The sequence below is a fragment of the Elgaria multicarinata genome, chromosome 3, assembly GCF_023053635.1.
Source record: "Elgaria multicarinata webbii isolate HBS135686 ecotype San Diego chromosome 3, rElgMul1.1.pri, whole genome shotgun sequence".
NCBI classification, from domain to species: Eukaryota; Metazoa; Chordata; class Lepidosauria; order Squamata; family Anguidae; genus Elgaria; species Elgaria multicarinata.
In genome coordinates, this window is record NC_086173.1 from 116,487,790 (window position 1) to 116,559,516 (window position 71,727).

The 71,727-nt window shown below is 44.6% G+C and overlaps 1 protein-coding gene across 1 annotated transcript; it reads left to right on the forward strand.

Annotated features, from left to right (window-relative positions):
- Window positions 1-16,681: 16,681 nt before the first annotated feature.
- On the forward strand, window positions 16,682-37,132 carry LOC134395226 (cytochrome b-c1 complex subunit 1, mitochondrial). Its single transcript, XM_063121344.1, has 13 exons — window positions 16,682-16,799; window positions 19,342-19,482; window positions 21,694-21,780; window positions 22,813-22,942; window positions 27,205-27,403; window positions 29,151-29,230; window positions 30,769-30,884; window positions 31,401-31,544; window positions 32,471-32,631; window positions 33,456-33,541; window positions 34,297-34,385; window positions 35,974-36,049; window positions 36,886-37,132. The coding sequence occupies exons 1-13, from the start codon at window positions 16,725-16,727 to the stop codon at window positions 36,948-36,950; spliced, it is 1,449 nt and encodes a 482-aa protein (XP_062977414.1). The 5' UTR covers window positions 16,682-16,724; the 3' UTR covers window positions 36,951-37,132.
- The last annotated feature ends 34,595 nt before the right edge of the window (window positions 37,133-71,727 follow it).

Here is a 71,727-nt window from a genome sequence, read left to right on the forward strand (position 1 = left end):
GTTGGGGAGAGGCTGTTTCCAGCAGCTACCAAATGCTGACTGCTGGGCTTTTCCTAATAAAGGTTGCTGAGCCACACCCAGACTCAGCTGCTGCTAAAATTCCCTCTTCATCCCAACAGTTAAAGCTGCAGGAAATATACTAGAGTAACCAGGTTTAAAAGAGGGCAGGGCTCCTGCAGCTTTAACTGTTGTGATGAAGAAAAAATTTCACCACGTTCTCCATATATACAAATGACACCTGCTAAAATTCTGTCCTATGTTTCCCTATGGGCAAGTGCTTTTCAGTGGATCCCTATGGGCAAGCATGGCTTCTCTATGCAGAATTCTGTCCTAGGTTTCCCTATGGGCAAGTGCTTTTCAATGGATCCCTATGGGCAAGCATGGCTTCTCTATGCAGAATTCTGTCCTAGGTTTCCCTATGGGCAAGCATGGCTTCTCTATGGAGAATTCTGTCCTAGGTTTCCCTATGGGCAAGCATGGCTTCTCTATGCAGAATTCTGTCCTAGGTTTCCCTATGGGCAAGCATGGCTTCTCTATGGAGAATTCTGTCCTAGGATTCCCTATGGGCAAGTGCTTTTCAATGGATCCTTATGGGCAAGCATGGCTTCTCTATGGAGAATTCTGTCCTAGGTTTCCCTATGGGCAAGCATGGCTTCTCTATGCAGAATTCTGTCCTAGGTTTCCCTATGGGCAAGCATGGCTTCTCTATGCAGAATTCTGTCCTAGGTTTCCCTATGGGCAAGCATGGCTTCTCTATGGAGAATTCTGTCCTAGGTTTCCCTATGGGCAAGCATGGCTTCTCTATGGAGAATTCTGTCCTAGGTTTCCCTATGGGCAAGCATGGCTTCTCTATGGAGAATTCTGTCCTAGGTTTCCCTATGGGCAAGTGCTTTTCAATGGATCCCTATGGGCAAGCATGGCTTCTCTATGCAGAATTCTGTCCTAGGTTTCCCTATGGGCAAGTGCTTTTCAATGGATCCTTATGGGCAAGCATGGCTTCTCTATGCAGAATTCTGTCCTAGGTTTCCCTATGGGCAAGCATGGCTTCTCTATGGAGAATTCTGTCCTAGGTTTCCCTATGGGCAAGCATGGCTTCTCTATGCAGAATTCTGTCCTAGGTTTCCCTATGGGCAAGCATGGCTTCTCTATGGAGAATTCTGTCCTAGGATTCCCTATGGGCAAGTGCTTTTCAATGGATCCCTATGGGCAAGCATGGCTTCTCTATGCAGAATTCTGTCCTAGGTTTCCCTATGGGCAAGCATGGCTTCTCTATGGAGAATTCTGTCCTAGGTTTCCCTATGGGCAAGCATGGCTTCTCTATGGAGAATTCTGTCCTAGGTTTCCCTATGGGCAAGCATGGCTTCTCTATGGAGAATTCTGTCCTAGGTTTCCCTATGGGCAAGTGCTTTTCAATGGATCCCTATGGGCAAGCATGGCTTCTCTATGCAGAATTCTGTCCTAGGTTTCCCTATGGGCAAGTGCTTTTCAATGGATCCCTATGGGCAAGCATGGCTTCTCTATGCAGAATTCTGTCCTAGGTTTCCCTATGGGCAAGCATGGCTTCTCTATGGAGAATTCTGTCCTAGGTTTCCCTATGGGCAAGCATGGCTTATCTATGGAGAATTCTGTCCTAGGATTCCCTATGGGCAAGTGCTTTTCAATGGATCCCTATGGGCAAGCATGGCTTCTCTATGCAGAATTCTGTCCTAGGTTTCCCTATGGGCAAGCATGGCTTCTCTATGGAGAATTCTGTCCTAGGTTTCCCTATGGGCAAGTGTGGTTTCCCTATGGGCAAGTATGGTTTCCCTATGGGCAAGTACTGTCCTTTGTTTTAGTACGTCCCTTTGTTAACGAGCTCTTGCTTCCTAATCAACTGCCTTTAGATAGAGAAAGGACTACAAAAGTAGAGCCTCCAACTGCAGGAAGTGTTTACCTGAGACCTGAATTAAGTTTAAACATTAACACTGTTCTGCCTCTAAACCAGCAAGTAATATCGGATTACAGTCACCAGAGAGTAGACAAAGAATTGGAAGCCCAGAATCCTGCGCAAACTGCCTGTGTGAAGCCAAATATTGGTACCACTGTACTTTTATTTTTAAATGCACCTTTGGCTTCTCAACATCACAGGTGAAACAAATCCAGACCAATCAGTTTGCAGACAGAATGCTCACCCATGCCAACGCCCTAGGAGGCAGTGAGACAGTTATATTTTTGTGCTTTAATAACCTTCCTTTGTTTAGAAAGCCGTGTAGATAGACTCAAGACTAGAAAGGTGTAAATCCTACTGATCTTAGTGGGGCTTACTTCTGAGTAGACATATTTAGGATTGTGCTGCAGCTGTTTTTAGGGTGACACAAGATATACACACACACACCCCATGTTTACCAAAAGAACAGTTTGCTGGTTACTGCATTATTTTTGCATGAAAAAATGGGTTTTTAGACACCCTAATATAAGCAGGGGCAGATAGGAATTGTTTTAGGAAGCCCTCTGGAAAAGGTGCTAATGAATCCTTTTTAGCCAGGAAGGACCTAGGGCCATTGCAATTTTCTCCTGATCCTGCTGGAGCCCAGATTTTGGGTGTGGGTGTGTGTGAGGAGAGAACATACAGAGGCCTGGTTCAGACAACACGCTAAACCATGCTGCAGCCAGAGACACACAGTAGCTCTCTCTTTAACATTTGATTTTAGCAGTCCTGTGTTGGTAGCAATCTTAATTATAGGGCTGATGGAAGGGACAAGTAATAACACAGGCCAAAGTTCCAGAAGACAAGTTTCAGTAAGCTCTGGCAAATGCAGGAGGGGTCTAGATAACAGGGACAGGGTCAAGACACAGGCAAGCAAGCCAAGATAATGTCCCTGTTCAGAAGACATGTTAAACCATGGCTTTAACCACAGTGCTTAAACCTGTGGTTTAAGGTATCTTCTGAACAGGGCCATAGAGTCAGCCAAAGCAGAAGTAGTCCAACAGAGTTAGGCAGCCCAATACATACACAATCCAATAGCAGGGTCAAGCAGGAGTCCAAGTTGGGTTCAAGATGGGCGAAGAAACCAGGAGAAGTTGGGGAGAGGCTGTTTCCAGCAGCTACCAAATGCTGACTGCTGGGCTTTTCCTAATAAAGGATGCTGAGCCACACCCAGACTCAGCTGCTGCTAAAATTCCCTCTTCATCCCAACAGTTAAAGCTGCAGGAAATATACTAGAGTAACCAGGTTTAAAAGAGGGCAGGGCTCCTGCAGCTTTAACTGTTGTGATGAAGAAAAAATTTCACCACGTTCTCCATATATACAAATGACACCTGCTAAAATTCTGTCCTATGTTTCCCTATGGGCAAGTGCTTTTCAATGGATCCCTATGGGCAAGCATGGCTTCTCTATGGAGAATTCTGTCCTAGGTTTCCCTATGGGCAAGTGCTTTTCAATGGATCCCTATGGGCAAGCATGGCTTCTCTATGCAGAATTCTGTCCTAGGTTTCCCTATGGGCAAGTGCTTTTCAGTGGATCCCTATGGGCAAGCATGGCTTCTCTATGCAGAATTCTGTCCTAGGTTTCCCTATGGGCAAGTGCTTTTCAATGGATCCCTATGGGCAAGCATGGCTTCTCTATGCAGAATTCTGTCCTAGGTTTCCCTATGGGCAAGCATGGCTTCTCTATGCAGAATTCTGTCCTAGGTTTCCCTATGGGCAAGCATGGCTTCTCTATGCAGAATTCTGTCCTAGGTTTCCCTATGGGCAAGCATGGCTTCTCTATGGAGAATTCTGTCCTAGGATTCCCTATGGGCAAGTGCTTTTCAATGGATCCTTATGGGCAAGCATGGCTTCTCTATGCAGAATTCTGTCCTAGGTTTCCCTATGGGCAAGCATGGCTTCTCTATGCAGAATTCTGTCCTAGGTTTCCCTATGGGCAAGCATGGCTTCTCTATGGAGAATTCTGTCCTAGGATTCCCTATGGGCAAGTACTTTTCAATGGATCCCTATGGGCAAGCATGGCTTCTCTATGCAGAATTCTGTCCTAGGTTTCCCTATGGGCAAGCATGGCTTCTCTATGGAGAATTCTGTCCTAGGTTTCCCTATGGGCAAGCATGGCTTCTCTATGCAGAATTCTGTCCTAGGTTTCCCTATGGGCAAGTCCTTTTCAATGGATCCCTATGGGCAAGCATGGCTTCTCTATGCAGAATTCTGTCCTAGGTTTCCCTATGGGCAAGTGCTTTTCAATGGATCCCTATGGGCAAGCATGGCTTCTCTATGGAGAATTCTGTCCTAGGTTTCCCTATGGGCAAGTGCTTTTCAATGGATCCCTATGGGCAAGCATGGCTTCTCTATGCAGAATTCTGTCCTAGGTTTCCCTATGGGCAAGTGCTTTTCAATGGATCCCTATGGGCAAGCATGGCTTCTCTATGCAGAATTCTGTCCTAGGTTTCCCTATGGGCAAGTGCTTTTCAATGGATCCCTATGGGCAAGCATGGCTTCTCTATGCAGAATTCTGTCCTAGGTTTCCCTATGGGCAAGTGCTTTTCAATGGATCCCTATGGGCAAGCATGGCTTCTCTATGCAGAATTCTGTCCTAGGTTTCCCTATGGGCAAGCATGGCTTCTCTATGGAGAATTCTGTCCTAGGTTTCCCTATGGGCAAGCATGGCTTCTCTATGCAGAATTCTGTCCTAGGTTTCCCTATGGGCAAGCATAGCTTCTCTATGGAGAATTCTGTCCTAGGATTCCCTATGGGCAAGTGCTTTTCAATGGATCCCTATGGGCAAGCATGGCTTCTCTATGCAGAATTCTGTCCTAGGTTTCCCTATGGGCAAGCATGGCTTTTCTATGCAGAATTCTGTCCTAGGTTTCCCTATGGGCAAGCATGGCTTCTCTATGGAGAATTCTGTCCTAGGTTTCCCTATGGGCAAGCATGGCTTCTCTATGGAGAATTCTGTCCTAGGATTCCCTATGGGCAAGTGCTTTTCAATGGATCCCTATGGGCAAGCATGGCTTCTCTATGCAGAATTCTGTCCTAGGTTTCCCTATGGGCAAGCATGGCTTCTCTATGGAGAATTCTGTCCTAGGTTTCCCTATGGGCAAGCATGGCTTCTCTATGGAGAATTCTGTCCTAGGTTTCCCTATGGGCAAGTGCTTTTCAATGGATCCCTATGGGCAAGCATGGCTTCTCTATGGAGAATTCTGTCCTAGGTTTCCCTATGGGCAAGCATGGCTTCTCTATGCAGAATTCTGTCCTAGGTTTCCCTATGGGCAAGCATGGCTTCTCTATGGAGAATTCTGTCCTAGGATTCCCTATGGGCAAGTGCTTTTCAATGGATCCCTATGGGCAAGCATGGCTTCTCTATGCAGAATTCTGTCCTAGGTTTCCCTATGGGCAAGCATGGCTTCTCTATGGAGAATTCTGTCCTAGGTTTCCCTATGGGCAAGCATGGCTTCTCTATGGAGAATTCTGTCCTAGGATTCCCTATGGGCAAGTGCTTTTCAATGGATCCCTATGGGCAAGCATGGCTTCTCTATGCAGAATTCTGTCCTAGGTTTCCCTATGGGCAAGCATGGCTTCTCTATGGAGAATTCTGTCCTAGGTTTCCCTATGGGCAAGCATGGCTTCTCTATGCAGAATTCTGTCCTAGGTTTCCCTATGGGCAAGCATGGCTTCTCTATGGAGAATTCTGTCCTAGGTTTCCCTATGGGCAAGTGCTTTTCAATGGATCCTTATGGGCAAGCATGGCTTCTCTATGGAGAATTCTGTCCTAGGTTTCCCTATGGGCAAGCATGGCTTCTCTATGGAGAATTCTGTCCTAGGATTCCCTATGGGCAAGTACTTTTCAATGGATCCCTATGGGCAAGCATGGCTTCTCTATGCAGAATTCTGTCCTAGGTTTCCCTATGGGCAAGCATGGCTTCTCTATGGAGAATTCTGTCCTAGGTTTCCCTATGGGCAAGCATGGCTTCTCTATGCAGAATTCTGTCCTAGGTTTCCCTATGGGCAAGTCCTTTTCAATGGATCCCTATGGGCAAGCATGGCTTCTCTATGCAGAATTCTGTCCTAGGTTTCCCTATGGGCAAGTGCTTTTCAATGGATCCCTATGGGCAAGCATGGCTTCTCTATGGAGAATTCTGTCCTAGGTTTCCCTATGGGCAAGTGCTTTTCAATGGATCCCTATGGGCAAGCATGGCTTCTCTATGCAGAATTCTGTCCTAGGTTTCCCTATGGGCAAGTGCTTTTCAATGGATCCCTATGGGCAAGCATGGCTTCTCTATGCAGAATTCTGTCCTAGGTTTCCCTATGGGCAAGTGCTTTTCAATGGATCCCTATGGGCAAGCATGGCTTCTCTATGCAGAATTCTGTCCTAGGTTTCCCTATGGGCAAGTGCTTTTCAATGGATCCCTATGGGCAAGCGTGGCTTCTCTATGCAGAATTCTGTCCTAGGTTTCCCTATGGGCAAGCATGGCTTCTCTATGGAGAATTCTGTCCTAGGTTTCCCTATGGGCAAGCATGGCTTCTCTATGCAGAATTCTGTCCTAGGTTTCCCTATGGGCAAGCATAGCTTCTCTATGGAGAATTCTGTCCTAGGATTCCCTATGGGCAAGTGCTTTTCAATGGATCCCTATGGGCAAGCATGGCTTCTCTATGCAGAATTCTGTCCTAGGTTTCCCTATGGGCAAGCATGGCTTTTCTATGCAGAATTCTGTCCTAGGTTTCCCTATGGGCAAGCATGGCTTCTCTATGGAGAATTCTGTCCTAGGTTTCCCTATGGGCAAGCATGGCTTCTCTATGGAGAATTCTGTCCTAGGATTCCCTATGGGCAAGTGCTTTTCAATGGATCCCTATGGGCAAGCATGGCTTCTCTATGCAGAATTCTGTCCTAGGTTTCCCTATGGGCAAGCATGGCTTCTCTATGGAGAATTCTGTCCTAGGTTTCCCTATGGGCAAGCATGGCTTCTCTATGGAGAATTCTGTCCTAGGTTTCCCTATGGGCAAGTGCTTTTCAATGGATCCCTATGGGCAAGCATGGCTTCTCTATGGAGAATTCTGTCCTAGGTTTCCCTATGGGCAAGCATGGCTTCTCTATGCAGAATTCTGTCCTAGGTTTCCCTATGGGCAAGCATGGCTTCTCTATGGAGAATTCTGTCCTAGGATTCCCTATGGGCAAGTGCTTTTCAATGGATCCCTATGGGCAAGCATGGCTTCTCTATGCAGAATTCTGTCCTAGGTTTCCCTATGGGCAAGCATGGCTTCTCTATGGAGAATTCTGTCCTAGGTTTCCCTATGGGCAAGCATGGCTTCTCTATGCAGAATTCTGTCCTAGGTTTCCCTATGGGCAAGCATGGCTTCTCTATGGAGAATTCTGTCCTAGGATTCCCTATGGGCAAGTGCTTTTCAATGGATCCCTATGGGCAAGCATGGCTTCTCTATGCAGAATTCTGTCCTAGGTTTCCCTATGGGCAAGCATGGCTTCTCTATGGAGAATTCTGTCCTAGGTTTCCCTATGGGCAAGCATGGCTTCTCTAGGCAGAATTCTGTCCTAGGTTTCCCTATGGGCAAGTGCTTTTCAATGGATCCCTATGGGCAAGCATGGCTTCTCTATGGAGAATTCTGTCCTAGGTTTCCCTATGGGCAAGTGCTTTTCAATGGATCCCTATGGGCAAGCATGGCTTCTCTATGGAGAATTCTGTCCTAGGTTTCCCTATGGGCAAGTGCTTTTCAATGGATCCCAATGGGCAAGCATGGCTTCTCTATGGAGAATTCTGTCCTAGGTTTCCCTATGGGCAAGTGCTTTTCAATGGATCCCTATGGGCAAGCATGGCTTCTCTATGCAGAATTCTGTCCTAGGTTTCCCTATGGGCAAGTGCTTTTCAATGGATCCCTATGGGCAAGCATGGCTTCTCTATGCAGAATTCTGTCCTAGGTTTCCCTATGGGCAAGTGCTTTTCAATGGATCCCTATGGGCAAGCATGGCTTCTCTATGCAGAATTCTGTCCTAGGTTTCCCTATGGGCAAGTGCTTTTCAATGGATCCCTATGGGCAAGCATGGCTTCTCTATGCAGAATTCTGTCCTAGGTTTCCCTATGGGCAAGCATGGCTTCTCTATGGAGAATTCTGTCCTAGGTTTCCCTATGGGCAAGCATGGCTTCTCTATGCAGAATTCTGTCCTAGGTTTCCCTATGGGCAAGCATGGCTTCTCTATGGAGAATTCTGTCCTAGGTTTCCCTATGGGCAAGTGCTTTTCAATGGATCCTTATGGGCAAGCATGGCTTCTCTATGCAGAATTCTGTCCTAGGTTTCCCTATGGGCAAGCATGGCTTCTCTATGGAGAATTCTGTCCTAGGTTTCCCTATGGGCAAGCATGGCTTCTCTATGCAGAATTCTGTCCTAGGTTTCCCTATGGGCAAGCATGGCTTCTCTATGGAGAATTCTGTCCTAGGATTCCCTATGGGCAAGTGCTTTTCAATGGATCCCTATGGGCAAGCATGGCTTCTCTATGCAGAATTCTGTCCTAGGTTTCCCTATGGGCAAGCATGGCTTCTCTATGGAGAATTCTGTCCTAGGTTTCCCTATGGGCAAGTGCTTTTCAATGGATCCCTATGGGCAAGCATGGCTTCTCTATGCAGAATTCTGTCCTAGGTTTCCCTATGGGCAAGTGCTTTTCAATGGATCCCTATGGGCAAGCATGGCTTCTCTATGCAGAATTCTGTCCTAGGTTTCCCTATGGGCAAGTGCTTTTCAATGGATCCCTATGGGCAAGCATGGCTTCTCTATGCAGAATTCTGTCCTAGGTTTCCCTATGGGCAAGTGCTTTTCAATGGATCCCTATGGGCAAGCATGGCTTCTCTATGCAGAATTCTGTCCTAGGTTTCCCTATGGGCAAGCATGGCTTCTCTATGGAGAATTCTGTCCTAGGTTTCCCTATGGGCAAGCATGGCTTCTCTATGCAGAATTCTGTCCTAGGTTTCCCTATGGGCAAGCATGGCTTCTCTATGGAGAATTCTGTCCTAGGTTTCCCTATGGGCAAGTGCTTTTCAATGGATCCTTATGGGCAAGCATGGCTTCTCTATGGAGAATTCTGTCCTAGGTTTCCCTATGGGCAAGCATGGCTTCTCTATGGAGAATTCTGTCCTAGGATTCCCTATGGGCAAGTACTTTTCAATGGATCCCTATGGGCAAGCATGGCTTCTCTATGCAGAATTCTGTCCTAGGTTTCCCTATGGGCAAGCATGGCTTCTCTATGGAGAATTCTGTCCTAGGTTTCCCTATGGGCAAGCATGGCTTCTCTATGCAGAATTCTGTCCTAGGTTTCCCTATGGGCAAGTCCTTTTCAATGGATCCCTATGGGCAAGCATGGCTTCTCTATGCAGAATTCTGTCCTAGGTTTCCCTATGGGCAAGTGCTTTTCAATGGATCCCTATGGGCAAGCATGGCTTCTCTATGGAGAATTCTGTCCTAGGTTTCCCTATGGGCAAGTGCTTTTCAATGGATCCCTATGGGCAAGCATGGCTTCTCTATGCAGAATTCTGTCCTAGGTTTCCCTATGGGCAAGTGCTTTTCAATGGATCCCTATGGGCAAGCATGGCTTCTCTATGCAGAATTCTGTCCTAGGTTTCCCTATGGGCAAGTGCTTTTCAATGGATCCCTATGGGCAAGCATGGCTTCTCTATGCAGAATTCTGTCCTAGGTTTCCCTATGGGCAAGTGCTTTTCAATGGATCCCTATGGGCAAGCGTGGCTTCTCTATGCAGAATTCTGTCCTAGGTTTCCCTATGGGCAAGCATGGCTTCTCTATGGAGAATTCTGTCCTAGGTTTCCCTATGGGCAAGCATGGCTTCTCTATGCAGAATTCTGTCCTAGGTTTTCCTATGGGCAAGCATAGCTTCTCTATGGAGAATTCTGTCCTAGGATTCCCTATGGGCAAGTGCTTTTCAATGGATCCCTATGGGCAAGCATGGCTTCTCTATGCAGAATTCTGTCCTAGGTTTCCCTATGGGCAAGCATGGCTTTTCTATGCAGAATTCTGTCCTAGGTTTCCCTATGGGCAAGCATGGCTTCTCTATGGAGAATTCTGTCCTAGGTTTCCCTATGGGCAAGCATGGCTTCTCTATGGAGAATTCTGTCCTAGGATTCCCTATGGGCAAGTGCTTTTCAATGGATCCCTATGGGCAAGCATGGCTTCTCTATGCAGAATTCTGTCCTAGGTTTCCCTATGGGCAAGCATGGCTTCTCTATGGAGAATTCTGTCCTAGGTTTCCCTATGGGCAAGCATGGCTTCTCTATGGAGAATTCTGTCCTAGGTTTCCCTATGGGCAAGTGCTTTTCAATGGATCCCTATGGGCAAGCATGGCTTCTCTATGGAGAATTCTGTCCTAGGTTTCCCTATGGGCAAGCATGGCTTCTCTATGCAGAATTCTGTCCTAGGTTTCCCTATGGGCAAGCATGGCTTCTCTATGGAGAATTCTGTCCTAGGATTCCCTATGGGCAAGTGCTTTTCAATGGATCCCTATGGGCAAGCATGGCTTCTCTATGCAGAATTCTGTCCTAGGTTTCCCTATGGGCAAGCATGGCTTCTCTATGGAGAATTCTGTCCTAGGTTTCCCTATGGGCAAGCATGGCTTCTCTATGCAGAATTCTGTCCTAGGTTTCCCTATGGGCAAGCATGGCTTCTCTATGGAGAATTCTGTCCTAGGATTCCCTATGGGCAAGTGCTTTTCAATGGATCCCTATGGGCAAGCATGGCTTCTCTATGCAGAATTCTGTCCTAGGTTTCCCTATGGGCAAGCATGGCTTCTCTATGGAGAATTCTGTCCTAGGTTTCCCTATGGGCAAGCATGGCTTCTCTAGGCAGAATTCTGTCCTAGGTTTCCCTATGGGCAAGTGCTTTTCAATGGATCCCTATGGGCAAGCATGGCTTCTCTATGGAGAATTCTGTCCTAGGTTTCCCTATGGGCAAGTGCTTTTCAATGGATCCCTATGGGCAAGCATGGCTTCTCTATGGAGAATTCTGTCCTAGGTTTCCCTATGGGCAAGTGCTTTTCAATGGATCCCAATGGGCAAGCATGGCTTCTCTATGGAGAATTCTGTCCTAGGTTTCCCTATGGGCAAGTGCTTTTCAATGGATCCCTATGGGCAAGCATGGCTTCTCTATGCAGAATTCTGTCCTAGGTTTCCCTATGGGCAAGTGCTTTTCAATGGATCCCTATGGGCAAGCATGGCTTCTCTATGCAGAATTCTGTCCTAGGTTTCCCTATGGGCAAGTGCTTTTCAATGGATCCCTATGGGCAAGCATGGCTTCTCTATGCAGAATTCTGTCCTAGGTTTCCCTATGGGCAAGTGCTTTTCAATGGATCCCTATGGGCAAGCATGGCTTCTCTATGCAGAATTCTGTCCTAGGTTTCCCTATGGGCAAGCATGGCTTCTCTATGGAGAATTCTGTCCTAGGTTTCCCTATGGGCAAGCATGGCTTCTCTACGCAGAATTCTGTCCTAGGTTTCCCTATGGGCAAGCATGGCTTCTCTATGGAGAATTCTGTCCTAGGTTTCCCTATGGGCAAGTGCTTTTCAATGGATCCTTATGGGCAAGCATGGCTTCTCTATGCAGAATTCTGTCCTAGGTTTCCCTATGGGCAAGCATGGCTTCTCTATGGAGAATTCTGTCCTAGGTTTCCCTATGGGCAAGCATGGCTTCTCTATGCAGAATTCTGTCCTAGGTTTCCCTATGGGCAAGCATGGCTTCTCTATGGAGAATTCTGTCCTAGGATTCCCTATGGGCAAGTGCTTTTCAATGGATCCCTATGGGCAAGCATGGCTTCTCTATGCAGAATTCTGTCCTAGGTTTCCCTATGGGCAAGCATGGCTTCTCTATGGAGAATTCTGTCCTAGGTTTCCCTATGGGCAAGTGCTTTTCAATGGATCCCTATGGGCAAGCATGGCTTCTCTATGCAGAATTCTGTCCTAGGTTTCCCTATGGGCAAGTGCTTTTCAATGGATCCCTATGGGCAAGCATGGCTTCTCTATGCAGAATTCTGTCCTAGGTTTCCCTATGGGCAAGTGCTTTTCAATGGATCCCTATGGGCAAGCATGGCTTCTCTATGCAGAATTCTGTCCTAGGTTTCCCTATGGGCAAGTGCTTTTCAATGGATCCCTATGGGCAAGCATGGCTTCTCTATGCAGAATTCTGTCCTAGGTTTCCCTATGGGCAAGCATGGCTTCTCTATGGAGAATTCTGTCCTAGGTTTCCCTATGGGCAAGCATGGCTTCTCTATGCAGAATTCTGTCCTAGGTTTCCCTATGGGCAAGCATGGCTTCTCTATGGAGAATTCTGTCCTAGGTTTCCCTATGGGCAAGTGCTTTTCAATGGATCCTTATGGGCAAGCATGGCTTCTCTATGGAGAATTCTGTCCTAGGTTTCCCTATGGGCAAGCATGGCTTCTCTATGGAGAATTCTGTCCTAGGTTTCCCTATGGACAAGCATGGCTTCTCTATGCAGAATTCTGTCCTAGGTTTCCCTATGGGCAAGCATGGCTTCTCTATGGAGAATTCTGTCCTAGGATTCCCTATGGGCAAGTGCTTTTCAATGGATCCCTATGGGCAAGCATGGCTTCTCTATGCAGAATTCTGTCCTAGGTTTCCCTATGGGCAAGCATGGCTTCTCTATGGAGAATTCTGTCCTAGGTTTCCCTATGGGCAAGTGCTTTTCAATGGATCCCTATGGGCAAGCATGGCTTCTCTATGCAGAATTCTGTCCTAGGTTTCCCTATGGGCAAGTGCTTTTCAATGGATCCCTATGGGCAAGCATGGCTTCTCTATGGAGAATTCTGTCCTAGGTTTCCCTATGGGCAAGTGCTTTTCAATGGATCCCTATGGGCAAGCATGGCTTCTCTATGCAGAATTCTGTCCTAGGTTTTCCTATGGGCAAGCATGGCTTCTCTATGGAGAATTCTGTCCTAGGTTTCCCTATGGGCAAGTGCTTTTCAATGGATCCCTATGGGCAAGCATGGCTTCTCCATGGAGAATTCTGTCCTAGGTTTCCCTATGGGCAAGTATGGTTTCCCTATGGGCAAGTATGGTTTCCCTATGGGCAAGTACTGTCCTTTGTTTTAGTACGTCCCTTTGTTAACGAGCTCTTGCTTCCTAATCAACTGCCTTTAGATAGAGAAAGGACTACAAAAGTAGAGCCTCCAACTGCAGGAAGTGTTTACCTGAGACCTGAATTAAGTTTAAACATTAACACTGTTCTGCCTCTAAACCAGCAAGTAATATCGGATTACAGTCACCAGAGTGTAGACAAAGAATTGGAAGCCCAGAATCCTGCGCAAGCTGCCTGTGTGAAGCCAAATATTGGTACCACTGTACTTTTATTTTTAAATGCACCTTTGGCTTCTCAACATCACAGGTGAAACAAATCCAGACCAATCAGTTTGCAGACAGAATGCTCACCCATGCCAACGCCCTAGGAGGCAGTGAGACAGTTATATTTTTGTGCTTTAATAACCTTCCTTTGTTTAGAAAGCCGTGTAGACAGACTCAAGACTAGAAAGGTGTAAATCCTACTGATCTTAGTGGGGCTTACTTCTGAGTAGACATATTTAGGATTGTGCTGCAGCTGTTTTTACGGTGACACAAGATATACACACACACACACCATGTTTACCAAAAGAACAGTTTGCTGGTTACTGCATTATTTTTGCATGAAAAAATGGGTTTTTAGACACCCTAATATAAGCAGGGGCAGATAGGAATTGTTTTAGGAAGCCCTCTGGAAAAGGTGCTAATGAATCCTTTTTAGCCAGGAAGGACCTAGGGCATTGCAATTTTCTCCTGATCCTGCTGGAGCCCAGATTTTGGGTGTGGGTGTGTGTGAGGAGAGAACACACAGAGGCCTGGTTCAGACAACACGCTAAACCATGCTGCAGCCAGAGACACACAGTAGCTCTCTCTTTAACATTTGATTTTAGTAGTCCTGTGTTGGTAGCAATCTTAATTATAGGGCTGATGGAAGGGACAAGTAATAACACAGGCCAAAGTTCCAGAAGACAAGTTTCAGTAAGCTCTGGCAAATGCAGGAGGGGTCTAGATAACAGGGACAGGGTCAAGACACAGGCAAGCAAGCCAAGATAATGTCCCTGTTCAGAAGACATGTTAAACCATGGCTTTAACCACAGTGCTTAAACCTGTGGTTTAAGGTATCTTCTGAACAGGGCCATAGAGTCAGCCAAAGCAGAAGTAGTCCAACTGAGTTAGGCAGCCCAATACATACACAATCCAATAGCAGGGTCAAGCCGGAGTCCAAGTTGGGTTCAAGATGGGCGAAGAAACCAGGAGAAGTTGGGGAGAGGCTGTTTCCAGCAGCTACCAAATGCTGACTGCTGGGCTTTTCCTAATAAAGGTTGCTGAGCCACACCCAGACTCAGCTGCTGCTGAAATTCCCTCTTCATCCCAACAGTTAAAGCTGCAGGAGATATACTAGAGTAACCAGATTTAAAAGAGGACAGGGCTCCTGCAGCTTTAACTGTTGTGATGAAGAAGAAATTTCACCACGTTCTCCATATATACAAATGACACCTGCTAAAATTTCCTTTTAATACAACTGTTAAAGATACAGGAGCCCTGTCCTCCGTTTCATATGGTCACCCTACTACTGACTCCACTCCATTCTATTCCTTTAGGTAAGTTCAAAGGCTGTCCTCATAAAAAAAAATACTGTGCAGGATTTCATAAAGGGGGGGCATGTAGTTCTGAGGCTGTAATAATTAGGAAGCTCAGGTGTTTTTATCTACTTAAACAGTAATGGCAGAATTCAACAACTTTTGAAAAAAGTACAACTAAACCAAAATATTTTGTTTAAAAAAAAGCCCTTAAAATGAGAACCCAGTTTCAGAACTGAATAGTCAATGACTTTAAGCAGATAAAAATGTGTGGACATCTTAATCACAATAAAGCTTAGTCCTTATTAATCATAATAAAATAACATATATTGCAGTCCATGCTTTCCTATAGCCATTCTGAAGGAACCTAACATGACCATGCACAATGTGGGGACCATTCCAATGGAGCACGCCTCCAGCAAAAACTCTTAGGATGCTTAGGGTCTCAGTTCAAACCTCCACAACAATTATGGGGCTCCCCCTTTTGAGGGGGGCTGCCTGACAGCCCAGTGCTTTCCTATGGCCGTTCTGATGGAACCTAAGGTGCCTGTGTGCAATGTGGGGGCCATTCCAATGGAGCATGCCTTCAACAGGGGCTCTTATGGTGCTTACAGCCTTATTACCAACCTCCCTGAACTTTTTGGGGGCTCCCCCTCTTTTTTGTGGGGCTGCCTGACAGCCCGATGTTTTCCTATGGCCATTTTGAAACCGGCCTGTTGTAAGGTGTGGGCGTCGGGAGGGGGCTCATATAGAAACATCTAAATAATGTTTGGCATGTTGCGACAAAATTCCTTTCTCATATTTGGGTGTTTGAGAACTGGTGCTTATAAAGCAGTGCATAAAACTATCATTACCCTCTTTTTATTGCATTCTGATTTCTTCTTGAAGTTGGGGATGATCCCTAGAACCACAGTGTTGGGGGGTCGTAGTAGTTGTTCCCTAAAACCGCTCTGTTAGTTTGTATTTTGATTCTGTGTGGTTTTCTGTGAAAACTGAATGTTTAACTCCTTTAGGGATTTTGATTTGTAGATGATCCCTAAACTCCTCCAATGATTTCCTATGGCCATTCGGAATAAACCAATGCATTTCAATGGCCATTTGGTGTCCTTCGGTTTAGTATGTCCCCTTCTGTATGCAACTGAACACTGGATTTGAGTTTGGAAGGGGTCTGAGGGAGCAACTGAACTTGACTGACCTTTGCTACAATCTGAAGACTGTTTTGTGTGCAGATTTTGGGCTGGAAATCTACCTCTAATTTTCAATATTAATAGTGGACTACATTGCAGGGCTATCCTAAACTACTCTTTCCCAGCCACAGCACTACCACCCGCGTGCAATCTGAGGATAATAGGTTGAATTTGCATAGGGGCAGGGCTATTTTGTTAAACTATTTAAAAACATAAGATCTGAGTTAGAAAGAGCAAAAAATCCTGCCGTCGCTGCTACTTTTATTTGGGAATATAGACACGCTAACGCTCAGCCATGTAGCTTCGGTAAAATCCTAGATTTCTCAATTTATTTCTACTATATTTAAATCGATCAGAGAAAGATTTAAAAACAGGGTTCAAAGTGAAACCGGAAATTCTCCATCCACAGAGTCGCTCCCTTTCCCTTAGTTTTTAGATCTATTGGAGAAATGCCCATAAAATTAATACAGGCTTTAAATTCCGGGGTGACTTTGAAACCCAGTTCCTCCTCCAGAGGCAATGGGTTTGTCCCATAGAGATAAAAAGATGAGTCACCTCAGATGTTAATATTTCCGGTCTAAAATTAAACGAGTTTTTCGCTCTGACTTCCAATAGAAAATATATTAGATTTTCACCATAGGCAGATGCCAAAGGAGCGAGCAACGCTGATAAAGAATCATGGCCAGTAGCGACTTTCAATTCTACCGCTACGTTTAGGTTGTGCATGACTCTATATTTTTCTAGCTCTATGGCAAAATCTTTCTCATGGCTTATAGAGATAGAAAGCTATGCGTCCCCCTTCTCTGATTTGCGCATGCGTTCCACTTGCCTTAGCTCTGATTTTTCGTCTCTTTCCTCCGGCGCATGCGCTCTTTTTTCTCCTCCTGTCAAGCTGCCGTGGGTTGAGGGGGCAAGATGGCGGCGTCCTCTGTGTGCCGGGCCGCGGGTTGTGTTGCCAGCCGGACCCTTCTGCGGGCGTCTCGCACGCCGGTGAGTGGCTCCTGGCTGGGCCTCTGGGCGACGAAGGTGGGTGGCTGGTAGAGGGGAGCAGACGAATTGGGAACTGGGTGAAGTCCGCGAGGAGCCGAGCTTCCTCCACCGCCTGCGAAGGTCATGGCCCGCAAGGCCTGCCCCAGCCCGGTAACTGTTGTGGCCTTTCTGGCCATCTGGATTAAAGAAACCATCTGATGCATGTTTAGACAGGAAAAAAGTCCTACAACTCCCATCATTTCCCAGCCAGTTATGCAGCACAGGGCCCTGCTGGGAGTTATAGTACTTTTTTCCTATCTAAACATGCATCAGATTGGTCCTTAAATGTCTCTCCTGCACCACAGACAGCAGATCCCATCCTTCTCCACACCAGCTATTCCAGAATAACTTCAACACAATGCTCCCTGTTCTGTACCATCAATCATTAACGTGGATTAGAAGTTTCCAAATATTCCACTGGATCAATAATGAGTAGTTTTGACATGTATTTTTTGGACTGCCTTTAAAGAGGCTTTTTTTCCTTTTAAAGCAGGAAATCTAATATTATGATAAGCACCTGATTGGCAAAATGCCATTTTAAAAAATCTTGGTTGGGTTGGGTTGTTTGTTTAAAAAAACAAGAACAAAATGGTTTTAACCATTGCTGCTTGTGAATTACACCGTCTTCTCTGCTCTCAATGCTTTCATACAGGCAGCAAAGATAGGGTGACCATATGAAAAGGAGGACAGGGCTCCTGTATCTTTAATAGTTGTATTGAAAAGGGAATTTCAGTAGGTGTCATTTGTTCCTCATATTGAGGCAGTAGCTAAATCCTGTCATTTTTTCCTGTATAATATTGCCAGGATTCGATCATTTTTGTCTGTCTCTTCTGCCAAAATGCTTGTTCATGCACTGGTTATTTCTCGGTTGGACTACTGCAACCTTCTTCTCTCTGGCTTTCCTTCTTCTCACATCAGTCCGTTGGTTTCTGTCCACCACTCTGCCGCTAAGATCATCTTCTTGGCTCGCCGCTCTGACCATGTTACTCCACTTCTGAAATCTCTTCATTGGCTTCCAATTCACTTCAGAATCCAATATAAACTTCTCCTGTTGACCTTCAAAGCTTTTCACGGTCTAGCTCCTTCCTCTCTCTCCTCTCTCATCTCACACTATTGCCCCGCTCGTCCTCTTCGCTTCTCTGATGCCATGCTTCTCGCCTGCCCAAGGGTCTCTACTTCCCTTGCTCGGCTTCGTCCATTTTCTTCTGCTGCCCCTTACGCCTGGAACGCTCTTCCAGAACATCTGAGATCCACAAGTTCAATCGCAGCTTTTAAAGCTCAGCTAAAAACTTTTCTTTTTCCTAAAGCTTTTAAAACTTGATGCTGTTTGGGCTTTATACTGTTATACTGTTAGTTTTACCCTACCCTGTGCCTGTTTACCCTACCCAGTGCCTGTTTGCATTCTCTTCCCCTCCTTATTGCTTTACTATGATTTTAGTAGAATGTAAGCCTATGCGGCAGGGTCTTGCTATTTACTGTTTTACGCTGTATAGCACCATGTACATAGATGGTGCTATATAAATAATAATAATAATAATAATAATAATAATAATAACTATGGAGAACCTGATGAAATTCCCTCTTCATCACAACAGTTAAAGCTGCAGGAGTGACCAGATTTAAAAGCGGGCAGGGCACCTGCAGCTTTAACTGTTGTGATGAAGAGGGAGTTTCACCAGGCGCTGCATGCATACAAATAACACCTGCTTAAATTGTCTTTTCTTTACAACTGTTAAAGATACAGGAGCCCTGTCCTGCTTTTCATTTGGTCAGCATAGTCCGTACTCTTCTTGTGTAGCCTGGCTTTCCTTCCACTTCCTATATGCGTCCTTTTTTGTTTTCAGGTCATCTCTAAGCTTTTTGTTGGAGCCACATTGGTTTCTTCTGTTGTCTTCTAACGTTTTTCCTTGTTGGGATTGTTTGTAATTGTGCCTTTAAAATTTCCTTTTTAAAAAATTCCCACCTATCTTGGACTCCTTTTCTTATTACGGCTACTTGCCATTGTACCTTACTTATCATAGTTCTGAGTTTATTAAAATCAGCTTTCCTAAAATCCATAGTATGTGTATGACTACACTCCGCTTTTGCTTCCTTTAAAATCAAGAACTCAAGTATGACGTGGTCACTTTCCCCCAGAGTTCCAGTAACTGCCACTTTAACCACTAAGTCATCCCTATTGGTCAGTATCAAGTCAAGGATAGCTGAACCTCTAGTTCCTTCCTCCACTTTCTGTAGGAAAAAGTTATCAGCCACACATGTCAGGAATTTCTTGGAAGGGCCACTTTTGGCAGAAATTGACTCCCAACAGTTATCAGCGTAATTGAAGTCCCCCGTTACTACTACATCACACTTCCTTGAAACACTGGCAGTTTGCTTTTCAAATTGGACCAAAATCACTATTATGTGACTATTTATGTACAATTTTACATGACTTAACAGTGCACATCTTTGTGCCATCTGTATTGTTCTGTCAATTGTGGTTTGACAATAGATCTCTCTTTAGCCAGCCTTATGGAGTTTGACAAGAAGAGGAAGTACTGCATCCTATCTCCAGGTGCTGCATAATGTTCCTGAGACACAAGTCACCACTCTAGACAATGGCTTCCGGGTAGCTTCTGAGCAGTCCGACCATCCTACCTGTACAGTAAGTTTAATATGAGTTTCTGAAAGTTTTTGGAGACTCTGTAATATCGTTGGGTCTATATTGTTTGAATTATAAAAAACTTCCTGACTGTTAGAGCAGTGTGACGGTGGAATCAGTTACCTAGGGAGGTTGTGGGCTCTCCCACACTAGAGGCATTCAAGAGGCAGCTGGACAACCATCTGTCAGGGATGCTTTAGGGTGGATTCCTGCATTGAGCAGGGGGTTGGACTCGATGGCCTTGTAGGCCCCTTCCAACTCTGCTATTCTATGATTCTATGATAAAGCCTGCCATATTTCTAGGTTTCCAGGTAGAAAGTAGCGTTTTTAAAAACAGCACAGACATAAATATCCAAAACGTAAATAACAAGCTAAATGAGCAGCAAACAGTAAATAGTTTGACTTTTTGCTTCCAGAAATACTCAGCCTCTAGTGACTCACCAGCACAAGGAGTGTACAACAGGGGTAAAGCAATTGACAATGCATTTCTCTGAACTTTTATTGTTCATATTTTGTGTGCTGAAGGACCCTGAGATTTCTCTGAAGCTTGCCTGGATTTCCTCAGTGAAAAGGCTAGAATGTCAGACAAAAACTACTGAAAATTGCCCTCTAATACACAGGGGTGTATTCTAGCTTCACTTTTAGTTCATCCAGGGCAATGGTGAGACTTTGCAGGCCTGGCCTGGCCAATGCCCCATATGAACTGTTGTGCACCCTAAAATATGCTTCAGAATCTGCAATGTATAAAGCCTCCTTAGTAGAGAAGTCGATATGAAAAGAGTTTAAGTGCAATATCTGAAAGCTGCTGATGGGCAGAAGGTAGATATCCAGATGTCTTGGAGTTCTACTCCCAGAAGCCTCTGCCAGCACAGCTAATGGTCGGGAATGCTGGAAGTTGAAGTGCAAAACATGTGGAGCTCTACTTTCTGCCCACCCTGATCTAGGGCAATCATAGATGTAATGATAAGGTAGAGGGAGAGGGTAGTTTGGTTATTTGGGGTTCAAGCCTCGTTGAAGTGTGCCTGAAGGGTTATAGAAAGCAGTGTAAGTCCTGGAGTGTATTGTACTTTTGACATCTTTGGGGGATGTTGACTAGTTTTCAGGAGAGCCTTGTTTTTAGAATTTATTATAGTGGTTCACTCTTCACAGAGTCACAAAGGCAGAAATGTTAGCTATCAGGACCAAATCTGAAAACAATATTTATTAGAATGTCTGCCTATAATGTTGTTATGGGTCGAGAAGAAAAGCCTTTGTTAGAATTGTGCACCAACAATTCAGTGTGTCATTCTCCATGAAAGTCATTAGTTACTTCCTTTTTGAGACCTTATAACATGATCCTAAGTATGTTTATACAGAAGTATAAGTTCCATTGAATTCAGTGGTACTTGCTACTTTATAAATGGGGACTGTGACCTAAATTACTTTTAGATGAAACCCCAGTGTTGCCTTCAGTCTCTGAACAGATTTAGTGAGTAGAAAGGCTGTGTCTAAATAATGATAGTTTTAGTTTGTATCTTTCTAACCAAAATAAGAAACATCATTAGCACTTGCAAGATAACCAGAGAAATAAGGATTTAAAAGTGATACTATCATTCTCTATATCATGCAGTCACCAATTAGTTTCCGGGCAATGTATAAAGTGTTGGTTATTACCTTTAAAGCCCTACATAGGTTGGGTTCAGATTACCTGTGGGATCGCCTTCTCCCATACAATCTGCCCCACACACTCAGATCCTCTTAGAAGAATTTACTTCAGCCAGCCAAAACTAGACTGACAACTGTTACCCAGAGAACCTTCTCTTCTGCCATTCCCAGACTGTGGAAGGGCCTGCCGGGAGAGATTCGCCAACTCAACAGTCTTTCTGAATATAAAAGAGCTATAAAGACATGTCTTCCAGCAGGCCTAGTCAGTTTTATGTATTTTATAATATTTGTATATTTTATGTTGTTCCCTGCCTTGATCCAGAGGGAGAGGCAGGAAATAAATAAGTAAAATTATTATTATTATTATTATTATTATTATTATTATTATTATTATTACTACTACTACTACTACTACTACTACTATTTGTGGACAATTTCCTATAAAGCTAATACATTTAAGGTGTTTAACTTGCTAGCTGAAGAAAGCTGGGGATTGTGAGAGTTTTTCCTGTCTTAACATGAATAGGATTGCACCCTTAATGTATTTAATTACTGCTTCCTTTTTGTCAGGTGGGAGTTTGGATTGGGGTAGGAAGCCGTTATGAAACTGAGAAGAACAATGGAGTTGGCAACTTTGTGGAACATATGGCTTTCAAGGTGAGGTGGCAAGCTATTTTCTTCTCAATATGATCAACATCCTCCTGCTCACCCAGTTTTCTGAATCCGGAGATGCCTTTAAAGAATATTCAATTTCAAATTTTGAAACTAGACTGGCATTAAGGCTCAGTTCGGACAACACGTTAGTCAACGGTGATTTTATTTATCCACAGTGGAGTTGTTACACCACTGTTAAGAAATGTGTTGTTGGCGGGAAAACTCCACACAATGGTTTGTAAAAGGTCTTCTTCAAGGACAAATAAACCTGTTCAGTTTCTAAAATAGTAGTGCATCTTGTTCACTACATATCTAAACGCCATGCAAGTAGTACGTCCATAGTAATGACTGTGTTTTGGAGCCTTGGAAGGACACGATTAAAACTGAGCATAAAACTGGTGAGATAGTGGGAGTGGGTGGGGGGTGTTACTGAGCTGGGGAGCAGCATGATGACTACAAATGCCTTACATTTTAAAGATCCCTGACAAGGGCTTTTAGAGCATTCAGACTATTGAGTGGACCATCCCTTTTGGATAGTTTCCGTATATTTGATGAGCACAAATTAGACATGCTGATTTCTTCCCTGGCTTGCCATGATGTCTCTGTGAATTTAATCATTTCTCTTATTATTATTTTCAGTTGCTGAAGTCTAATTCTCACATTACATTTTGTCATGGTAAACATATGCAAATGTAATAAATGATTTTTACCATGTTTTTCATGTGATAAATACTATTTGCACATACTGCATACTCCTGCAGGGAGAGCTGGAGTTCACCATGTCAGAGTGAACTCTTGAAATGTTTAGAGTTGAGATTTTCTGGGAGAGGTTGTTTTTACTACATGAGTATTGGTTTCTGAAAGTTAAAACACATGCTCTGAGACGGTGTCTTGTGGAAATGGGGCAGTTGAGCAAACAAGATATTTAGGTTTATATCCTGTTCTGGAATCTGAGGAGAGTTGCAGCCTGTGTCAGAAGTAACACTGCAATACCTCTAAATATCTACTTGTTCAATTTTTTTGCCATTTTTTTAGGGCACAAAGAACCGTCCTGGTGCTGAACTTGAAAAGGAAGTGGAGAGCATGGGTGCACATCTCAACAGCTATTCCTCTCGGGAACAGACAGCCTTTTTCATGAAAGCTTTAGCTAAAGATTTGCCCAAAGGTAATGTCCTTGGGCTGTGTTTCTTCGTATTTGTGAATTTGGCAGAGGGAAAAGGAGTTGCTTTCTTTGCATGTGTGTTTAACTTACTTTCATGGGATAAAGCTATTTGAAGAGTGTTTGTAGAAGGCTGTATTTCAATTGTACTTCCACACAATGTGGTGGCTTAATTTAAGGCACTGACCCTGTTCAGACAATACACTAAGCAACAATGATTAAGCATTTTGAGCTAAACATTTTGGCTTAATGTGTCATATGATCCATGACTTAGTGTGTCGGGTGAACCATTCCTAACCATAATGGCTACATAACTAAATTATTATTATTTATTATTATTATTTATTTATATAGCACCATCAATGTACATGGTGCTGTACAGAGTAAAACACTAAATAGCAAGACCCTGCCGCATAGGCTTACAATCTAATAAAATCATAGTAAAACAATAAGGAGGGGAAGAGAATGCAAACAGGTACAGGGTAGGGTAAGCAGGCACAGGGTAGGGAAAAACTAACAGTAGAAAGTAACAGTAGAAGTCTGCACAACATCAAGTTTTAAAAGCTTTAGGAAAAACAAAAGTTTTTAGTTGAGCTTTAAAAGCTGTGGTTGAACTTGTAGTTCTCAAATGTTCTGGAAGAGCGTTCCAGGCGTAAGGGGCAGCAGACGAAAATGGACGAAGCAGAGCAAGGGAAGTAGAGGCCCTTGGACAGGCGAGAAACATGGCATCAGAGGAGCGAAGAGCACGAGCGGGGCAATAGTGTGAGATGAGAGAGGAGAGATAGGAAGGAGCTAGACCGTGAAAAGCTTTGAAGGTTAACAGGAGAAGTTTATATTGGATTCTGAAGTGAATTGGAAGCCAATGAAGAGATTTCAGAAGCGGAGTAACATGGTCGGAGTGGCGAGCTAAGAAGATGATCTTTGCGGCAGAGTGGTGAACAGAAACCAAGGGACTGATGTGAGAAGAAGGAAGGCCAGAGAGAAGAAGGTTGCAGTAGTCCAACCGTGAAATAACCAGTGCATGAACAAGCGTCTTGGCAGAAGAGACAGACAAAAATGATCGAATCCTGGCAATATTATACAGGAAAAATCGACAAGATTTAGCTACTGCCTCAATATGAGGAATAAAGGAGAGCGAGGAGTCGAAGATAAAGCCAAGGCTACGAGCTTCCTTGACCGGAGTAAGCGTAACATCATTGACAGTAAGAGAGAATGAGAGATGAGGAGAAGGTTTAGGAGGAAAAACAAGCAATTCAGTCTTTGCCATGTTAAGCTTCAAGCGACGATGAAGCAGCCAAGCTGAGATATCTGAAAGACATGCCGAGATACGATCGTGAACATCAGGAGAAAGTTCCGGAGATGACAGATATAGTTGTGTATCATCGGCGTACAGATGATATTGGAGGCCATGAGATTGAATAAGCTTGCCCAAGGGCAACATGTATAAGGAAAACAACAACGGGCCAAGCACCGAGCCTTGCGGAACCCCTACTGAAAGGGGAAAGGAGGAAGACGAGCTGCCATTAGTCAACACGCTGAAAGAGCGACCCGCTAGATAGGAGGCAAACCAGTTATAGACAGAGCCACAAAATCCAAGGTCATGAAGGGAATCTAAGAGAAGATCATGATCAACCGTGTCAAAGGCTGCAGTTAGATCAAGGAGAATAAGAACGGAATAATGGCCTTTAGACTTGGCAGTAAGGAGATCATTGGTGATCTTAGTAAGGGCTGTTTCGGTGGAATGCAGAGGACGGAATCCAGATTGAAATGGATCCAAAGCAGAGTTACTAGAAAGAAAGTCAAGACAGCGAGAGTAGACCGCACGCTCCAGGATCTTTGAAACAAACGGCAACAAAGAGACAGGTCGGTAGTTAGACAGAGATAGCCTATCAAGAGTAGGTTTCTTGAGAATGGGAGAGACTGTAGCATGTTTGAAAGCAGAAGGAAATGAACCAGAGGACAGAGAAAGATTAATAATATGTAGCAAGGAAGGGAGGATAGCAGGAATAAGATTAATAAAGACGCGAGAAGGAATCGGATCACGAGAACAAGTGGAAGGCTTCGAAGAGCGCAGCATTGTAGACAGTTCATCCGCAGAGACCGAAGGAAACGCAGAGAAATTTGCAGGAGGAGCTGACAGATGAGGAACAGGAACTGGAAGAGGAGCAGAGCTGGCCAGATCAGAGCGGATAGTTTGGATTTTAGCATTGAAAAAAGAGGCAAAGTTATTAGCAGACAGAGAGGCGGGGAGAGATGGCGGATTAGGCTTCAGAAGAGAATTGAAGGACGCAAAGAGCCGCTGAGGATGCCTAGCATTTGACTGGATCAGCGTTGAGTAGTACTGCTGTTTGGCCAATGAAATGGCAGAAGAGAAAGAGGAGAGTACAAATTTGTAATGGACAAAGTCTGCCCGGTCCCTGGTCTTACGCCAAAGGCGTTCAGCTGCCCGGGAACAAGAGCGAAGGTAGCGGAGGGAAGAGGTGAGCCACGGTTGGGGTTGAGAAGGGCGAACTATCCGAGTTGTAGATGGAGCAAGATTATCAAGAGTTGAAGATAAGGAGGAATTAAAGAAGGAGACAGCTGAGTCCAAGGAGACAGCCGAACAGACAGAAGGAAGGGAGGAGGCTAGAGACTGGGAAAAAGCCTCATAATTGATAGATTGCAAGTCACGACAAGAGCGAGAAGCGGGACGTGAAGGAGGAGGATTATGAGTAATATTGAAAGAAACTAGGTGATGATCTGACAGCGGAAAGTGAGCAGTAGAAAAGTCCAACACAGAGCAATTCCGAGTGAGAACAAGATCCAGACAGTGTCCAAGGGAATGTGTGGGTGCATCAGACCAAAGCTTAAGATCATAAGTTTAAAAACACTCAGTAACCATTTGCTGCAAAAAGGGTTAGTGGTTCCACCATGGTTTAGTGTGTTATCTAAACAGCCCCTATTTCAGCCAACAGGAAGGAGTTTTCCCCTTGTGAATAATGTATTAAACCACTTGATTAGTTCTTAGCAGCCTGTGTCTTATATTTGCCCAGGGCTTGAACAAATTGTTACTTCATTGCGGTCAAGAAGCGATTGCTTTCAGTTGGCCCAAAATTGCCCAAAATAGTCTCACTGCTTATCAAAAGATTTAAAATTGTGCTGTCTTGTCAATAATCTCATTGTATGAATCAGAAACTCTTTCAGCACATTGAGAACTTGCATTTTTCTGGTAAGTTTTGTCTTTGCCAGTTGTGTAACTTCTCTTGCGAAGATCCAAGAACTGGTACCTGCCTATCACTAAATGCCAGTTGCAGAGAACCCTTTCAAAGCTTTTGCTAGCAAGTAGGCTAATTTAAGCCCTTGAATTGGTTCGTATTAAAGCATTTGTGATGCAAGGCAAAGGAGTTTTGGGATGGGGTGGGAGATGAGAATGGAGGAAGACTGCCAAAGAGAAATTATAAAGTCAGCAGCAGGGTGAGAAGATTGAGGCTGATGGGCAAGAGATACAAGGGGAGCACAAGTTCTGCTTGTTGTTAAGACAAGATGATGCAAAAACAAAGAGGAGAGTTGACTGTGTTGTAACAGTGTGATACCACAAATATTCTACGCTATACAGTGGTGGCCAAAGTTGTGGACACTTTTTGAAATTTTCATGTTTTGCAGCTTATAGAAAATGTTCTGTTTCACGAAATTCAAATGTTTATGTATCAATTGAAAGAGAATTTAATGCTGAATTTAATACAAAAAACAATGCAAATATCTGCAGTACAAAAGAAAGTTATGCTTACTTTAGTCTAAAAACAAACACAGGTGATTGAGTGAAGAAGCGGATTGGAATTGCAAACCGGGGACCAATCACATGGTAGTAGCTGCGATACATCATGTTTCAAGTTGGGGAAAGTCAGTTTTGCCGTTTGTTCTGTAACTGAAGCGCAATTGGAGATTGTGTGAATATTTGAAGTATTTCTCAAATTAAAAGTGTACATACATACTTCATAAATAGAGCAATGGCACCAAAGAAAAGAGTTGATTGCACACCCATGAAAAGAAGCAGGATGGTTGTAGTACGTGAATCAGGTCTTTCAGTTGATATATAAACATTTGAATTTCGTGAAGCAGACCATTTTCTATAAGCATGCAAAGTTGCAAAACATGAAAATTTCAAAAAGTGCCCACAATTTTGGCCACCACTGTAGCTATGTGGACGTTCCTTTATCATCCAGGAATGTCGTTGTCTTCCCCATTCGGTTTGACGTGAATTAATCATTCAAATGCTATGTCTTTTTTAGCGATTGAGATTCTGGCTGATGTAGTACAGAACTGCAGCCTGGAGGATTCTCAGATTGAGAAGGAGCGGAATGTCATCCTTCAGGAGATGAAAGAAATGGATGCCTGCTTGCCCCACGTCATCTTTGATTACCTTCATGCTACAGCTTACCAAGGCACTGCTTTGAGCCAGACTGTTGAAGGAACGACAGCAAATGCTAAGTAAGGAGCCCAGATAGAAGTTTCTTGGCTTTCAAACACATCTGAAATAGTTTTCTTTCTCTTGTTGTGTAACAGTTTACGGAGCTTCTAGTTTCAAGCAGATGATTGAAGTAAAGGATGAGATGTACAACATAATGCATGAGTGTTGTGTAGATGATGAAGACCTTAACAGTGGCAAACTAGAAAAGGCAAGGAAGTATGAATTCATATGGAAACGCAACAGCCAATTGCCGTTCTTGCTACAGTGTAGGTTGTCAGGACATCGATCTGAAATACCCAGCTCTTTTTGCATATTCTATTATTTCCCTGCTTTCAAGGAAATGTTTTTCATGGAAAAGACAAGGTAGTTTGTACTCTACATTAAACAGACACACACTTCTGCTCCAAGAAAACTCATATCTTGATCAAGCATAGCTCATGCCGATAAAGCAGATTTGCGTATAGAGCATTCAGTTATTTTAAAGAATGTTGAAAAGAAGAGACACAACAATTCACTGTTTGTACTCGAGAACAGGACTAAAAAAGTGGGTTTTAAATTAAACATAAAGAAATTTGTTTTTAATAGAGCAGTTCAGCTGTGGAAGACCTTGTTATGGGTTTTTTGTTTTGTCTAGTACTGTTCCTGTTTTCAGATGAGGCACTGAGGATGAGGAATATTGGCTTGTCCAATGTTACCTTTCTGAGTTTGTAGCTGATCAGAGATCCAGGCTAATATTCTCAGATCCAAGTCCACTATGCTGGTTTTCATGCTGGTTTCCACTGATTTTTAACGGGAATTAAGCACACCAAGCTATAAGTTTGATTTTAGCAAGTAGTTGTTAGGAAGGAAGATGGGCAGGGTTGCATGTGCATAACATAGAAGTGTTTGCATGTCTTTCATAGTTTGTGCAGTAGTGTAATGATCTCTGGTTGTTATGAACTAGCGCTCAATTTATATAAGAATTAACTTAGCACTTTTCAGTGTTCAAAAGGCTTCACATAGCCATGGTCTAGGAGGACAATATTATCCCCATATTGTGATGCAGTACTGCTGAGTCTAAGAGAATGTCACTTTGCTAAGGCAGCTTTGGGAATTTGAAGCAGACACAAGATCCAAAACAGATATCTGCCACATTCGGACGTCACTTTAAGCCATGATGGGTTAATAAGCTACACACAGTATCTTATTTTCAAAATAAGCTGCTGTGCATAATCTGAGTCATCCCCTGGCCCCTTGTCCTGTTACAGACCTCCCACCTCAGCGGTGGCGCTGTATCACCCATTGACAATATCTCAGCAGCCTGTTTTAACCTTCCACAAAATCTCAATGAGAGGAGAGAGGTTACTTCAGCACTTCCAGCATCACCATGACAAGGATGTAGTGGCTCTAAAGCGTTGTAAGTATGCAGGATTGGGACCAAACTTTATATACAGCCTCCCCTAGTCAGGCGACACCAAATGCACCATCAAAACCCAGCATAATTACACACAAAGTTGCGAAAGCCCTGGGTACACCAGAAAGGAGGTGATGCAAATAAACCCTTGGAAGTTTGTAGGATTGGGACCAAACTCCATACTCAGCCCCCCCTCCCCCCAGCAGGGATGCACACAAGGCCCATTGAAAACCCTGCGCTCTGACAAAACCAGAGGCTTACTAATGACAGTGCTTTAGGTGGCTGCTTTATCACCTCACCATCATTATACACAACACACTCCGTCCCTTTTGCACATTGTTGACTATTAAAAACTTTTGTATATTGATCCTTAGGCATTTGACTCGTGCAGATCTGGCAGAGTACATTGAGGCTCACTACAAAGCCCCTCGCATGGTACTGGCAGCTGCTGGAGGTTGGTACTAGTTTAATGATTTAGAATAACTCTTTTCTTAGATTGGGTCTGATGTTTTACCAGCCTTCCTCAGCCTGCTGCCTTCCCAATGTTTTAGACTGCAACCCCCAGGATTCCTGACCATTACTCATGTTAGCTCGAGCTGATGGGAGTTAAAGTCCAAAACATTGGGAGGGAACCAGGTTGGGAAAGGCTGTGTTATATAATTGTGTGCCCATAGTCACATAATCCCAGCAGAGACAAGCATAGGGCAGATAGCAAAACATCTTGAGTCTGATCTGCCTATTAAAAAGTGACTAGACAAACTTTAAGGGGGAAATGACTTCCCATTAAGGCATTTTTAGTTCCTTTATTCTACTGGTCTTGGTCGAGAATGTTGGTTCTCTCTCCTATAAGTTAATAGAGAAAAATGTGATTGGTTTCTAGGAATATACGAAGTATAGATGACACTTGAAAATTGATTTAAGGAACCTCTGAATTAAGACACAGCTTAGAGCCTCGTGTGGCGCAGAGCAGTAAAGCAGCAGTTTCTGCAGCTGAAACTCTCCCCACAGCCTGAGTTCGATCCCAGCAGAAGCTGGTTTCAGGCAGCCAGCTTGGGTCGACTCAGCCTTCCATCCTCCCGAGGTCGGTAAAATGAGTACCCAGTTAGCTGGGGGGAAAGAAATAACGGCCGGGGAAGGCAACGGCAAACCACCCTACTATAAGGCCTGCCAAGAAAACGTCAGCGAAAGCTGGCGTCCCTCCAAGAGTCAGTAATGACTCAGTGCTTGCACGAGAGGTTCCTTTCCCCTTTCCTTTCCTTAACACTGTGGGCCCCATGTTATAATTGGACCACATTTGCGGTTCTTTTTGTAATAATTCAGTAAAGAGAAAATGTATGCTTTAGGGCCTACACTAGAAGATAGGCCTGTTCTCGGAGAGGAGGTGGGATTTGTTAGTTTGTTTGGCTTAGTATGGAGCCAATGGAGCAGATATTGACCTGTTTTGCATGACACAACAGCCCACCATGACTTAATTTACTTGCGGGAGCTGTTGCGTCATGCTGGGTGCTCACAGGCTGCCAGCTTGCCATGGCTTGTCAAATTATGTGAATCTAAGCAGCGGGGGTTAGTCAACCCTCAAATAACACATGGATTGATTTAGGACCTTCGAGCAATCCCTGCTGCCTGGGTTCACATGACTTGACAAGCCACTACAAGCTGGGGACCCATGAGCGCCAAGCACAACACAACAGCTCTCATGGGTAAATTAAGCCACAGTGATGTGCAAACAGGCCTAAAATGTTTGCATGTAGCAAAAAGCACTTGAGTTGTTGGATTTTGTGAACAAACTTGCATTGGTGGGAAACAGTGAATCTTCCTCTCTGGATATCCAGTATATACTGTTAAGTTTCTGCTGAATTACTGATGCCTTAATACTACTTGGAGAATAAGATTTTGGCAACATTGCTGCAGCTGCCTAACAAAAGCATTTTTTTAGTGTCTTCACTTGGAAGTCACTGCATTGATGCTATTCCATTTTGTTCTCTTTACTAGGTGTTAATCACAAAGAAGTAGCGGACCTTGCCAAACAGCATTTTGGCAACGTTCCCATTGCATACAAAGAAGATGTAATACCCGTTCTTCCACGCTGCCGCTTCACTGGGAGTGAGGTAGAGTTTTAACTATTTGACATCCTCAGCAAGTAAAACATGAATCTCAAAGAGTTCAACATGGGGTCCACTTCTTCATCAGTAATTAATAATCAAATGGCTTCTTGAGCCCTTATGTGTCGCATTTTCAATTCTCCTTTCAAAGTACAGCCATCTGTACCAAAACTCTGTTTGGACAAACTATTGTGAGAAGCTGCTATGTGTTAAATATATTTTGAAGTCTGAAATACTTAATACTAAAACCCAGGTTTAGGATTGGGCAGCAGCCCAAGAGATCATGTACCCAGACTCTCTTTGTGCACATGATTTCTGAAAACAGATTTTGGGCATCTAAAAAGTACATTTTTAAAAGGAGGGCTAAATATATTCTGAATACATAAATTAAATAAATAAATGCGAACTGGGGTTTGGTCTTGTTTTAATAGACAAAAGGCGGAGGGGAGAAATCTTGAACTCTTTGCAGAAAAGGTCTGACTGTGCTCTGTATTCTCCTTTCATGCCTCTAATGTATTTTAGATCGAAGTCAGAGATGATGCTTTGCCTTTGGCTCACGTTGCTATTGCAGTGGAGGGGGCAGGCTGGGCCAATCCAGACAATATTCCCCTTCTGGTCGCTAAATCGATCCTTGGGCGCTATGACCTTACCTTTGGCGGTGGTAAGGTAAGACACTAAGACTGGAATGTCTGTCTCGCATTTCCTTATATTTTGTGTTGAGGTAGGCAGGTCTCTGGAAGAGACTGGTTATGGATTACATGTCTAGATTTAAGGTCCCGGTGGGTTGTTCCCTTGCCTTTGCTAAGTTTACTAAATGTAAAGGTATATCACCTCTCTTGGTGCACTGATTAGGGATGTCAATGTTTAGGTTCTTTGGTCAATCAAGCTATGCACAAAAACGTTGGCTTCCAGGTGCAGCTGTCTGTGCTATTGCCATGCACATGGAGAACTCAACTAGTAGAGAAATGACAACAGGAGCACAAACTGCTACTTAAATCAGTCTTAAGAATGTGCTTCTTGATGTCTTGTGGTTGATATCCACAGGGGCTGCAGATCAGTGGTAAAGGCCTTGCAAACAGAAAACCTTAAGTTCAGCCCTTAATATGTCCACATGGAGGATATTGGGTGTTAGGGCTGGAGATGGGCATCTTCTTGAGGTCTTAGAGAGCTGCTGTTAGGCTAGTCAGCAATAGGACAGCTGGGTCTATGGTCTGATTCAGTGAAAAGTACCTCCTTGTGCTTGTTCTACTTTTTATATAAATGAAGACCCAGATTTGCAGGGCAGGAGCTATTTTGTAACATGGCAACTGAATCCTGAGGCAAGGACTCAGTATTTTTGCATGTCAAGTTTGAGCTACTAGAGTAATAATTGTCCGGTTAGCACCCCCTTGGTTTTCTGACTTAGGCTTTCACTGTACCTGTGCAACTGGGGAACAAATAGAGGGCAGGTGGTGGACATCTACAGGCATTATTGGCAATGTGTCATGATGCCTGAGTTTCCTACTTCTGTTATTTTAACTGCTTGATGAATGTACACTTGGCTCTTTGGGGTAACTAGATGGCCATGCATTATCATAATTACGTATTTACAGAATCAGACTGCCAGGCTGGCTGTACTTGCTGCAGAGACTGGGGTATGTCAAAGATTTGAAGCCTTCAACACTTGCTACTCTGACACGGGTCTCTTTGGTATCTATTTTGTTACTGATGGTCTGCATGTTGAAGATATGTTGCAATGTGCCCAAAGTGAATGGTAAGTGTAATTTCATTTCCAGCTTTCTCTCTTCCAGCAAATCCTGCACTGCTGTGAAGTCGATACATATGGATAGTTCTGTAAACATTAGATCTAGACAATATTTATAAGGGTTTACAAAAAAATAAATCATTTCAGTCTGTCTATGGCTCTGTTCTTTCACTACAAAACTCTGGGTGTCATAGGAAGTGAAATGACCATTAATGTAATTGTTAATAGCTTAGTGTCCTGCTATACAGTAGATCTCTGTATTCCAGCTGTCTCTCTAGACTTTGCATCTAAACAAGTTGTAACCTTTGCCATAGATGGACTGCTGTTGTGGGTTCTCCAAGAACTTCAAGAAAATAATATTTATTTATTTATTTATTGCATTTGTATACCGCCCCACAGCCAAAGCTCTCTGGGTGGTTTACAAAATGGGAATGGGAAGATCAAAAGTAGAGAAAGATCTCTCACTTCTGTTGCTGACAGGAGGTAGTATGCTGTAGTTTCTTTGCTTGGTTCCAGTTACATGTGTTACCTCCACCAGATCAGAGTGCAAAGAACATCAAGGAAGTGACATTGGTAAATCAGCCCTCAGAGTTCTAACTGTTCTGTTCGCCTCCTGTTCATATGTTTGTTGTGTGTTGACCTTCTTCCTTCAACAGCTAGTGGACCTGACTTCTTTGCAGTGCTTAACTGTTGGAATATGTCCACTGACTAGCAGCCATGATAAAGATTTAATCTTGAGCTTATGTAAAAGTGAAAGGATGGAGTGAGGGTGTCACCTGAAGGTGGATGACATTTGATTAATGTTTCCTCCCTGATCTCCATGTTCTGTGTAGGATGCGCCTCTGCAACAATGTGACTGACAGCGAGGTCAAGGTAGCCAAAAACATCCTTCGAAACACTTTGGTGGCTCAACTGGACGGTATGTCTCTCTGACTTAGGTGACTCCTGCTTTGCAGCTTCTAGGCAAATTTTAAGTTCTCTCCATTGTGAAAAGCATGGAATGAGTAGTGTTTCTCCAAACCCCAGATTCCACCTTGAACAATGTGTGTGATTTAAACAGTAAGGAAATGCACTCAAAACAGAGTGAATCAGCAGCATACCAAAGTGAGAGAACGTGAGGTGCCTTAATGACCTTGCTTGCAAATGCCTGTGCTATTGCACTGGCTGTAGCCATACCCCTGTAGCTAGGTAGCATGTCACTTCTGTGATATTCCATGTCACTTTCTTGTGTACCACAGTGGCTGGGGAACATGGGTGGAAGGGTGCTGTGGCACTTATGACCTTCTCGTGGGTTTCCCCTGGGCAACTGGTTGGCCACTGGGTGAATGGAATGCTGGACCAGATGGACCTTATTATTATTATTATTATTATTATTATTATTATTATTTATTTATTTATATAGCACCATCAGTGTACATGGTGCTGTCTCTTCCAGCCTGGCTCTTCATATGGAATGTATACAAAGGAAGAAAATAAGGCCATCAGGCTTTTTCAATTAAGTTGAATCTCCAGAAAGTGAAACTAAGAAATAAGTCTATTCTGTTGCAGCATAAATTACTAAAAGAAACACATGGCTACAAAAGTCTGCTAAATGCTAGCTGGCATTGCTTTTGTGCTGTGTCAGAAAGTTCAGGGCATGAAATGCTACTTCAGGTTTTGACTAATATTTTCCAGGTACCACTCCTCTGTGTGAGAATATCGGAAGCCATCTGCTGAGTTATGGACGTCGGATATCTCTGGAAGAATGGGATGCCAGAATTTCTGTAGGTATTATTGATTTATGGAATGGGAAGTTAATTTTTTACTAATGTACTAGTGCTTTTGAAACATCATATTTTTATTGACAGCTGTGGTTTCTGCATAGTTAAAATTCTAACTAAAAGTAGATGATTATGGGGTGCCTCAAGGTACCATCTTGTCACTAGTGCTATTTAATATCTACATGAAGCCACTGGGTGCAGTCATTAGGGGATTTGGGGGCATGGTGCCATCAGTATGCTGATGACACCCAACTCTATTTTTCCATTACATCTGAATCAGGAGAGGCACTGCACTACCAGTACTTGAATGCCATGGTGGGTTGGGTGAGGACCAATAAGCTGAATCCTGATAAGATGGACACAATGTGGGTGAGTGGTTCTTAGGTCCAGGAATTAGTGGAATTACCATCTCTGGATGGGGTTGTACTCCCCTTGAAAACAAGTATGGTTGTGCTCCTGGATCCATTGCTGTCATTGGAGGCCCAAGTGACCATGGCTAGGAGAACCTATTACAAGCTTAACCTTCTATGCCATTTGCACCCGTTCCTGAACAGAGCTATCCATGCGTTGGTATCCTCAGGATTGGGTTACTGTAATACACTCTCTGCAGAGCTGCCCTTAAGGCTGATTTGGCAACTGCAGCTAGTGCAGGATGCAGCAACTAGGTTCCTTACTTACTATGCTAAAGGATGTATACTGGCTGCCAGTCTTCTACCAAGGTAACTTTAAGGTGTTGGTATTAGTTTACAACCCTCTATGCAGCTCAGGATTATGTCAAGGAACATCTCCTCCAGCCCATTTTGATCTTCAGGAGACACTCTATTGTCCTGTGGGTTTCCATTTAGTGGCAAAATGGAGACAGGCCTCCTCTGCAGTAGTGCCTTACCTGTAGAATGATCTCCTCCCCTCGGTGTGAGGCCTCAACACTGGCATGTTTTAGGCATTTATTGAAAACGTAGCCATTTACTTTGGCTTTCCCCAAGTTATGAACTGTCTTTGTACCAGACTCATTATATTATTTTGTGTGTTTGTTTGGTTTAGTTGGTTTTATTCATTTGTATACCACTTCGGGATTTGTTTCAAATGAGAAGTAGCATAGAAATATTCCTAATAAAAAATAAGAACGTTACGTTCAATATCTGTAAAGTGAATATAACATATCCACAGTATCAGATTACAGAAGATCACAAATCAAGCTTAGATGTACAAGTTTTCTAAAGGCCTGGAGTCTACATTGTAATGTGTGTGTGGGGAAATAGAAAATTGTGGTATATTCCTTGAAGTGTACTTTATTTATTTATTTATTTTATAGATTTATATACTGCTGAACCTGTTTAAAAATATCTCCAAGCGTGCATGTTCTGAACTAAGAGTATATCAATTGAGCAGTCCTGCAGAAGATTGTGTGAAGCTTCCTTTGGGATCTCTGGAGAAAAATATTGTAGTTTCCCAAATGAGACCAATGTCAACTTGAGAATTGCGCTAGCTGTGACAGAAATTCTTGGCTGGCAGTCTGCTCTGTAGTAGCAGATTAAAGCACTTAGCTTTACTGCTTGAGGTGTGACTCTCTTTTTCTTGCCACTTATTCTAGGAGGTTGACGCCAAAAAGGTCCAGGAGATCTGTACTAAATATGTGTATGACAAATGCCCAGCTGTTGCAGCAATTGGTAAGTGGCCAGGCCTTTAGAAGTATCTGCTACTGCGGTGGTGAAAAATCAGCGAGCATAAATGATAGCTACTTTAATTGGAGCTCTGCTTGGTTTCCTTGGACGTTTTTGTAAGACACTTGTCTGTTTTGGTTTTTATTTTGCCTCAGCAGTGTTTGGCTGTTTCAGATTAGCTGTCCTGAATTAGTCACTGACTTTGTGGCAAATCAGATGGGCCTGAACATTGAGACAGTAACAACACTGCAGGCCACACACTTCTCAAGTCCCATTGCAAGAGGCTCAGGCTCTAGCAACGTTTGTGAAATGTTTTGGGAGTCATTTGTTTATACAACAGTAGCAAGTGAGCTGGTTCTTGCAGCTATTTCCCTGCATCTCTGTCTGTCAGCCGAGGAAATATTTCCCTCGGAAAACTTGTCTGAACAACTTGGTTCCTTGAAGTAGCTGGTGATTCCCCCTATCACACCCAGCAATCATTAAGATTCAGGCCGAGTCTTCAAAGTAAAACTCTTTGAGGAGCTTTCCAGACAAAATGGGAAGTCAACAAAATCCCCCCCCTTTTTTAAAAAACACTGTCTTGTTTGATAGCCTTCAGACTTGGATTTTGCCCTGTTATTGAATCCACTTTATATTATGAGGATTTGGGTTGCTGTGGAGCCTAAAACAGACATGCATTGTTGCAGGTGATCTTAAGAACGTTCTTAAGAGTCTGGTAAGACTTCTGTCTAGCTCTCCTATAACTCTTTAAGAACGTAATCATTTTAGAGTGAGTTACAGAGCAGCAGGATTGATATGATGCCAGAAGTGTCTCAAATGACCGACTCTCTTCTCTCTCTCAGGTCCTACTGAACAACTTCCGGACTACAATACTATCCGCAGTAACATGTACTGGCTCCGTTTGTAGGCGGTTTTATGCAGAGTGAAAATGGGGCAATGGGGCTAATGAAGAGTGTCCTCTGGGTCTATTCTTGTGCGTTTCCTGTGTGCCAGTGGCAAGAGGATCCTATAATTGCTGTACAAACATTCTTCTTTATGGTTATGTAAGTGATGTATCTGAGAGAGCTAAATAAATTAAATTTAAATGGAGTTGTCATCCAGTATTTATGGCTATATGGCAATGAAAGTGACTCATGGAGGTTGAGGGCATTTTTCTTAATCTTTTCAAGGAGGTTCCGCTTTCTTCATTTTAAATTTTGTTTACACTTGTTTGTACAGTCATTTAGCCTGAATGACAAATTTCTTAAGGAACTTTGACTTCCACTTTGTTTTGACACTGTTTGCCTTCTAATTCAAATTAGAATATGAAAGATATTCATAGGAGGGAGAAAGCCTGAAGGAAACAGGGCTGTTCCTTTTCTCTGGTTCTTGCTCCAAATACACAGGAGGAGAGGCTGATCATGCTGCCTGTCTTCTGTGGGGAAAAGTGATGTATGGCTTCCTCCGCCCACTGTCCATTTCTTCTACTCCTGGAGGAAAGGAAGGGCCTTCTTTCCAATTGCCTGGAGAGCAGGAAACTTGTGCTGTGCGCTCTCTCTCTCTCTTCCCCCCCTACTTTAGGGTTTCTCTTTGTACCCTTTTTATTTTTATTTTATATATGTTTTTATCCCACACTTCAATTATGTTTCCATGGCAGTTTACAAAAAAAAAAAAGGTGGAAGAGTAAGTACAAAAACAGAAAAGAAAAAGCTAATACCCTTCAAATCGCGTGAGGTACTGGTTCCTCTCTATTTGGCCCTGGTTAGGCCTCATCTAGAGTATTGCATCCAGTTCTGGGCTCCACAATTCAAGAAGGACGCAGACAAGCGGGAGCGTGTTCAGAGGAGGGCAACCAGGATGATCAGAGGTCTAGAAACAAAGCCCTATGAAGAGAGACTGAAAGAACTGGGCATGTTTAGCCTGGAGAAGAGAAGATTGAGGGGAGACATGATAGCACTCTTCAAATACTTAAAAGGTTGTCACACAGAGGAGGGCCAGGATCTCTTCTCGATCCCCCCAGAGTGCAGGACACGGAATAACGGGCTCAAGTTAAAGGAAGCCAGATTCCGGCTGGACATCAGGAAAAACTTCCTGACTGTTAGAGCAGTGTGACGGTGGAATCAGTTACCTAGGGAGGTTGTGGGCTCTCCCACACTAGAGGCATTCAAGAGGCAGCTGGACAAGCATCTGTCAGGGATGCTTTAGGGTGGATTCCTGCATTGAGCAGGGGGTTGGACTCGATGGCCTTATAGGCCCCTTCCAACTCTACTATTCTGTGATTCACAGCAGGGAGGCTGGAAATTATTGCTTCACTGTGACAGCAAATCCATAGGCTCTTTTCCAGTCACTAGCCTGCATTGTAGAGGGGATGGTGGTGTACGAGTGGTGTCTTTTACTTCTCAGTAAAGCATCCGTTTAACAACCTCTATCAATAGCCTTGGGGTGCATGATCCTGTAAGTAAGCTGAATTGCACCATGTTTTAAATTCCTATTGCAAATTCAATGAAGCAGAACTCCTACATCTCAGGTAGGGATGGATGAATCGATCTATTTCTAGTTCATGTTATTCACAGGTTTTTACCTATAATTCTGTTCTGTTTCCACAATCATCTGATTTTAAAAAAATGTTTTTTAAAAAATTCTGAATTGAATATTTTACCCTCCTGGCTTAACCCTGTCAAATCCTACTTTGATGGTATCAATCTGCTATTGGGGTGCAGTGGACCCCTTTGAAGACCTAGCTCAAGGATGGGAACCTCCAGCCTGCAAGCTTCTGCTGCAGCCCCTGCCCCTTCTTTCTCTAGCTCTGTGTGGGGAGAATCATGACCCCCCCCCCCACCTCCGCTCTTATCTCCTGCTGGGTATAAAAGTTTAAATACCTTTAAATTTTAGAATTACCCCATATTTCTCATGCCTGAAAGCTGTTTCAGTGGTGCTCACTGTGGAGTAGACATACATAGAATTGAACTGTGACTGGTACGCTTGGTGGGGAAATGCCCAAATGTGCCCCTGAGACTGTTCCCAAATTGGAATTTGAGCCCTGGGCCAAAAAAGGGTTTGCCACTCTAATCTTAGGGTTAATTTTTACCCTTGCAGTCCTTTGTAATGGTTTTTTGTACACACAGGAAAAATTAGAAAAGTGGAACATATCTGCTCTTGAAATAATATAACAACCAAATGGAATTTATGAAACATGCAAAATGAAATATTATTTCCCTGCCCTATTTTGATTTGAGATGTTGCTGAGTGTGTATTGGACCCTAGTTACCTTAGGCAGCTTTAGTTTCCTATTCATTTCAGTAAGGGTAAATCAGATACCTGTATGCTAAATGTACATTTTCTAAAAACTGAACGGGTTGGAAGATGAAACGCCAGCACAATTTACCCCCAAATTGTTGAGGAATATATGAGTTGTGAAGCAGTTCATATTTGTTTTTAAAAATGTTTTACAAATATTTCAAACAGCTGCTGAGGTCTATAAGAACTGACTAAGGAGGATTGTATATGAATGTGTATTTTGATTCATTGAAACTCAAAACAGTCAGAAGTATGAAATGTAGTGGAAGGCTATGTTCCAATGCATGCCTGTCCAAGCTGTCCAGATTAAGTCATTTGGTATAGGAATTTGCAAGATTGATAGAGGTGGAGTGGCAGACTAGTCGTTTTATAGCTGTCAAGTTACCACCAACCTTCTCTTGGGTTTATAAACATTAGGAAATAGTTCCTGTGTAATAATTTCTAACATGTACATGGGCTATACATCTATAAAATGTATACTGCCGATGCCAGACATTTGGCAAACCAAATGGGCCTGACCATTGAGACAGTAATACTACAGGCCACACATGTTAGATCTAGGCCCACATGTTAGCGAAAAGGGCTTATTCACACTGATTGTGCTGATGAGAATGTGCAAAGCTCTACTTTCAAACTGCTTGGAATAAGCTGGTCCTGTATTTTTAAAATCCAAATGTAACTCATGCCTTCAAATGTGGAAAAGATTCTCCACAAGATGGCACTAGTATATTACTTATAAGCTCCCACACTGCAGTCTCTATTAATATATCCTTGAAGTTTCATTTCGCTTCTAGACGTTGTCCTGACAAGTGAGTTTAGGAATAATGTCAAAGCTTCCAGGAGTTAGTCATAGGATTTGGGACTAATCCAATAAATAAACCATTTGTGCCGAAATTGGATTCTTATTGACAGTCGGTGTGTCTGAACTCACAGCATATTAGACAAGTTTGAAACTGTTAAGTGTTCTTGCTGTAATTTGCACTGAAACTGGTCTTGCAAGCTCTGGCTCGTTGAATCTGCTGTTGAACATCTAAAAACAAGCTTTCTGTTGCCTGAGACTTCTAGGACCAATAAACTATTTCACCTTCGTTTATGGCTGTAATTTTGCCCTAATCTTTTTGTTCCTTAACATATTCCATTACAGCATCTCCCTTATACAGTGTTGGGTAAATATAATACATGCCCTTATATTTGGTCTCAGGGCAGAGGTGGAGTGGCAGACTAGTCATTTTATAGCTGTCAAGTTACCACCACCTTCCCTTGGGCTTATAAACATTAGGAAATAGTTCCTTTATAATAATTTCTAACATGTACATAAGCTATACATCTATAAAATGTATACTGCCAATTCCAGACAGTCAAGATATACGTTAAATAGCTATTGTCTTGAATTTTTAGGTAACTTAGTCACAAAAGGGAAGTTTCATGTCCTCCCCCATAGTCACTTCAGCCCCCCCCCCCCCAAAGCCTCTCTGGAGGATGGGGCATTACAAAATATTATGAAAGGTATACAGGGGGGTTGGGAAGGGGAAATTGTCCCAAATTGGGTAAGTATCTCCACCCTCCAGAAGGGCTTTTTGGGGGTGCAGATAGCTGCACGGGGTGGAAGAGATGGGAAACTTCTGAGAATTTCCCTAAGTTAACTTACCTTAGGATCCAATCCATTATCTGTAGAACTCAGATCATAGACGTAACATTGAATTCTGCATTATGGAGTCTCAGAGGAAATGTGCTGCTTATTTGGTCCATAAAGTATGCAATTACCATTGTACATCAAGGAAGATGTTTTGATGAGTACTGGTGTTGGACCATCTCTTAGCAGTGCTTTTCAGCGGGTGGCATTTGTACCAGTCAATTACTATTTACAATGTACACAATGCTCATTGCTGTCCAATAGTAGCATCTGGTACATTTCTTCAGATGCAGAGATACCTTTAAACTGCTCCAAAGGCAAATAATATTTTTAATCATTATTTTTTAAAAAAATAAATGAGTACATCTCTTGTATTACAAGAGCCTACCATTAAAGAAATGCCTGCTCAGCACTTCACCAGTAAAGGTTTTGCATTGCTGCCAGAGATACAAGCTTGAATTTTGTGGGCTTTTCCAGCTCACCAGCCACAAGTAAGTAGCACTACTTTCATTCGCCACCTAGCAACTGTACATAAAAACTGAATCTCTGAGTTAGGGGCATGGAGGGGTTGCTACTCTGTACACAGACATGGAAATGAAGTCTTTCTTCTATCCATTTGTGATGGATTCTTGCCGGGAGCCATTCCAAGGGACTTCCATTTTGCTCATCCCTTAGTCACTGGGTCGCCATGTACTTGCTGTTGCTGGCTCAAGAATTTAGTGCTGGAGGAGATGAAACTTTAAACCAGCTGGCACAAAGCTACTGTTAAATGAGCCACCTAGTTCTACTCTGCTGTTCATTCAGGGGCAGCTTTTATCTGAACGCATCTTGGCTTCAGAAAAGGGCATGTTCAAACCCTTGCATAACTGCATTGTCTTGCACAAATGTTTCACTGGTGCTTGAAAAACACAAGGCCACCTGCTTTCTCCTGCAGACCGCCTCCTCTTCCAGAGCCTCTTGTCTTGGAACAGTAGAAAGGGCATAAAAGAGCCAAGAATGCTTTATGGGAAAAGAGGGGAATGTTCATAGAAATCAGAGATGGCTGCCTGAGTGACCTATTTGATCTGTCCTCCAGACAATGTGGGATTGTTCCTGTACTGAAAGTATGTGGAGCTTTGAACCTAGCTAGTTTTCTGACTTTCAACTGTTTCCCCTAAACAATGGCTTTTTAATAGTATCAATACAGGCTAAAGCAGAGCTCTTTCATCCAAACCCAGCAAGTTGCCTCCTGTATAAATCGAGAGCGGGGAACCTCTCTCAGCCCCACAGCTGGATCCAGTTTCAGAGAAGCTCTGAGGGGCTGGATTCCAGTGGTGGGCGGGGCCGAAGGCAAAAAGGATGCAGCCTAAAATGTAAAAACGTAACCTGCATATTGTAGCTTAAAGGTCATACTGCCGGTTAGGAGAGGCATTTCAACCTTTTAGAATGGGGGGGGAAGTCACAACGGCTGGAAAACCATGAAATGATCAATGGGAGAAAGGCCCGTGAATTCCCGGGGCACCCTGAAAGGCTGGATTAGGACCTCCCCCTGGGCTGAAGGTTCATCAGGGGGGCCATTCGACACTTTTTGAATGATCAGTTTATTACACCCCTTCAGCTTCTTCGCACAAACATAAGACCCACTCTGGCCTGCTTGCATTGGCTGCCTGTATGTTTCTGAGCCCGATTCAAGGTGCTGGTTTTAATTTCTAAAGCCTTACATAGCTTGGGACCACAATACCTGATGGAACACCTCTCCCAACATGAACCTACCCATACACTATGCTCAACATCCAAGGTCCTCCTCTGGTTGCCTACTCTGAGGGAAGCTCGGAGGACAGCAACAAGAGAGAGGGCCTTTTCTGTGGTTGCCCCCCAACTGTGGAACAATCTCCCTGACGGGGCCCGCCTGGCGCCGGCATTGTTATCTTTTCAGCACCAGGTCAAGACTTTTCTCCCAGCTGTTTAGCAATATGTAATTAGCCTGGGTTTGGTTTTGTGGTTTTAAATTGTGTGTTTTTGTGATTTTAAATTTTTGCACATTGTTTTTAGGTGTTTTTATCCTTTATAAACCGCCCAGAGAGCCTCAGCTATGGGGCGGTATACTACTACTACTACTACTACTACTACTACTACTACTACTAATAATAATAATAATAATAATAATAATAATAATAATAATAATAATAATAGCACTCCTATGCACTTATTCCACTGTGAGGGGTCTTGCATGTAACTTCTTTAGAGCAGACACACACACTGAAAAGCCCTAGACCAGGGGTCCCCAACCCCTGGGCCATGGACTGGTCGCGGTCCGTGGCCTGTTAGGAACCGGGCTGCGTTCTCATTGACAATACAATTTCTGCATCGACAACAACCAAAACGAGATTACGGAGTAGACTGGACATAAGCAACACACTTTGGGTGTCACTGTCTCCCATCACCCCCAGATGGGACCATCTAGTTACAGGAAAACAAGCTCAGGGCTCCCACTGATTCTGCATTATGGTGAGTTGTATAATTATTTCATTATATATTACAATGTAATAATAAGAGAAATAAAGTGCAAACACAGTTCCTAGTGTTTGTGTTTACTAAGGGAAGTGGGAAACCACCAGCAGAAGAAACGATTAGATTTTGGACTCAAGAATGATCCCGAGGTGGGGGGTGCACTTTTATGTTAAGAACGAAGATGTTGTAGTGTGATAAGGCATATGTAATAGTTTTTGATATTTGTACTCAACAATTATTCAATATGTATACAGCAGATATTTGATGTATTTTTTTTCTTATTGTGTTTGTTTTAGTTATATTTTGGAAATGTTTATCTATGTTTATATAGTGTTGAAAATGAATAAAAATTATTAAAAAAAAAAAAAAGAAATAAAGTGCACAATAAATGTAATGTACTCGAATCATCCCAAAACCATCCCCTCAACACACACACACACACGGTCCATGGAAAAATTGTCTTCCACGAAACCGGTCCCTGGTGCCAAAAGGGTTGGGGACTGCTGCCCTGGACCATTGGACCAGCACAGGAAAAGAGCCTGGCTCTGAAAGCTCGCTGGGGAACTCCCCAGTGCCTGGTTGAGCTCATTGTTTTGACTTGTTTCAAGGGTGAATGGCTTTTATAGGGGCTGTAATTGAAATGCTTTCAGCTCCCAGGCCTGCAGTGGAGGTTGTAGGGTACGGATGTGCAGAGGGAGTGTTTTACCTTCAGAACAAGCTACTCCTTTGATATGCGAGAAGTCCTGGTTTGGAATTCTCATCTCTTGCCAAGTGACACTCTGTAGCAGCCAATTGTCTGTAATTGCCTTACCTGAACTAAATTACTGCCCCCTCCCCACTATGGAATTGCTGTTGATACTAATCATCGCTACAAAGCTGTGGTTGTCCTCAGGGAACCCTTCAGCCACAAAGAGCTGCTTGCAATGAAATGAGAAGGGGTGTAACTATCGTTCAGCATTCCTCTGTTGTTTTTGGATTGGTTCCATTTCTCTGTATTCTTAATGTGATTGGGATAGTGGAGCCACTCTTACCTTTCACAGTTAGGTAGACGTGGGACTCCCAAGAGACCCAGAAGCCTATAATTGTATGTTTACATGCTCACAGAAGTATGCTATAAGAATACAGCGAACACATTAGCAGGTGGCATTTCTTATTCTTTTTCCTGCTTGAAGGTAACCTTTTAAGGTACATTGTGCAAGTTAAGATTATATTAGCCTTCCCCAACTTGGCACTATCCAGATGTTTTGGGTGGTAAATCCTGTCAGCCCCAGCCAGTATGGCAAATGGTCAAGGATGATGGGAGTTGTAGTCCAAAACATCTGGGGATGCCAGCTTGGGGAAGGCTGCTATATATTAATGCACTGGGCCTTTTTTGAATAAAGGACAATCCTTATAAACCATCATTAGGGAAAGGTACACACCTTGCATGCAGGAAGTCCCACCTAGGTTATCTCCAGGCAGGTAACAGCTGCTAAGAAAAACCTCTGCCTGACATCCTAGAGAGTTGCTGCCAGTCTGTCGACTGTAGAGGGTTAGGGGCAGCTATGGTCAATACCACATGTTCATTTGGGTGAGCATCCTGTAATTAATGCAACCCTGCACGGCTGGTCACGTACCTACAGAACTGAAATTGTGTCCCCCCAAATTTTGCCAGTTGGATCACAGTATACAAGTTATGACTGTATTATGCAAATGTGTGTGTTCCGTCGTTGTGCACATCTGGAACATTGTTGAGCTGTGGGGAGAGATCTGTTTTAGTGATGGTACCCTGAGTAAGGAATGCACTCCAAATGACTTTGTTGTTATTTCTTCATAAGGGAAGATCTGTTTACTTTTCCAGGCTTTTAAATTAAATTTGTTTCGTCTCTACCAATGGGGGTGGGGGTTAAATTCTACTGCTTTTATTGTGTTGTTTCTTGTTTTATTGTGCTCCTATTTTCTTTTTGTTCTTGTAAGCCCCCCTAGGAATTTGTTTGATGGAGTGGGCTAAAAATGTCTACAATAAATTTGGTATGAAGTTTTTTTCTGTGTGTTTTCTTGGGAGTAGAAATTAGCAAGCTCATGTTTCCAAAATAGTTTGACCAGGGTAAGACTAGGAAAACATAATTTCCTTCCTCTGACACCCCCACTAAACTGATATCCAGGATAAATAAAAAGCTAGACTTTTGGACTTCTGCGTGCAGATTCTGGCAGTTCAGGTTCCCTCTGGTGCTAGTGTTAGAGCCCTTGCTGCTACCACTGGCATTCTTCTCACCACCTTAAAACTAACATGAGTAAGAAACAGCCTGGGATTCTTAGTATCATGGTATATCCCTCTGTTCTGGCAAGCAGGGTCTTCTCTTGCTTTGTATATATGCACAGACTCCAGATGTGCACAGTTTGGCAGTGGTGTTTATTGAGTCTAAACATTTCCTAGCATAATTCTGTGTGTAATTATCTAGTGGAGAAAAAGTAAGGGTGATGAGATCTGATCCAAGCATACATCTGTAGGTTATGATCCCAAATCACCCCCTGTTTCAAACAGGACTTGGACGGTGAGGTGAAAAGTCCCTAAAACTGGCTTGGGTAAAACCTGCAGGGCAAACCCAGCCTGCCTGTGGGCCCAATCCTGCCTTCTGGGGTTCCCCAGAGGGCCTTGACCATGGAACATTTGCATTTTCCTGGCATTTTCGCAGAGTTTTTCCCATTCTAAAAGGTTGGAATGCCTCTCCAAAGCGCAGTTACTAGCAGTAAGAGCTTTAAGCTAAAGTAGGCGGGTATCGTTTGCATTTTAGACCCGCTCCTTTTGCATTTGCCCCGCCCACCTCTGAAAGGCAGCTCCAGAGAATTTCTCCAAACTTGAATTTAGCTCTTGCGCTGAAAGAGGCTCAGCACTCATATCAATGAATCCTTTTCCGTCTCAGAGACCAGCCCATTTCAGCAAGGCCAGAAAATGGCTCTCCTTGCGCTGGCACCCTAGCCGTGCAGCCAGATGTGCTGCAATTGAAACAGCTGAGCAGGGTGGTGCAGTCTGCAAATTCTCTGGGAGATATGAGGTCATTTTGGACAGGGCTTTATATGGGAGGCGTTCCCAGGATGACAGACAGACAGATTGATTCACCTTGGTAGGGGCAGGGCAGCTTTATTTGTCCTTTTTTTTTTTTTTTTTTTTTTGTCTTTTCTAGAGCAGGCACTCATCCAAAACCCTGGAAAATCAACAGAACCAGCCTCTAAGGGAAGAATGCTTGAGGCGAGCTGTGTCATGCCAGCTACACCAAGAAATGCTGCCTGGTCTCAGGGCAAGCCTATCTGTGCTTGGCTAACCATGCTGCAGAAAGGTTGCGCCTTGCTGAGTCGCGAACCCGTTCTCTTCAGAATCTCACAGGCTGCTCAGTTCACCTTTTGCTCCTTACCAGATAATGGCCCCGTTCAGACAACACACTAAACCATGCTGCTTAACCACAAAATGGTTAATGGCATGCGTGCATTCCGTTAACCATTTTGTGATTAAGCAGCATGGCTTAGCATGTTGTCTGAACAGGGCCAGAGAGAGCTCTCCAATGGGCTGCTTGCTCATGTGCAAGACCGCAAGCTGGCTGGGCTTCTTCCCGGGGAGCCTGCCATTTCCCAGAAGCATGTGTTCCAACGTGGAGCCAAGGAGCTGTCATTTTGGCTGAATATGGTTGCCTCCCTGCAAAGGAGCACGTGCCGGCCTTGCGCTTCTTGATCTTGGTGTGAAAGAGAGCAAATACTTAGCAGAGAGAGAGAGAGAGAGAGAGTAGAGAGAGTGGGGTGTGTTTGTGCATGTGTTTTTACAATGGCCAGCAATCAGTAGAGGCTGGTGGCTCTGAAGTCTGTGGGGTGATGAATCTGCTCCGGGTTTCAGCCAGAACTGGTCGGAAGTCTAAAGGAGCTATCCATGGTGTGAAACTGTGGTGTGGCATTTGCAAAGCACCTTGAATAGCTCTTTCAGAGTTTTGACTGAAACCCGGAGCAGATTCACTGCCCCACTGACCTCAGAGCCATCAGCCTCCACTGCCAGTGATGGTTTCATATTCTCAATCATGATAACTGGCTAGTTTTATTTTCTGATGTAAGAACACAAGAACCATGCTGGATCAGACCAAGGCTCCATCTAGTCCACCATTCTGTTCACACAGTGGCAAATCTTCTTTCCACATTTTTTCCTATGTGATACGAGGCCATGTTTTACTGGGCCTCGCATGTTTTGTGATCTTTTAGATGTGGATGGCATAAACAAGCAGCCTAATGGCTTGTCTGCACTAGCACTGAAATCTGCTCTGTATAATGTTTTTCCCAGCACCTGCAGCAAGTGGAAACCTGCAAATCACAGTACCTAAGTTGTGTGCATTGTACTAAGTTGAAGAGGGATAAATTTCTCTGATCACTTTTTCTTTTAACTAAGAATGAAAACATTTTGTTGCACACATAGAAAGAAAGATCAGTTTTAATTTCTTACCAGCTAAGATTGTACATCACTGAATTTCCCAAATACCTAATGCATTTTAAAAGTATGTATTCACAAACATATTGAAAACAATACCATTAAGAGTTGGTCTGTGTGACAACAGCTAGCTCAGCAAAAATCATAGTCAGATTTCAGCTGTGGAGTCATCGACATCAGTACTTACTCCATCAGTAGCTACTGTTCTTTTCATCCCATGAGATCCATGTTGATTCAAGCTCTGTTCTCTTTCGCATTCTGCAATATGCACATGGCATGGAAGGGAGGTTTAAGAGGTCCAAGGTCAAGCTTATTGATCTTACTTGCACCTCATTCAGAAGGAGATGGCAGGGTTTCTGGCCTGTTTCTCTGAACTATTGAGTAAAGGTTGTCATGTAAGGAGATTTCCCTATGATGAGAAATATTAAGACAGCAGTGGTTTGGTTTCACACTGGGAGAACCAGAGCCAGCCCAAGTATTACGCCTCTCCAAACTGCTGCACATTACTTCATTGGTGTTTCTAAAAACATGACCCATGCAGTCGGGCTAGCTCTTCTCTGCTGCTGGAGGCCATTTCTAGGCCACTGGTTGATTGGCTTTCGTCTGGTGTAGAGCCGGCCTGCCATTCCATGTAGCATGTTTGGATCTTGTGTCCACCCCACTGGGTTATTCTGAGGTAACTGAGCTGATCTGTAGGGCGGTGTGGGATGGTTTGGTATGACAATCCATCAAGGACTCATCAGCAACCTATAGATGCCAGGCACGATGTCCAATTTTCCAGATTCCCACCCAAGAAACATTTCAGAAGTGGTAACATGCTAAGCCATAGTTAGGCCACTAACACTTTAGCCGCAAATGTTTAGTGAGTGTTTTTAAACCATGGTTATGTAGCCTCCATGGTTAGGAATAGTTCACCCAATACGCTCAGCCACCATGGCTTAGCATGTCATCCGAACAGGGTCACTGTTAGCCGTATGAGAATTACATGTGCCTCAGAATAGCACTATTCTAAATAGGCTCAGATTGGCTAATGGTGCCTCCATTTGAGGAATGCTTTCCTCAGAGATGTCCAACTGGTGCCCAGTCTGATGTCATTTTGGTATCGGGAGGAAGATCCCCAGCCTTTAACCATGGGCTTCCTGTTGGTTTTACACTGATCTTTTAGGCTGTAATCCTGAACACACACCCCTGGGAGTAAATCCCATTGAACTTGGTGAGACTTCTGTCCGAGTAGAAGTGCACAGGATTGCGGTTTGTATTGCAGCTTTTAAACTTTTGTATGGGTGGTATCCTACATTAGTCCTACTTTGAGCAGAGCCAACAAAATGAATGGGATTTAAGTTGGACTAACTTTGGATGCAGCCCTTTGCATTTTTATCAATCATATATTGCATTTTGAAAGGATTGTGTTGCAAGCTACCCTGGGAAAGTTATCAATAATAAACTAAAAAGAAATGAATACAAGTCAAAGGCAGGCAACGCATGATGAAAGTGTTGTTCCCATGAACAACAAAATCCTGATCCTGACAAGTGGCAGCTGATATGTATGCAGACCTGCCAGCTCCAGGCTACAGAACTAGAGAATTCCCATTAAGGAAAATATCCGGCACGCCCTTTCCCTCGTTCTTTCTTCCTGGTGAATAAAATAATGCAGGTGTACATGTGGATCTGACTTCTACTAGTAATGTCTGAAACATTTGTGTGTGACTCAATGGGGCATTTATGGTACCAGACCCTTATACAATGCCATGTGGGATCTAAACATCATCAACCAACACTATAGAAGCAAGGCCAAGAGATGGATTCCATCCCACAGGTACATACAAGCCTCTTCTGGCCTTCCAATTGTTGATGGACTGCCCCAGCCAGAATAGCCAGTGATAAGGGATGATGGGAATTGCAGCCAACAACATGTGGAGGGCCACGACCCCTGTGCTAAAGGATGTTGAGACTATCCACCCTGTACCTTTTCAGCGGTGGCACCCCCATTTGTGGCATGTCCTCCCCAGAGGCTCACCTAGCACCTACGTGATGGTCTTTCCAGCACCAGGTGAAGACTTCTTAATTCTCCCAGGCATTTTAAGAAGTGTTTTTAGTGCTTTTAGCACTCTATTCTGCTGTTGGTTTAAATGTGGTTTTATGAAGTTGTGTTGGTTTTATTTTTTGCTGCTGGTTTTACCTTGGTTTTATTCTGTGCTGTTTTATTTATTTATTTTTGCTTTTAATGTTTGTACACCGCCTGGAGAACTTTGGTTATTGGCTGGTTTTAAAAGTGCTATAGATAGATAAATAAATATAAACCTCAAAAGGCAACATTCTCCAATGGGTCAGTTGAGTTGCTTGTGTGAGAAAGCCGAATGTTAAAGGACTGTTGTATGATTATGGGCTCTTCTCACCTTGTATAACAAACTGAAGTGATATTTGTGAACAATAGAATTTCAAAGGGATTGGGAATCATTGTTGTATCTTTAATATTTGTTATAATTATATTATTACTGCAGGGCTAATACCTTGAATGACAATGTTGAGTTACAAATTGGGGATTGCCCTGAGAATTAAAGTTAAGAAACCTACAAAAGAGTTTTCTGAAATACTCAGCATCTTGAGATACCAAAGGCACTTGGGACTAGCCTACAACAAGCAAGAAATCCATACTTTTGTTTGGACACAGAAAGATTAATTGTTGTGTGTTTGTGTAATTTGATGCTTACTTAAGTTATTTTGTTCAAGTTATATCTCTGCAAACTTTATTCAGATTAAGTCCCTTAGGACCCACATGAGTAGAAGTTCTACATGCAGGAGGGCGACCAAATTCCGAGCCTTCCTGAAATGTGCTTTTTCCCCATGAGTGCCAAGAAAGCATGGCTGGGTGGGTGGTGGAGGTTGCGCACCGTCTCGTCAAAGCTATAAATACGGCTCTTTGGAGCTCGCCTCCAGTTCAAACATGGGAACAGGCCAGGGCTTGGTTGTGGCATCTGAAAAGCAGGCTGGTGTCATGGCACCAGGCACAAATAGCCAGGGATTACTTTGCTCAAATATGGCAATAGGCTTGCATAGAGCAGGGCCCCAGGAACAGTTCCAGGTTCCCAGGCTCATAACGGGCAAAGGAACGTGAAGGGCTGTTGACCTCACATTTGAAACCCTGCAGTACATCTTCATTCCTCTCCCCCTGCCCCTTCCACATTGAATGCTCCCCGTTGTCTTATTCTCAGACAGCTTTTCCCATTAATTCTCCCACCTCATTAATTCCCTACTGTTCCCCCACTCAGTTTGCCCTGCCTGCTTCTGAACCTTTCTCCTCTGCAACATGCATCTTCTTCTTCATCCATCTTGGACATTAATGTGCTTAGGGCTGGGAAATACAGGACCCATTCCAATACCTGCCACCAAGGGCCACAGTAGTTTGATTTGAGGAAGCCTTTGCTTGGGAAACGTCTCCTTCCAGACTAGGCCCACCCCGGCCTGCTCTTGCGCTAGGCCTGGTTCCGAACTTGCGAGAGCATAACAACAACAACAACAACATGCTATCACAATAGCACAAATGTGCTGGTACCTGATATTATAACCAGTGTGATTCACTGCATAAAATTTATTTATTTATTATATTTTTATATGCCCAATAGCCGAAGCTCTCTGGGCAGTTCACAAAATTAAAACCATGAAAAGCATAATAAAACAACCAACAGTCTAAAAACACAAATACAAAATACAATATAAAAAAGCACAACCAGGATGATGATGCCTTTGGGATTTTGTGGAAAGCAAGTTGTGGGGAAATCTGGGTGGTCACACCACAGTCAAGTGTATGTACAGCCCTCTTGGATTCTCCTTCTTTACAGTGAATGGAGGCCCATGTGTCTGCTTTCAATAGCCAATAATGGGCTTTTCTTGTCTGCCCAGAAAAATGTGTGTGCCTAACCCAATAACTGCTTGACTCCCAGACTGCTGAGATTGTGAACCTGGAACTACCTTGTTGGAGCATCTAGGACAGGAGCAGAGACCCTTGTGGCCTCCCAGATGATGTTTGGCCCTAGCCAGGATTGATGGGAGTTACAGGGCCTCTAGAAGGCCACGAAGACCCCACTCCTGGTCTAGAAGATTGGGTGGAGGGAACTCAATTGGAAGCAAGGTATGAGGGGAGGGGAGGACTGTGTGAGCCTGGGAGTGTGCGCGCATACGCTTGTCTGCAACTTGTCAGGGCAGAGTCCTCTTCTGTTTGATTTTGAGCTATCGCTGGGTTTATAGCATAACCATATGGCTAAGTATTCCTGGGGGCGGTGGGAGGCAGATTTGGCTCATGCAGTATAAATATGAGCTGACCTACCACTCACAACTTTCAAAGGCAGAGAGAAGTCTCTGAATCTGTCAGTGGCCAGATGTGGAGCCCCTCCTCCCCTCCCTCTTCAAAGCAATTGTGAAGCTCTTGGCCAAGGTCTTCTTAACCCATCCACCTCCTCTGCTGGATTCCAGAGTTCAGCGTGGATCAGGCCTCCCCGCTCCCTTCCTGGCTCGCACAGCTGTGCTGCTTTCTCCATCAAAAGCACAGAGAGCAACCCTTTCCCACCCAAACTGTGAGCTACCATTCTCTGTAAGCCAATGGGTCTCCTTTGGCGCCAGTGGGAGAACTCTTTGAGGCTGGGAAAGAGGAGGAGGAGAAGGAGAAGATGATTATTTCTTACCGGCCTCTCCGTTTGGATCGGGGCGAGGAACAACAATAAGTATAAAATACATAAAACTGAATTAAAAACATAGTATACATTATTAAAACATCCTAAAAACATCCTAAAATTCCACTGGATAGGCCTGCCGGAATAGGTCGGTCTTTATAGCTTTCTTAAATGCTAAAAGACTATTAAGTTGACAGCTTCATCCAGAAAGGGGTAATCAGAAGGATGCCACCAACATTTGGAGGGTGATGGTCCCACGGTGAGTTGGAAGGACCATTTCCACAAGTCCAGCTGGCTGCGGAGCGCTGGCTGCTGTTTATTTCCTTCGCCTGGAGCACTTGGCCTAGCTCACTCGTTCACAGCATCTGGGTTTTCTCTGCAAAATGTATTTCTTGCCTGTAAGAGACATCTCTGGCAGAGCGCTTGACATTTGCTTGTGTGCTCTGCTTGCTGCAGACGATATTCATGACCATACAGGCTGATCTGTCCATGGTGTTGATCATTTCGTTTGCAGTTGCGTCAGGTTATGCCTTGATCTTTGCAAAATGGGCAGCATTGGAGAGCTGTTGTCTACATTGATGTTTTCATTGAATTTTAATGCATTTGATTGCTTTAAATCTGCCTATAAGCCGCCGAGTGCCTTTTTTTTTTTTTTTTTTTTTTTTTGGTAGAAAGGTGGGATATAAACCAAATAAATAAATGAAGACACAGGACTTGTTGCTCATACCTCTGTGGAAGATGCCCTGAGCTGCATTTAGACAGCATGCAAAACTAGAGTTTAGTGTGGCAAGCGTGGGCCTACGTGAGCCTTGGAGAACCTTGAACTTGCATGCTCCCCCTCCCCTCCAGCACAGTTGTTCAACCTCTAGACCAAAGGTGGGGAACCTCAGGCCCAGGGGCAAAATCTGGCTCTCCTGGTGTCCCAATCCCTCCCCCCCCGCCAGAGATGGCTATGTGCCCTCTAACCCTGGCTCCACCCCTTCCCCCATCAGCCCCTTGTTTCCTGGCTTTTGTGAAGTTTTCCCATTCTAAAGGCTGAAATGACTTTCTTAAAAGTTTGTTACTGGCAGTAGGAGTTTTAAGCTAAAGTATACTGGCATTTCTTTTGGATTTTGGGCTTCTCTAAATGAGCTATTTAATAGCATGCTCATGAAGGGTTACTCTCAGGTGTTTCTGGGTCAATTACATGATGCTGTAAACATCCAGTGATTCTCTCATTTTTTAGAAGGATTTCCTCACCTTAATTTGAAAAGGGGGGAAACTAGTAACAAAAAGATCCACTTTCCGTTTAAGCATGTAAAGAGGAAATTGCACTATAAGAAGAGGCAGACCACAGCACCATCTTGTGGCTGTATAATGAAAAATATAAAACTCTTGGTTAAAGGAGAAAAGAGGGAGGGGGAAGGGAAGTGTGTGTCATGAGAGTACATGGTGATCATGGGATGAAAATTGAAGCAGAAAGCTGCAGTAAGTTGCAGGTTTTTTCCTGGTATAGAAATGCTCTTTGCCTTTGACTCTGTTCCCTTTGCCTGTGGCCCCCTGTTCTCCAATGGCATGTGACCCCCGAGAGCTTTAGCAAAATTGAATTTGCCCCTCGGCTGGAGGAGGTTTCCCACCCCTGCCTAAAGTGTAATCAATCTTAACTAGGAATGAGAGAAGCTGTCAAACTCAATGGGCTTTTCTGCATGAGATGGTTAATAGGTTGCATTTTTTTATATAAATATACCTTTATTTGTACACATTTCTTAGACAAACACATTTTTCTCCATTAAGAAAAGTGGTTTCGTGCACACATTTCAAATATACACTTTTTTGTTTGCATTTCCTGTCCCCAAAAAAAACTGATTGCAAGCCTCAGGAATGTACAGATTTCGTTAGTAAGTTGCGCTCCATTTTCAGTCATGGGAGGCATGAATGGAGTTTTCTTTCATAAAAATGAGAACCTAACAAATTTCTCACCCTTAATTTTCACTATGGGAAGTGAAAATAAGCCAGCTTCAGAAATCACTGTTCCACCAATCGTAGATAGAATTAACTACAGGTTGTCAGGTTCAGACAACAAAGCAGGCTGTGATTAATTTTAAAAACACAGATGATGATGATGATGATGATGATAATAATTTTATTTCTTACCTGCCTCTCCATCCTGATCGAGGCAAGGAACAACAGTAAGTATAAAATACATAAAACACTGATTAAAGACATAGTATACATTGTTAAAACTTCCTAAAAAACATCCTAAAAGCATACTGAAAGCATCCTAATCCTAATGCTTCTGAGAAACTGCTTTAGGCCATGTTGAAGTAGGAAGGGGGAGCAGGGAAGCCCAAGGGGAAAGGGGGGAACTAAGCACATTCTTGTTGATTTGATTTTTTAAAAAAAGATTAATCAATTTAAACAAAACGTATTTCTGTCTTCCACCAGTGAACTCAAGGTGGCACACATGGACTTCCCAGACGGCCTCCCATCCAGGCAGCAGTAGGGGACAGAGGAGGATTTCAGTTTATATATCATCAGTACTTGCCCCATTCGAAAAACCCAAATGCAAATGGGAATGGCAGTGCATTTGCGTGTGTCCGGGGGAAGGGGGGGAGCTCACACATTCCCTGGCTTGCAATTGCATTTTAAAATTTGTGATTTTTTTTTTAAAAAAAAAATACATACTTTAAAACGTATATTTAAAAAAACAAAAAACAAAACAATGTTCATTAGTCAATGATGGGAAGTGTGCCCTTTTCCCATTTGAACGAAAAGAAAAACTGCTCTCAAATGAAAACGGGAGCAAGGTTTGAAGTGGAGTTTTGAGAATTTCCACGGTCTCAAGCCTCCCTGTTCCCCCATTCCTGCCAGGCACTGATTAAGCCAGGCCTGCGCTTAGCTTTAGCAAGGCGGCTTGGGATTCTGAGCAAGGAAGGATGAATCGCAGTGGGTGATGGGCTGCAAAGAGTGAGCCATCAACTCCAGGTTGCATTGTTGGCTCCTGGGATTTTGCTAAGTCAGCTTTGTGGGCCAGCTGCCGAATGGGACCCTGGCGCTGTGTGACTCAGATCCGAGGAGCCCACTGAATCATCTGTTGCTCATCCGCAGCCCACCCACACCTGACTGAAACACTTCAGGGACCAAGTCTGGGAAAACTATCAAAGCAGCCAATCTGACAGGGAGTCAGAGATTACATCTTTTTCCGCCGCTCCCTCCTCCGTGCTGCTTATCTTATGGAAAGGGGTGTGGGTGTGGGTGTGCACGTGCGGTGAGGGAGTATGGCAGCCTTCCCCAACCTCATGCCCTCCAGATGTGTTGGGACTACAGCTCCCATCAGCCCCAGCCAACATGGCTCATTGCAGCACCGGTGGCTGTTGTCCAAGACCAGATCAAGGAAGGCTGGTCACATACTTTGAAGCATTCCCAAACAGGAGTCCAGAACACTATCTTCCAGCCCAGAAAGTTGTCAGCATCCACATATAACATGTCCTCTTCAAAATGTGTTTCAGTGCAACGACAGGGGAATCCACTATTCCAGAGTACTAGTACAAATACATTTTGTCCTTGGAACCAGTTTCTAATAATACAGCACGCATATACTGAGTCCGTTAATTTGCGAAAGCTACTTGCATGTATAAATCACATCCAATCATGTTTGCTTTTTACATTTATTTTAAAATGTATATCCCATATCCCGCATCTTAACCCATAAACTGTCTCTCAAGCAGTTCGCTGGCAATTAGGATGCAATAAAAGACATCACATACTGCAAAGAAACAGAACATGTGTCCTTAACAACAGGTTGCTCACCCTAATTTTATGCTCCAAAGGCCTGTGTAAAATACCGTCTTCACTAGCCTACAAAATCCTGCAAGTGGGCAGCTTGATGAGGCCCTTGAGGCAAGGAATTCCACAGAGGGTGCCACCAGAGAGAAGGCCCTGCTTCTCATATCTACTTGGCTGACCTCAGATGGCAAGGGGACTCAAAACTGACCTTGATACTGTCTTCACTAGCAAGACCAAGGTACGTATGCCACAGGATGGCCACAAAGTAGGTATGCATCCTAGCTGAGCTCTATATTTTGTGCAAATCAGCTCAGCATTCTCATTTTATACTTGAATCGCCTGGCTACACAAAACAAGTTCTGCAGTAGGACCAGGGTTCTAGGCCTTTTTGATGACTGGTCTATCCTTAGAAACATAGGATGCTGCATCATACTGAGCCAGTCCATTGGTCCATCCAGCCCAGTGTTGTCAACACTGACCAGCAGCAGCTCTCCAGAATTTCAGCCAGAAGTTCCCCCCCCCCCCTAGCCCTACCTGGAGATGTCGGGGATTGAACCTGGCACCTTCTGCATACAAGATAAGTGCTCTACCATTGAGCCACAGCCCCTCCCCATAGGTGGCCTGTTGAAATCCAAGGGGCAAACATAACTTTGGGCAGCAGAGACAGGCTGTAATGTGCAGCTCATGCTGAGTGGTGCCATCAGGGTAGGACTTTGGGGCAGACATCCAGGGTCTCATTCAGCGGAAGGACCAGGAGGGGCCCCAAACACAGCAGAACTGGCTTGGCGCATTTGGAAGTCAGTAAAGTAATAATACATATTATCATCTAAAGGTGGGAGGGGTGGTAAAGAGCATTAAGTCCACAGCCTAAAAGGAGCTAGCCACCTAAATTTCTGCCCTGGTTTGGTGGGTGGATAAGGGGGGAGGCAGAGCCTTGGTACCTTTGGTTGCTTATAATATGGCTCCACAGAACATGCCCACCTGAAGAGACAAGAGTTTGTCCAGTGGAGGCTGATGGCTCTGATGTCAGTGGGGCGGTGAATCTGCTCTAGGTTTCAGTCAGAGCTCTGAAGGAGTGACCCATTCCACACCTTGGATAGCTCCTTTAGAGTTCTGACTGGTTCTGATTGAAACCAGTTTTAATTTTTGTGAACCGCCCAGAGAGCTCCGGCTGTTGGGCGGTATAGAAATGTAATAAATAAAATAAAATAAACCCGGAGCAGATTTACCGCCCCACTGACATCAGAGCCACCAGCCTCTGCTGGGTTTGTCTGCCTTCATTCCAATTCAAAGTGTGCCAAAGTGCCCTCAAGGGACTGGTAATTAAGCTGCCGCTCTGAAAAGGCATGAAGCTGCCTGGTTACAGTTTGATAAGTAGTGCATTAGTCATATTTAGATCTGGGCCAAGCGAAATCCACTGCGGTTTAGCCCAGCTGCTCCTGCCCTCCAGACACCGTGCAACAGCGTTACCTGCCTGCCTGCCACTGCCTGATCCACCCCGTCTGGTACAGCACGTAGCTCGCACCGAGGTGGCGTGTCGTGGTTTCTCTACTTTTTCAGACAGTGCGGAGCAAAGGGGCAGGCTTCTTCCTTCCCTCAAAGACGCCTTAATTTGGCACCCAGATGCAATTCAGATGACTGACCCAAAGCTCTCAGCGGGTGGGGCCAGGGCCCCCTGTAAAGTAGGCCGCAGCCTGTAGCAATGGTGGTGGGATTCCTTCAGCTTTCACCCAGCTCAAAATGTTACCCAAACAAATTTCCTCTGCAATTGCTCAACTCACTTTTGGCAGGCAGCCTTACAGTAAAGATAGGTGAGATTGCAGGCTGAGTATGTGGTGAAGCAATCGCAAGGCTGGACTAAACGCTGCATGAATACACAGCCCACACAGGGGTTGTGTGAATTGGTCCTCAGTCCTCAAGAGACCAGACGTTCCTTGGTGTTTGCAGATCAGGCAGTTGGCATCATTGATATAGATCAGGGCTCAGGCCCTCCTAAGGCTTCAATCTGGCCCTCTGGGGTTCCCCAATTAGCCACTCCCCCTTTCCCCAACAACCAATCATTTGGTGGTTTCCTAGTTTTGGTGGAGTCCCCCCCCCCTTCTTAAAAAAGTTTGAAATGCCTTTCTGAAGGCTTAGTTACTGGCAGTAACAGCTTTAAGCTAAAATTAGAGTTTTTGTAGTTTGGACCCTGCCCCCTTTGCCTTTGGCCCCTCCTCTTTTGCATTTGGCTCCGCCCACCACTGGAATGCAGCCCCCGAGAACTTCTCTGAAATATAATTTGGTCCCCAGGCTGCAAGAGGTTCCCCACCCCTGGTATAGCTCCTGGTACAAGCATTGGCTCTTGTATCCACTGGTGGACTTCTCTAATGGTACAGGCATATATTTCAGTGTGAGGATGACCCAAGAGCCAAGTGATGTCATACTCTCTGACTTCACTGAATTGTCAAAATATATTTACACATAAAGAGAGAATAGTCTCAAGCTGCTATAAATGAATTTATTGGAGAAAAGCCTGTTCTCCAATAAAGTTGTTTATAGCATCCTGAGACTCTTCTTTCTTTTTGTGTTCATCTAGGATGCTCACCCACCTCGCACGCTAAGCATATTTACTCCATCAGCCTTCCCCAACCTGGTGCCCTCAGGATGTTTTGAATTTTAATTCCCATCAGCCCCAGTCAGCACGTTCAGGCATGGTAGGAGTTGTAGTCCAAAACATCTGGAGGACCCCTGGATTGAGGATAGGCTGCACTCTGTATTCTAAGGCTCTGATTCCATCAGTTAATCTACCACTGGCTATGGGCCAATGCATAAACCAAGGCTATAAACTTGTGGCCTTCCAGATTTTCTGACCTAAAGCTTGCATGATTGCTGGTGTATTTCTTAGCCCAATTTAAAGTGCTGGTTTTGACCTTTAAGGCTTTAAATGGTTTGGCATCAACTTATTTTGAAGGACCACTTTCACCCATATCAGCGTGCTTGCATTTTAAGATCAGCGACAGAAACTCTTCTCACTTGCCTACCTTTGAGGGCAGTTAGGCAGGTGAGCACACAAGAGAGAGCCTTTTCCACAGTGGCTCAACACCATCGGAGGTCTGCCAGGCCCTATCATTGCAGGCTTTTAGGAAGGCCCTGAATACTCACTTGTTCATTCTGGCTTCCCCCTGATTATGTTTTATCAGACTGGGTTGTAGCTGCAGTGGTGTTGTAAGTTTTGTCTTATGCTGATGTTTGTTGTTTTGGGAATGCTTGCTGGGGTTTTTTTTAAATTATTTCTGCATCTTTTTTTATTATTATATGTTTTTGTTTTTATATGCCACCTGAGGAGGGCTCCAGCCCTGAAAGGCAGCCAATTAATCAATCAGTTGATAGATAGATAGATAGATCCCACACCATTAGCTATGCTGGCTGGGGCTGATGGGAGTTGTAGGCCAAAGCATCCAGAGAGACAAAAGCTGAGGACCCCACCCCACCTCACCAATAAATAAAGACATGTGTGATCTGCATAGCACTGTATTTCATTGGCAAATGGTTCCGCCCTGTTTACCACAGCATCTGGAGAAATGCCAGCATTCTGTTGCCTGCATTGTCCCTAGCTCAAGGATGAAGAAACTGTGGCCGACCAGATGTTGTTGGAGTCCAGCTCCCATCAGCCCCAGCCAATGTAGCCAATGGTCAGGGAGGACTCAACACCATCGGTGGTCTGCCAGGCCCTATCATTGCAGGCCAATGACATCTGAAGGATTCTTCATCTCCTGGCCTCGTTTCTCACGTGTGAAGAACCATCTCTTTTCCTGTTGGGCCAGAACTGTGCCAGGCCAAAGAGCCCATGCAAAACCCCTGGATCCATATGGGAGTCATGTCAGGACCATGGCGCAGGAGGAAAAGGTCAAGCGCACCTCCCGTGGCCCACACCCGGGCCTGATCAGCCTTCCACATGCACACACACAACGACCAAAAGTGATGGCTCTTGCATCATGCGTCTAGGTTGGCCAAGAGCTACAGTGGGGCGACCCGTTGCCGTCCCAGGAAATGATCAGCATGAACTCTCCACCTGTCTGTCTCCTACCCCCTTTCGGCAATGCCCGCACTTTGCCTGCTTTGGGCATTCTCCACCTGCTCCGCAGCGGACAAAGACGGGCTTGTTATCCTGCGAGTGGCTGAGGCCGCCTGGCCCTGATGTCTCACGAGCGCCCTTTCTTCTCTGCTCCCTCCTGCTTTCTGTGCCACTCCCTCCTTCGGCTTTGTTGCCACAGGCACCTTCTCTCAGTTCAGCTGCTGAACACAAAACAGCGGCAGGCTGCCTTGGCTGTTCCTCCTCCTCCTCCTGTGAGAAGTAGCAGAGGGGGGGGGGCGCAGGAGGAAGGAAGAGAGCCGGCCGAGGGGGAGGGGAGTGAAGAACAGCCATTTCTTGCTCCATTTGTTAATATACATCAGATTCCTCAGGGATGAGGCGGACTCTGCTTGGCCATGTGGGTGGCCGCTCTGCCTGCATCATCCTCACAGCAGGAAGGATGAGGAGGCCTTGCCCAGCTGCAGCAGAGATCCAGACGGCAACCTGCTTTGGCAGTCCTCACCAGTTGCTGCCTTTCTTTCTTTCTTTCTTTCTTTCTTTCTTTCTTTCTTTCTTTCTTTCCTTCCTTCCTTCCTTCCTTCCTTCCTTCCTTCCTTCCTTCCTTCCTTCCAGCTCCTCGTGGCTCTCACCCAGCCGCTTCCTTTCAACAGACCCCGGCAGGCGACGCTTTGTTTAAGGAGCCACGGTTGAGAAAATGCTGGCATCACAGTCTCTGGCCAGGAGAACAGAAGGCAAGTTCCAAGAGCCTGGGATGCTTCCGCATGCAGCTATTTCAGAACTTGGGTGCAACCAAGCGGGGACGCTCTTCCCCTGTTCATCCACACAGCAAATCCAGGGAATTGTCAGCTGTGCAGCTGCTGTACCGTCTGCACGGAGGTGACAAGGCCACATCGCATTCTTCGTCTGAACTCTGCAGAGCCGGCCTTCCTGCAAAGGAACTCACAGCACTTCTGCGGCAGATAGCAAATGCCAGAAGGAACCCCACTCCTGCTTCAAATATCCATTTCTCTGAGCTTCGGCTATGGGGCGGTATATAAATGTAATAAATCAAATCACTTCATGGAGGAAGCCAACAGCAGGTAAGAGCTGGGGCCTTCATAAGTGTCATGTCTAGCTCTGCTCCCCTTAGGTTGGGGGAAGGAGTTTCAAGCAATCAATTTATTTATTTATTACATTTTTATTCTGCCCAAAAGCCGAAGCTCTCTGGGCAGTTCACAAAAATTAAAACCATAATAAAACAACCAACGGTCTAAAAACACAAGTACAAAATACAGTATAAAAAGCACAACCAGGATAAAACCATGCAGCAGAAATTGATATAAGATTAAAATACAGAATTAGAACAGTAAAATTTAAATTTAAGTTAAAATTAAGTGTTAAAATACTGAGAGAATAAAAAGGTCTTCAGCTGGTGATGGAAGGAATACAGTGTAGGCGCCAAGCAGATCAATCAGAATCAGACTCTGAAGTAGAAGAGACGGAGCCAGAAACATACTCGCCTATACCAGTGGGGGAGACGGCTCTCACGGGCTCTTCACCAGCTGGGAATGAACCTTCTCCAGAGCTTATGTCCTCAAGTGTAAACAACACACGGTCAGTGGGAAATCAATATTCTTCCAAGGTGTAGGCTAGCCGATCCTAGAGTACACCGCAGACTAAAACAGGTGGAGCTAAAGGAAAGTGAGAGAAAGTCGGCCTGGCTAGCATCTCGCCAGAAGCTGTATCAGAACCAGTCTCCTTGAAGTTAAAGTGTTCTGGGAAAAAGCTTTCCATTCTTCTTAAAAGGACAATTGTCTTGCTTAGTTTGCATAGTTTTGCCTAGAAGAAAGTTCCTAGAGATTAGACTCTCTTCAGGTGGGAAGAGATGTTTATTTCTTGAACAAAGCTTTGTAGATTACTTAGCAGACCCCTTTATTGTCTCCCAACAAGGCGGGAGTTCTGGGGAAACACGACAATAAGTTTCCCAGAAGCATCTGGTGGCCAACGGCTGGAATCAGGCTGCTGGACTACACAGGCCCTTGTTCTGAGCCAGCTGGGCTCTTCTTATATTCTTAATACTGGAGTAGAACGCAAAACACCAGGCGCCTACGCCACCCAGCACAGAGGCTCCCATCCCAGCTGACCTCTTCGGAATGAAGCTCTGCCTGAACTGTCCTCCCCTGATGCAGCATCGTTCAAATGTGTTGGACTACAAACCCCATGATCCCCAATGTCTGTGAATGATGGGAATTTTCATCCAGCACATCTGGAGGGTGCTGGATTGGGGAAGGCTGGCCTAAACCAGCTTCTGTCTGTGAATCGTCCTCCCAAGGCCTTGCCAAGAGCTGGCTTGTCTCCCTCATACACTGGTTGGCAGGAGTTCTGAGGGATTTGTACAATGGCTGAGGGCAGCTCAAGTATTCAGTCGCTAGGGGACCAACCAGAAGGCTTTGCCAAGCTCTCTCTCAGGTATAAAATTACACAACAGATTTGGGTAAATATGTCATGGCATCAAATAAAAAAAGAACTGTTTACTGCCTTCCTAGGTATCGTTTTCTGTTCTACCTGTATTGACCGGCCTCCTGATCCCTACACGAACACTAGTTTACAGCCATTTGACAGAGTGTAAAGTGATGGTGAAGCCAATCTCTGGTTACCAGTCCCTTTTAGTTTTATTTCCATGTGAAGAGCCAACTCTGCTTATGGGGGGTGAGACTGGCTCTGCTAGACCTCTTGGGGGCAAAACAGCCAGTTTAGAAAACGAATCCAGGGCTCATCAGCAGTATTTCTTCACTGTCCTTGCCAAAAAGCAGTGCAGGTACTCTACGTCCTTGAGCAACTCAGACCAACAACATAATTCAGCAGTTTTAATCTGCCTTGTGATGGCCGACACTTAACTAGGCCTTAATTATGCAAAGGAACCTTGGATGCCTCCACATCTGTTGTGGAGGAGGTGGCCAGGGGGAGTCTGGGCAGCGATGATCGGAAGAAGACATATGAGGGGGGAGGGATTGGTTTGTGTCAAGAGGGCTGAGTGGGCTTGGAATGGTTGCTGGTCTGCTCTTTTCAACGTGTCTGGGAGAACGGTTTGGCCTCAAACATGGGAGCCTCTATGGCGAGAAATGCAGTGTCATCGAAACTTTTGAACTACTGCTGAGTTCAAAAATATGAACTCCACCCCAAAAGCTTTAGACTGAGGCCTTCAAGACTACCAAGATGAAAATGTCTACCTCTCAATTTCCAATCTTGACTCCTTTCTTCCCACATAGACCACCTCCAAGGCAAAAAAGCACAAGCAATCAAAGTCTCACTTCCTTGATTATTGCCTTGGTTGGAGAATTAACTTCTCAAAATGGTAATAATAGAAGACAGGAATCAGGATATGGTATTGCCCAAGAAAAAAAAGAAAGCATGAATAAGTGAGCTTCCCTGAAGGCCTGCAATGAAGGGGACTGATGAATTCCTGATGGAAGCTCTTTCCAGAGGTGAGGGGCCACTACCAAAAAAGCCCTGTCCTTTGTACTCACTGTTCTACCCCCTCTCCCCAATGGTGGCCCAGTAAGAAGAGCCTCTTTTGATGGGTAAAACCATGTTGATTTTATATCTAATTGCTCTGCACTCTCACTTCAAATGTCACTTCAGAGTGAAAGACGAATCCGCGTATCAGCTTGCATGCATGCCTCCTCTACATATTTTTGCTCTTTTCTCCTGATAAGTTGCAAGGAGTGGACATGGGTGATTATCTCACTGCGATCTCCCAGCGCAGAGATTTCTCCGCATGTGGTGACTTCCCCTGTGTCCATCGGGAGGATCAAGTCCACCAAGCCAGGGTGAGAGAGTTTGTGTCCCCTGGGATTATCTGGCAGTAGCCTGTATGGATGTCTTCAAGGAGGCCGCTGGGAAGAAAAGTGACTCTTACTTTCCCCAACAGCGCCCACGTTATTTATTCCTTTTTCTTTCTTTTTTTTAGCTGATGCGGCTACTGCCCGAGGCGGCTTGTCTCCTGCAGTGCTTGGTGTCAGACCAAGCGAAGCTCCTCCGGTGGGAACAATCCCAGCATTGTGGGGAGTTCAGATCCTGTCAGTTGCTGGCACTCCAGGAACATTCCTGGAGCGTGTCCCAGCAGGCCTGGGGCAGGGCAGAAATTCCACGGCTCTTATCTGTCGATCTCCATCCAGGGGCCCTGGAGGCGCTCCCGACTTCCTCTGCTAGCTGACCTCTGCGCAAGGGCATTCTCTTTCCCCGCGAATGGATTTTGCCGGTTGGCAGGCTGCATTTCCCCCGGGATGAGGAGGAGGAGGAGGAGGAGGAGGAGGAGGAGGAGGAGGAGGAGGAGGAGGAGGAGGAGGACACAATGGGTTTCCATGTCAGGACAGGTCAACGCCCCATCAGCTCCGCTGCCTGCATTGCTAAGTAAGCAGCGGCGTCTTCCTCTGCATTTGCTTGGATCTATGGGAGCAGCACGGGGCAAAGCCTTGGAAGGCAGTTGTATAGTTTTCCCAAACCTGGCGCCCTCCAGATGTGTTGGACTACAGATCCCACCACCCCCAGATACAGGGGTCACTGGGGATGGTGGGAGTTGCCATGCAGCACATCTGGAGGGCGCCACCAAGTTTGTGGAGGCTGCATTAACAAATGGACCCACACCCGCACGATTCCCCAATGGCCTGATAAATGATTCTAAGGCAGGGATAGGGCAGCGTGTGGCCCTCCAGAACTTTTGAACTTCAACTCCCATCAGCCCTTGCCAGTATAACCAGTATTGAGGGATGATGGGAATTGTAGGCAGAAACATACAGAGGGGCCATAAGCTGCCTCACCCAACTAGTTCTGTCAAACAGCAAAAGAGGTGGTAATCCTGCGTCCAGACTGTGCTTCCTCCTTCCTGGAGAACTTGACTCTGTGAAGTAGGCTGTAGCTCCTAGGAAGGGGGCAAGAGAGGATCTCCTCAAGCAGTAAGAGACTCACTGGAAAGAAATCTTCTCCTTCTCTTAAGGCACAATCCCATGCATGTTTAGACAGAAAAAAGTCCTACAATTCCCAGCATTTGCCATGCTGGCTGGGGAACACTGGGAGCTGTAGGATTTCTGTGTAAATATGCATAGGATTGCACCCTTAGTCACTGCTCCACTGCTTCCATTTGGGGGCTGGAACTTGGTGGGTTTTTGCTGGATTGCCTCTACCCTGGACACTGTTCCTTCTTCCACCAGCTGGCCCAACTTGGCCAGCTGGCGATTTTTTTTTTTTTTTTAAATTATTTGCGCAAACACCCGTTTGTGCAAAAATGCAGCCATAAACAGAGCAATTTGAACAAAAATGTGCCCACAAACGATGTGATATGCACAAATTGCACAACTGCAACTGTATTTGATGCAAATTACACCATTTATGGCCACAATTCTGCACAAATTACACCATTTACAGCTGCGTTTTTGTGCAAATGGCTATTTGCAAATTTTAAAAAAGAACAACTGAAAAGTTGTTCCTGGCATGCTCAGTTCACAGAAATGACTGGATTTCCCTGTGATGGACATCCCTCATCATGTTAGATCTGTGGCCTGCCCATGTTGTTAGGGTTTCAGGAACCCATTCACCTCCAGGGCCAGGTCTGCTCGGTATCCTCTCTGCCTCACTCTGCCTTCCCAAAGCAGATGTGTTGGGAATATTTGCCTGACGGCGGGTACCACACAGAGCTGTTGCCACGGTAGCAGCAACATCCATCCATGATCCCGCTTCCTGGCATGCTGAGTCACCACCACCCGGCCTCAGCCAGCGCCTCTGGGTGTTTGTCTGTTGGACTCTCGAAGAAAACCGCAAACCGAGGGGTTGCTGACAAATCAGCACTTGGCTGGCTGGCTCCTTCTTCTCTTGTGGAAGAGCAGCAGCAGCAGCAACAGACACCACCTGTGACGGGGAGCATGCCAGGAAGCAGAAGTTGCCACTTGAGGCCAAAACAGGCATCACTTTAAATCCCTATCTAGCAGCTGCATCTTTTTCTTTCATCCTAGAGTAGGTGCAAGGGCCCTATCTGGATTGGGGCCAAACATGGGAAATAGGGGGGCTGTTAAGATCTGGATCTGCACCTACTCGAAAATAAAAATGAAAAGAAGACACAGCTGCTAGGTACACCTCTTTCAGCCTGAGGGCCAGATTCCATTTCGGAGAAGTTCTCGGGGGGCCACATTCCAGTGGTGGGCGGAGCTGAAGGCAAAAGAAGGTGGGGCCAAAATCCTAAAAGACCAACGTCTTCCTGACAGTAACTAAGCCTTAGGCTCCACTGGCTGCCAATTAGTTTCCAGGCGAAGTACAAAGTGTTGGTCATTAGCTTTAAAGCCCTACATGGTTTGGGTCCAGGTTACCTGCGGGATTGCCTTCTCCCATACAATCTGCCCCACACATTCTGGGGAGAACTTACTTCAGTCAGCCAAAACTAGGCTGACAGGTTTTACCCAGAGGACCTTTTCTTCTGTCGCCCCAGACTGTGGAATGGCCTGCCAGAGGAGATTCGTCAATTTAATACTCTCTCCGAGTTTAAGACAGCTATAAAGACTAGCCTCTTCTGGCAGGCCTACGAGGATGAATTTTAAACCTAAGAATTTAAAGATGCCCTGATTGTTATTTTAATATTGTATTGGTTTTATATGCTCTTTTAATTAGTTTTATGCATTTCATTTATATTGCATTGTTGTATTAACATTGTTCCCCGCCTCGATCCAAAGGGAGAGGTGGGTAAGAAATAAATAAATAAATTATTATTATTATTATTATTATTATTATTATTATTATTATTATTGGCATTTCAGCCTTTTAGAATGCACAGAAGCCAGGAAACCTCCAAATGTTTAGTGGCTGGGGGAAAGGGAGCATGTCCAAGGGAAGTTGGTGTGGATTGGAGGGCTGGATGTGACCCCCCACCCCTGCTATGCACATTCACCTGGAAGTAAAAACCTATTGAACTCACGAATAAGATTGCACTGTAAATCGTTCTGCACTGGTCTTGCAGCAGTGGCATTCAAGAGGCAGCTGGACAACCATCTGTCAGGTATGCTTTAGAGTTGGTTCCTGCATTGAGCAGGGGGTTGGACTTGATGGCCTTGTAGGCCCCTTCCAACTCTGCTATTCTATGATTCAGGTATCCACAAGGACAGTGTTCGCTTCTGATCTCAGAAACCAAAGCTGGAGAACCATCAAAGCACAGCACCTTAAAGGCTAACAGGTTCATCGGGACCTGAGCTTCCAAAGCTTGGCGCGGTTGGGGTCAGACACATCTGGAGAGTGCCAGGTTGGGTTGAGAGTCTGTTTCTTCAGAGGCATTAAGTGTTGCTCTGTGTAGTCTTTAGTCTAGGAGCCAGAAGACTAAACTCCTCTCATCCATAAAGCTCACTGGGAGAGTTTGGAACCATTAGTCTCTCTCAGCCTAACCTACCTCACAGGGTTGCTGTGAGGATAATAGGAGGGGGAAGATATTAGATACATTTCTAGTGAATTGCATGACTCTCCCCACTCTCCAGTAGATGCTCTGGAGACTCCGGCCAAATACTCTCCTGAATACATATGCAATAGGGGCTGGCCATCTCCACCTTGCCCAGCTTGAGAAGCTAGCTGACTACTGTTGGAGACAGGTTGCTGAACAGGGCTGGCCCCCCAATGAGGCAGGGTGAAGCTCCCACCTCAGGCAGCAGAGTGGGAAGAGAGGCAAATTGCGTGGTTCCCCCACCCCCTGCTCCAGAGCCAAAGGGTGGATGGGCTCTCTGGAGAGCTGATGGAAGATGTCAGCCAGGCTGAAGTGCCAGACTCTGAGGGGTCTACCTCAGAGCCAGGCATTGTAGGAGGGGTGTCCAGGAGACTGCCTGCACTACCTGTAGACTAACATGGGACGAACATCTTCCTCTTCTTCTGTGCATAGGCTAACAGGCGTAATGGAAAGTATAGAGGGTTTTTTCCCTAAAAGGGGGCTTCTCTTTCATTGTAACCAAAGAAATACCATGTAATCTTAACACAGACGTTGAATCTTTTCCTGTTTTTTTCCTGTTATGTTTGCTTCCCCAAGAACAGACAACCAATTCAAGTACACCGACTAGAACAACAGATTGGAAAACGGAGACAGGTCTTTTTTGAGGGAGAGAAGCACTCCCTCTGGCGTGCAGGATCCAGTCCATAAAGAGCTATGAGGTCAATGCCAGAATCCTGAATTGTACCAGTAAAACTGTCACAGTGTGTGTGTTTGTATGTATTCCCCACCATTGATGGTGCTATATAAATAAATAATAATAAAAATAAAAAAAAATAATGTCTTTGTGTATTCACTTGCTTTGAATTGCAAGTTGAACCAGATAGTACATCAAGTGCAGCCCCTTGTAAAGCACATTACTATAATCAGCCTTCTCCCACCTGGTGCCTTCCATGTGTTTTGGACTTCAACTCCCATCAGCCCCAGCCAGCATGACCAATAGCCAGGAATGCTGGGAGCTATAGTCCAAAATATCTGGAGGACACCAGGTGGGGGAAGACTGTGTTTGAGGTTATCAAAGCATGTGGGATGGTTGCTTGATCCCAGTGCTCCAAAATAAGGCTGCAGCCAGAGGATTATATAATATTTGGTTTTAAAAAATGCTTCTGACCACAGCTATAAGCTACGTGTCCAACAGCTACATCTAGGAGCACACACAGGTTGCAAACTCGAGCAAATGGAGAATGGTAAGTAACTCTCTTCCATCCACATCACCGAGTGACCAACCATTGTAATTCCTGCCATCTCTGGATTATTTATTTATTACATTTATATCCCACCTTTTTTCCTCCAAGGAACCCAAGGCAGTATACACCATCCTCTTCCTCTCCATTTTATCCTCACATCAACAACCCTGTGAGGTACGTTGGGCTGAGAGTCTGTGACTGACCCAAAGTCACCCAGTGGGTTTCCATAGCCAACTGGGGACTAGAACCCTGATCTCTCAACTCCCAGTCCAACACCTTAGCCACTACACCACATTTCAGATTGCTTTTCCGTATCGAGTTGGTCACTTCTACCAGGTGTAGGTAAAACCACTGCTCCTGAATCAGTTCTTCTCGGACCAACATACTCATTCCAAAATGATAGACAGTTGCTTTCTGTAGCTTCAGATAAATATTTAACAACAATTGTGACATCACAAAACCTTGTTGGTACCCCCCACTAGCCACCCTTCCAAAGAGCATCAACCTGAAACACAGGATTTGTGTCTGCATAATGGTAGTTATGTCCCTCTGTGCAGATAGGCTTGCTTGGCCCACCTGTGTGTGCAGTTACCCAGTGTATATGCTGAAACATGTGCACACAGTATTGTGCATTTCAAAAAAAATAATTAAAACCACTGACTGAAAAGAAGATCTGATTTATTCTCTCAACTCATTCCAGAAAGATGCAGAAAATCACAGAGAAGTCTTAATGACTGTTTTATTTATGGATGGAGAAAGGGGTGTTAGGAAAAAGGAAACACTGCCAAGTTGGGAGTTCTAAATGGCTTGTTATTTATTGCTACCTGTCTGGATAATGATGGTTTTTAAGCTAGTTTTGGATCCTAGGCTAAGACGGAGGCAGACATAGCGCTCCCACATTACTTTCAGGCAGGACTTCTTTGCTTTTAAGAGCTGTAGGATGGGATTTGCCTGTTGAATTGCTTCCTGTCATGCAGCTGATAAAGGCACGGGAGTTTTACAGGGAGGATTGCAGGCCTAGAAAATAGAGAATCAGAAGAATCAGTAGCCAAACTGCCTTTTTTGAATCAGTGGGCAATCTTGAAGACTATTATGCAGTAAGTTGGCTGTGCCTTCCATCTGAGAATGGAATGCCAGGCTAAATGGCCAAGATAAAACTTTGGAGCAGCCATGTCTGACATACAGGGCACCAGTGGAGGCTGGTGGCTCCGGTTTCGCTGGGGCTGTGAAACAATTCTGGGTTTCAGTCAGAACTCTAAAGGCGCTATCCAAGGTGTAGAACCCATTCTAGGGATAGCATCCAGCACTTTGGAGAGCTCCATTAGAGTTGTGTCTGGCTCTGACTGAAACTGGAGCCACCAGCCTCCACAGTAGGACACTGGTCTTGTTTGGCAGGGCTGGAATATTTCAGGATAAGCAACGACGTTTTTGAAGATGCCCATCAAAATAAAGGGAACCGGCTCCTATGCAGTGGCAGCTGGTACCGGCTGGGACTGGTACGGAGCAGGGCAAGGTTGGCGACGGTCGGTAGAGCCACAATGTGATCCATCTTCTTCCTTTGCATTGACACAGCGAAGTCCTAGACCCAGAAGTATGAGCTCACTGGGATTTTCCCACAACTAAGTATGTATACTATCCTTCCTCAACCTGGTCCCCTTTCATCAGCACCTACCAGGATGGCCACCAGTCAGGGATGGTGGGAATTGTCGTCCAAAACATCTGGGCAGCACCAGGTTGGGGAAGGCTGATGTACAGGATTGCTGCCTAGGCACATTTAACCACCGCCGCATAATCCCTTGACACTTCACATCCAACCTAGCTTAAGGATAGTCACTTACCTTGGTTCAGTAGGTTTCTCTGCTATTGGGCGGTATAAAACGCAATAAATAAATAAAAATAAAATTATACTCTACCCTCTGCTGGGGAAAAGAGCATGGCCTCCATCATCCTTTCCAACCACCTCCAGTTAGGCTGCCATTTTGGGGTGAGAAAGGGCAGGCTTAGGGACAGAGTGGTACTAGAGCCATGCATTCAGATCACACTGCTGCATGCCCCATCCTCATCTCACACATCAGCAAGGATCCAGAGGTATCTTCCAGAGCTGGGCTTGCTGATAGCCTGCTCTCTACTCAGTCTTCTGGGATGTGGAGTTGACTGGCAGCTTGCCCTAAGATGGGCTCAAGATAAAATGGAGTGGCAGGTGTGTCCTCCCAGCTCTGCTTGAGAAAGGCCCAATGGCAGAGCAGCCTGAGAAGAAAGCCTTTGCCAGAGCCCAAGTTGGGTGTGTGGCAGGAATGGGTGTAGGGCCTTGGTGAGCCAGGAACTGGGCTTCTGCAATCCTACTGCTATGAGGGGATGTCATGAACCAGGAATGCCCTGGAAGGGAAAACAGGCGAAATAGTGTTTCCCCTCTCCTTTTTGTCTTCTCTTTCCTGTGGCTTTTTCTGCTGCCTCCAGGGGAGGGGGGACACACTTTATTTTTCTGGCTGTCACCATCAAATCAGCCTTAAAACGTGAGATCTCTTAGGTATCTACTTTAGGTATTGTGGGGGTTGGCTGTTAGATGTGGTGTGTGGGTAGCCCCCACCCCCCCATAGGAAAAAGTTTTGAAATCTGAATGGATATACACACACGTAACACACACAAAAAACAGCAAGAATA

Coding starts and splice junctions, on each gene's coding strand:
- LOC134395226 (XM_063121344.1), top strand. CDS start 16,725: ATGGCGGCGTCCTCTGTGTGCCGGGCCGCGGGTTGTGTTGCCAGCCGG. Junction 16,800..19,341: donor TGCGGGCGTCTCGCACGCCG/GTGAGTGGCTCC, acceptor ATCTCTCTTTAG/CCAGCCTTATGGAGTTTGAC. Junction 33,542..34,296: donor TTTGGTGGCTCAACTGGACG/GTATGTCTCTCT, acceptor AATATTTTCCAG/GTACCACTCCTCTGTGTGAG.